At 44.9% G+C, this 72,089-nt stretch overlaps 2 protein-coding genes and 1 pseudogene across 2 annotated transcripts; all 3 read right to left on the bottom strand.

Annotated features, from left to right (window-relative positions):
• Positions 1-14,939: 14,939 nt before the first annotated feature.
• On the bottom strand, positions 14,940-15,957 carry LOC138671853 (olfactory receptor 52K1-like). The gene is given in 2 exon segments (XM_069759983.1): positions 14,940-15,471; positions 15,473-15,957. Coding segments are annotated over 2 exon segments (1,017 nt in total).
• A 17,909-nt stretch (positions 15,958-33,866) lies between these two features.
• Positions 33,867-34,807, bottom strand: LOC138671852 (olfactory receptor 52M1-like; annotated as a pseudogene).
• Positions 34,808-40,170: 5,363 nt separating this feature from the next.
• On the bottom strand, positions 40,171-48,745 carry LOC138671424 (uncharacterized). Its single transcript, XM_069759590.1, has 7 exons — positions 48,634-48,745; positions 48,006-48,060; positions 47,697-47,903; positions 47,456-47,602; positions 47,251-47,367; positions 46,622-47,011; positions 40,171-41,943 (listed from the first exon to the last, which is right to left on the bottom strand). Exons 2-7 carry the CDS (start codon positions 48,058-48,060, stop codon positions 41,912-41,914), a joined length of 948 nt encoding a protein of 315 aa, XP_069615691.1. The 5' UTR covers positions 48,634-48,745; the 3' UTR covers positions 40,171-41,911.
• Positions 48,746-72,089: the final 23,344 nt, after the last annotated feature.

Below are 72,089 nucleotides of genomic sequence, written 5' to 3'. Positions count from 1 at the left end.
TACTCAATGCAGGGTCTCCTGGCGCAAGAGAAAATGCCCAGTCTTGAGGGTCGCCGCGCAAAAAAGAAATAATAATCAAAACCTGTTGAATAGGATTACCAGAAGAATGAGGTTTCAAGGCCAGAAATAGCTTACAATTATTTTTGAAACTTAGAAACTTAGTTCTATCTCCAAAAAACAAATCAGGAATAGGAATTCTTGGTTCTAACATAGATTTCTGATCAATAGTATCTTGAATTTTTTGTACATTTATAACGAGATTATCCATTGAAGAGCACAGACCCTGAATATCCATGTCCACACCTGTGTCCAGAATCACCCAAATGTCTAGGGGAAAAAAAAAAAAAAAAAGTGAACACAGAGCAGAAAAAAAAAAAAAAATGATGTCAGAACTTTTTCTTTCCCTCTATTGAGAATCATTAGTTTGGCTCCTTGTACTGTTATGTTTGCTAATGACAGGTGTTATGAAGGCAATCCAGAAACACAGTGTGCTTAGCGATCAGAGCGCACACAGTGATCTGACAAATACCCAAAAATACAAGAACGAGCTCTGAGATGTGGAAACTCTGTAGACTGCACACCTGATCCTATCCTAAACACAACTAAAAGCGGCTGTGGATTGCGCCTAACAACTACCTAGGCAACTCGGCACAGCCTAAGAAACTAGCTAGCCTGAAGATAGAAAAATAGGCCTGACTTGCCCCAGAGAAATTCCCCAAAGGAAAAGGCAGCCCCCCACATATAATGACTGTGAGTAAGATGAAAAGACAAAACGTAGGGATGAAATAGATTCAGCAAAGTGGGGCCCGATATTCTAGGACAGAGCGAGGACAGTAAAGCGAACTTTGCAGTCTACAAAAAACCCTAAAGCAAAACCACGCAAAGGGGGCAAAAAAAACCCACCGTGCCGAACTAACGGCACGGCGGTACACCCTTTGCGTCTCAGAGCTTCCAGCAAAACAAAAGGCAAGCTGGACAGAAAAAAAGCAACAAAAAAGCAAAAAGCACTTAGCTATACAGAGCAGCAGGTCACAGGAACAATCAGGAGAAGCTCAGATCCAACACTGAAACATTGACAAGGAGCAAGGATAGCAGCATCAGGCGGAGTTAAGTAGTGAAGCAGTTAACAAGCTCACCAGAACACCTGAGGGAGGAAGCTCAGAAGCTGCAGTACCACTTGTGACCACAGGAGTGAATTCAGCCACAGAATTCACAACACCCTCCCCACTCATCTCAGCTGAAGACTTTGCGTCATTTTTCAAGCAGAAGATTGATAACATTAGAGACAGTTTTGATCGACAACCCCCAGAGCCCTTCCTCCCGACTTCCCAGCCCTCCACCTCCAAAACAACTTCTCCACCATTACAGAAGATCGACTCTCCACTCTACTCTCAAGATCACATCTCACCACTTGTGCACTTGACCCAATCCCATCCCGCTTAATCCCAAACCTCACCACAGTCTTAATTCCAACCATAATCCATCTCTTCAACCTATCAATAACAACTGGTGTTTTCCCCTCAAGCTTTAAACATGCTTCAATCACACCTATCCTCAAAAAGCCCTCTCTTGACCCATCCTTTGTATCTAGCTATCACCCTATATCACTTCTCCCCTATGCCTCAAATCTACTGGAACAACACGTCCATCTTGAACTGTCCTCCCATCTGTCTTCCTGCTCCCTCTTTGACCGCTTACAATCAGGCTTCTGGTCACACCATTCCACTGAAACTGCCCTAACTAAGGTCACCAATGACCTATTAACCGCCAAGAGCAAGCGACACTACTCTATCTTCCTCCTCCTGCACCTGTCCTCTGCCTTTGACACAGTGGACCATTCCCTATTATTACAGACCCTCTCATCCCTTGGCATCACAGACTTGGCCCTATCCTGGATCTCATCATACCTAACAGACCGGACATTCAGCGTCTTCCACTCGCACACCACCTCCTCACCTCACCCCCTATCTGTCGGACGAGTCTCGCAAGGTTCAGTCCTAGGGCCTCTGCTCTTCTTCATCTATGCCTTTGGCCTTGAACAGCTCATAGAGTCCCATGGTTTTCAGTATCATCTCTATGCCAACGACACACAAATCTACATCTCTGGACCAAATATCACCTCCCTACTAACCAAAATCCCACAATGTCTGTCTCCTATTTCATCCTTCTTGTCCCCTAGATTTCTAAAACTTAGTAACATAGTAACATAGTTAGTAAGGCCGAAAAAAGACATTTGTCCATCCAGTTCAGCCTATATTCCATCATAATAAATCCCCAGATCTACGTCCTTCTACAGAACCTAATAATTGTATGATACAATATTGTTCTGCTCCAGGAAGACATCCAGGCCTCTCTTGAACCCCTCGACTGAGTTCGCCATCACCACCTCCTCAGGCAAGCAATTCATAGTAACATAGTTAGTAAGGCCGAAAAAAGACAAAATAACTTAATATGGACAAAAACTTAATATGGACAAAACAGAATTCATCATTTTTCCCCCATCTCACTTGACTCCCTCAACAGACCTATCCATTAAAGTAAATGTCTACCCACTCTCCCCAGACCCACAAGCTCGCTGCCTCAGGGTAATCTCTCCTTCGATCCACATATCCAAGTGATTTGCCCCCCATGTCCGTGGGGTACTCGGTACCGGATCCGGTACTTAAAAAAGAAGTCACGGTGGCTGAAACCCGGTCCATGGCCCTGGGCGCCAAAGTAAAAGGGATAGGTCTTTAAAAGGGGTTTTGAATAAAGTTTGTGTTTGTGAACCACCTGTGGTATTCAGTCAGTGAGGACCGACGCTGCTTAAAGGGGTCTGCTGGGGTGATGTTATGGCAGCTAGATGGTATAACCTCTCACAGGTGAAGTAGGTCCCCAGGGCTTCCGGTGTATAGATTAGGATGGTGAGTGGTGCAGTAAAGAACGGAGGACACAGGTGTGCAGTCTCTTTACCCGGTTTACTAGAGACACTTCAGGTATCCAAAGTCCAGGGCACCAGATCACAGGTACAGGCAGGGTCCGGCCAGCTTGGAAGCGAATTCAGAGTCCCCTTTACCAGGTGGAGATGAAAACCTTCCTACTAGCATGGTGGTGTTATAGTCCCTTACTGCCTATGGCTTCTGGCAGGGTCCTCACAGTTTTCTCTGTCCTTCATAGAAATGGGACACAAACTCGACAGGTGGCTCGAGTCTTTTTATAGGGTCTCTATCACGACCCGGGCTCTATGCGCCACTATGTCTCCTGGGTGTTATGGCAGACAGGTTATGTGTAGTCTGCTATCCTGCCGGTTTCTGCTGTGCCACTTAGAGTCCGACACAACCTCGGTCTTCCAGCTACCGGTATCTGCGCTTTACCAGGGAGGTAGCCCAATCGCAGCTGTCCTCCCCTGTTGTTACTTGCCTGTGCTTCTCTCTTCTGCATGCTCACAAAACGATGTCCTTTCCTGCTGTATATCACTATCCAGGAGCTGCAGCACTTTGTCGTGGCTGCACGGCCCCTCTGCTTCCTTCCCCTCTGTCTCTCTAACAGGAACTAACTCACTTTCCCTCCAAACCAGAATTTATATATAGGGAAACCATCCATAAACTGAATCAGGGCTCCCCCTTCTGGCCTGGAGTGTGAACATGTTGTATGCTTTGGAGTTACCTGATAAAAGAGATCTTCCTTCACTTCCAAGCGTGACATCACTCTACCCATGAGGAAAGCAATGCCACTGTAACAACCAGGACCCTGGGTGTCACACAAGCCCTTTCCACTTCCTGCTTAGGCTGCTTTCACACATCAGGTTTTTGGTTTCAGGCACAATCCGGCAAATTTGCTAAAAAACGGATCCGGTGTAAATTGTGAAAAAACTGATGGAAACTGATGCACCGGATCCGTTTTTTAGCTGGATCCGGCTCTATGTACTGCACATGGTTTTTGAGTTCCTGGTGGGAGGAGAGAGAGAATCAAAAACAAAGCTTCTGGGCATGCTCAGTGTGTAAAAAACGGATTCGGTCGCCGGAAATGTTCTTTCACACATCAGTTCTATGCGCTTATTGCCGGAAACGTCCTTTCAGGCTTTTTCGCCAGACACAAAAAAACGTTGCAGGAGACGTTTTTTGTGTCCGGCAAAAAAGCCTGAAGGGACGGATCTGGCACAAAACGGATGAAACGCATGTCCTTCAGGCACAATCCGGCAGTAATACAACTCTATGGGGAAAAAACGGATCAGGCGTAAGAAAAAAACTGATCCAGATTGTGCCTGAAACTGCCAGATTGTGCCTGAATTCAAAAACCTGATGTGTGAAAGCAGCCTTACTCCAACTCAAAAATATTTCCCAGATCCGCACATTCCTCAACCAAGAATCTGCAAAAACCCTAGTAACATAGTAACATAGTAACATAGTTAGTAAGGCCGAAAAAATACATTTGTCCATCCAGTTCAGCCTATATTCCATCATAATAAATCCCCAGATCTACATCCTTCTACAGAACCTAATTGTATGATACAGTATTGTTCTGCTCCAGGAAGACATCCAGGCCTCTCTTGAACCCCTCGACTGAGTTCGCCATCACCACCTCCTCAGGCAAGCAATTCCAGATTCTCACTGCCCTAACAGTAAAGAATCCTCTTCTATGTTGGTGGAAAAACCTTCTCTCCTCCAGACGCAAAGAATGCCCCCTTGTGCCCGTCACCTTCCTTGGTATAAACAGATCCTCAGCGAGATATTTGTATTGTCCCCTTATATACTTATACATGGTTATTAGATCGCCCCTCAGTCGTCTTTTTTCTAGACTAAATAATCCTAATTTCGCTAATCTATCTGGGTATTGTAGTTCTCCCATCCCCTTTATTAATTTTGTTGCCCTCCTTTATACTCTCTCTAGTTCCATTATATCCTTCCTGAGCACCGGTGCCCAAAACTGGACACAGTACTCCATGTGCGGTCTAACTAGGGATTTGTACAGAGGCAGTATAATGCTCTCATCATGTGTATCCAGACCTCTTTTAATGCACCCCATGATCCTGTTTGCCTTGGCAGCTGCTGCCTGGCACTGGCTGCTCCAGGTAAGTTTATCATTAACTAGGATCCCCAAGTCCTTCTCCCTGTCAGATTTACCCAGTGGTTTCCCGTTCAGTGTGTAATGGTGATATTGATTCCCTCTTCCCATGTGTATAACCTTACATTTATCATTGTTAAACCTCATCTGCCACCTTTCAGCCCAAGTTTCCAACTTATCCAGATCCATCTGTAGCAGAATACTATCTTCTCTTGTATTAACTGCTTTACATAGTTTTGTATCATCTGCAAATATCGATATTTTACTGTGTAAACCTTCTACCAGATCATTAATGAATATGTTGAAGAGAACAGGTCCCAATACTGACCCCTGCGGTACCCCACTGGTCACAGCGACCCAGTTAGAGACTATACCATTTATAACCACCCTCTGCTTTCTATCACTAAGCCAGTTACTAACCCATTTACACACATTTTCCCCCAGACCAAGCATTCTCATTTTGTGTACCAACCTCTTGTGCGGCACGGTATCAAACGCTTTGGAAAAATCGAGATATACCACGTCCAATGACTCACCGTGGTCCAGCCTATAGCTTACCTCTTCATAAAAACTGATTAGATTGGTTTGACAGGAGCGATTTCTCATAAACCCATGCTGATATGGAGTTAAACAGTTATTCTCATTGAGATAATCCAGAATAACATCCCTCAGAAACCCTTCAAATATTTTACCAACAATAGAGGTTAGACTTACTGGCCTATAATTTCCAGGTTCACTTTTAGAGCCCTTTTTGAATATTGGCACCACATTTGCTATGCGCCAGTCCTGCGGAACAGACCCCGTCGCCATAGAGTCACTAAAAATAAGAAATAATGGTTTATCTATTACATTACTTAGTTCTCTTAGTACTCGTGGGTGTATGCCATCCGGACCCGGAGATTTATCTATTTTAATCTTATTTAGCCGGTTTCGCACCTCTTCTTGGGTTAGATTGGTGACCCTTAATATAGGGTTTTCATTGTTTCTTGGGATTTCACCTAGCATTTCATTTTCCACCGTGAATACCGTGGAGAAGAAGGTGTTTAATATGTTAGCCTTTTCCTCGTCATCTACAACCATTCTTTCCTCACTATTTTTTAAGGGGCCTACATTTTCAGTTTTTATTCTTTTACTATTGATATAGTTGAAGAACAGTTTGGGATTAGTTTTACTCTCCTTAGCAATGTGCTTCTCTGTTTCCTTTTTGGCAGCTTTAATTAGTTTTTTAGATAAAGTATTTTTCTCCCTATAGTTTTTTAGAGCTTCAATGGTGCCATCCTGCTTTAGTAGTGCAAATGCTTTCTTTTTACTGTTAATTGCCTGTCTTACTTCTTTGTTTAGCCACATTGGGTTTTTCCTATTTCTAGTCCTTTTATTCCCACAAGGTATAAACCGCTTACACTGCCTATTTAGGATGTTCTTAAACATTTCCCATTTATTATCTGTATTCTCATTTCTGAGGATATTGTCCCAGTCTACCAGATTAAGGGCATCTCTAAGCTGTTCAAACTTTGCCTTCCTAAAGTTCAATGTTTTTGTGACTCCCAGACAAGTCCCCCTAGTGAAAGACAGGTGAAACTGTACAATATTGTGGTCGCTATTTCCTAAATGCCCAACCACCTGCAGATTTGTTATTCTGTCAGGTCTATTAGATAGTATTAGGTCTAAAAGTGCTGCTCCTCTGGTTGGATTCTGCACCAATTGTGAAAGATAATTTTTCTTGGTTATTAGCAGAAACCTGTTGCCTTTATGGGTTTCACAGGTTTCTGTTTCCCAGTTAATATCCGGGTAGTTAAAGTCCCCCATAACCAGGACCTCATTATGGGTTGCAGCTTCATCTATCTGCTTTAGAAGTAGACTTTCCATGCTTTCTGTTATATTTGGGGGTTTGTAACAGACCCCAATGAGAATTTTGTTACCATTTTTCCCTCCATGAATTTCGACCCATATGGACTCGACATCCTCATTCCCTTCGCTAATATCCTCCCTTAAAGTGGACTTTAGACAAGACTTTACATAGAGACAAACCCCTCCTCCTCTCCGATTTTTACGATCCTTTCTAAACAGACTGTAACCCTGTAAGTTAACTGCCCAGTCATAGCTTTCATCTAACCATGTCTCGGTTATTCCCACTATGTCAAAGTTACCTGTAGATATTTCTGCTTCTAGTTCTTCCATCTTGTTTGTCAGGCTTCTGGCGTTTGCGAGCATGCAGTTTAGAGGATTTTGTTTTGTTCCAATCTCCTCACTGTGGATTGTTTTAGAAATGTTCTTACCTCCCTTCTGAGTATGTTTTCCTGGGTCGTCTTTGTTCGAGTCTAATGTTTTTCTTCCCGTCCCCTCTTCTTCTAGTTTAACGCCCTCCTGATGAGTGTAGCGAGTCTTCTGGCGAATGTGTGTTTCCCAGGTTTGTTGAGGTGTAGTCCGTCTCTGGCGAGGAGTCCATCATACCAGTAATTCACACCGTGGTCCAGGAATCCAAATCCTTGTTGTCTGCACCATCGTCTTAGCCAGTTGTTTGCATCAAGGATCCTGTTCCATCTCCTGGTGCCATGCCCGTCTACTGGAAGGATAGAAGAAAAAACTACCTGTGCATCCAGTTCCTTTACTTTCTTCCCCAACTCTTCAAAGTCCTTGCAGATTGTCGGTAGGTCCTTCCTTGCCGTGTCATTGGTGCCAACATGTATCAGAAGAAATGGGTGGACGTCCTTGGAGCTGAAGAGCTTTGGTATCCTATCGGTCACATCCTTGATCATCGCACCTGGAAGGCAGCATACTTCTCTTGCAGTTATGTCCGGTCTGCAGATGGCTGCTTCGGTGCCTCTCAGTAGTGAGTCTCCCACCACCACCACTCTTCGTTGCTTCTTGGCTGTACTTTTTGCTGTCACTTGTTGCTGTGTGCCCTTTTCTTTTTTGCTTGCTGGTATTGCTTCATTTTTAGGTGTGCCATCTTCATCCTCTACAAAGATTTGATATCGGTTCTTCAGTTGTGTGGTTGGTGATTTCTCCATGGTCTTCTTGCTTCTTTTGGTCACATGCTTCCACTCATCTGCTTTTGGAGGTTCTCTGACACTTTTTGCACCTTCTGTGACCAGTAGAGATGCTTCTGTTCTGTCTAGAAATTCTTCATTCTCTTTGATGAGTTTCAAAGTTGCTATTCTTTCTTCCAGACCCCGCACCTTTTCTTCTAAAAGGGCAACTAGTCTACACTTCTGACAGGTGAAATTGGATTCTTCTTCTGGTCGATCTGTGAACATGTAGCACATGCTGCAGCTCACCATGTAGGTTGTCACATCTGCCATGTTGCTCCTAGATCCTGCTGACTTGCTGTGTGTTTTCCTTCTTGTGTAATCTACTCAGCCAAGCTCTCTTGCAATAATGTCCTACAGGCAAAAATTCGCGCGCCGTAAGGCACGCGGTTTGGTGATGCTTTCGAAGCAGCTGGTCCCGGCTGTACCCAACGATCTTCTAGCTTAGGGAGACTTCGCTTCTCCCAGAAGGCACCTGGAATATGCAAATTAGCCTCCTGAAGCTTGAATCCCTGGTTTGGTGATGCTTTCGAAGCAGCTGGTCCCGGCTGTACCCAACGATCTTCTAGCTTAGGGAGACTTCGCTTCTCCCAGAAGGCACCTGGAATATGCAAATTAGCCTCCTGAAGCTTGAATCCCTGGTTTGGTGATGCTTTCGAAGCAGCTGGTCCCGGCTGTACCCAACGATCTTCTAGCTTAGGGAGACTTCGCTTCTCCCAGAAGGCACCTGGAATATGCAAATTAGCCTCCTGAAGCTTGAATCCCTGGTTTGGTGATGCTTTCGAAGCAGCTGGTCCCGGCTGTACCCAACGATCTTCTAGCTTAGGGAGACTTCGCTTCTCCCAGAAGGCACCGGGAATATGCAAATTAGCCTCCTGAAGCTTGAATCCCTGGTTTGGTGATGCTTTCGAAGCAGCTGGTCCCGGCTGTACCCAACGATCTTCTAGCTTAGGGAGACTTCGCTTCTTCCAGAAGGCACCTGGAATATGCAAATTAGCCTCCTGAAGCTTGAATCCCTGGTTTGGTGATGCTTTCGAAGCAGCTGGTCCCGGCTGTACCCAACGATCTTCTAGCTTAGGGAGACTTCGCTTCTCCCAGAAGGCACCTGGAATATGCAAATTAGCCTCCTGAAGCTTGAATCCCTGGTTTGGTGATGCTTTCGAAGCAGCTGGTCCCGGCTGTACCCAACGATCTTCTAGCTTAGGGAGACTTCGCTTCTCCCAGAAGGCACCTGGAATATGCAAATTAGCCTCCTGAAGCTTGAATCCCTGGTTTGGTGATGCTTTCGAAGCAGCTGGTCCCGGCTGTACCCAACGATCTTCTAGCTTAGGGAGACTTCGCTTCTCCCAGAAGGCACCTGGAATATGCAAATTAGCCTCCTGAAGCTTGAATCCCTGGTTTGGTGATGCTTTCGAAGCAGCTGGTCCCGGCTGTACCCAACGATCTTCTAGCTTAGGGAGACTTCGCTTCTCCCAGAAGGCACCGGGAATATGCAAATTAGCCTCCTGAAGCTTGAATCCCTGGTTTGGTGATGCTTTCGAAGCAGCTGGTCCCGGCTGTACCCAACGATCTTCTAGCTTAGGGAGACTTCGCTTCTCCCAGAAGGCACCTGGAATATGCAAATTAGCCTCCTGGCTTGAATCCCTAGTCCATGCCCTCATCATCTCCCGCCTTGACTACTGCAACCTTCTGCTCTGTGGCCTCTCCTCTAACACTCTGCGCCCCTCCAATCTATTTTAAACTCTGCTGCCTGACTAATCCACCTGTCCCCCCACTATTCCCAAACCTCTCCCCTCTGTCAATCCCTTCAATGGCTCCCCATTACCCAATGACTCCAGTTCAAAACCCTAACCATGACATACAAAGCCATCCACAACCTGTCTCCTCCATATATCTGTGACCTCATCTCTCGGTACTTTCCTGCACACAACCTCCGATCCTCACAAGATCTCCTTCTCTACTCCCCTCTTATCTCCTCTTCCCACAATCGCATACAAGATTTCTCCTGCATCACCCCATGCTCTGGAACTCTCTACCCCAACACATCAGATTGGGGAGTTCCACCACTCCTCTTGGGCTATCTGCACAAAAGCTGTTCTACCCTGTATGCACACATGGATTTTTCCTCTCTGAACCCTGTTCACACAGGTTATATACAGATGATCAGGTTTTTAAATACATCAGATAGGGATTGCATACATTAGTTAGGACTGCTCTGATAAGGGTATACCGTGAAGATTGGTAGAGCAGCTTAGTATACATTTTTTGCAAAAAACGTATCAACCAAATACCCTGTTTTTTACATCTTTTACTAGCACTTGCGGATTACTGCAACATTTTTTCAAACTGAGTGTTTTTGGTTTTACTATTCTCTTTTGTGTCTTCAGGTTTCTTGGTGGTGTGTGAACATGATCATACAGACTTGTTCACTGTGCAAGTAGCCCATGTGTTCCTGTTTCCATAATTGTTCTCTTGTGTCTACAAGACTGGGGAGTTCCACCACTCCTCTTGGGCTATCTGCACAAAAGCTGTTCTACCCTGTATGCACACATGGATTTTTCCTCTCTGAACCCTGTTCACACAGGTTATATACAGATGATCAGGTTTTTAAATACATCAGATAGGGATTGCATACATTAGTTAGGACTGCTCTGATAAGGGTATACCGTGAAGATTGGTAGAGCAGCTTAGTACACATTTTTTGCAAAAAACGTATCAACCAAATACCCTGTTTTTTACATCTTTTACTAGCACTTGCGGATTACTGCAACATTTTTTCAAACTGAGTGTTTTTGGTTTTACTATTCTCTTTTGTGTCTTCACATCAGATTCTCGCCTGCCATGGCAACCTTCGAAAGGAACCTGAACACCTACCTCTTCCGACAAGCCTACAACCTGCAGTAACCACCGATCCACCAAACCGCTGCACTACCAGCTTTGCCCTCACCTACTGTATCCTCACCCATCCCTTGTAGATTGTGAGCCCTCACGGGCAGGGTCCTCTCTCCTCCTGTATCCTCACCCATCCCTTGTAGATTGTGAGCCCTCACGGGCAGGGTCCTCTCTCCTTATATACCAGTCGTGACTATACCCCTTCTCACATGTAAAGTGCCATGGAATAAATGGCGCTATAATAATAAATAATAATAATAATTGTATCTATATATTTTTGTAAACGGCATCACGCTCTCTCCTGCATCTGAAATCCGCTGCCTCGGAGTAACTCAACTCTGCCCTGTCCTTCAAACCGCACATCCAAACTCTTGCCACCTCCTGTCGTCTCCAACTCAAAAATATTGCCAGAATCCCTCCCTTCCTCAGCCCTCAATCTACTAAAACTCTTGTGCATGCCCTCATCATATCCCACCTCAACTACTACAACACCCTCCTCTGTGGCCTCCCCGCTAACTGTCTTGCACCATTCCAGTCCGTCTTCATCCTTGCTGCCCAGCTAATCCACTTCTCTCCTCGCTACTCCCTTGTTTCTCCCCTCTGCAAATCCCTCCACTGGCTCCCAATTCCCCAACGAATCCATTTCAAACTGCTAACACTGATCTACAAAGCCATCCACAACCTGTCCCCTCCCTATATCTCTGAACTAATCTCCTGATATCTTCCTCCATGCAATCTTCGATCCTCCTAAGACCTCCTACTCTCCACCACACTTATTCATTCCTCACACAACCACCTCCAAGATTTCTCCCTCTGGAATTCCATGCCTCAACAAGTCCAATTATCCACCGCCCTCGGATCCTTCAGATGGAACCTGAGACCCATCTCTTCAAGAAAGCCTACACCCTGCAATAACCATTCTGCTGCCTCTCCACCACCCGAGCTGCCGCCTCACCACCACCAGAGCTGCCGCATCACCACCACCCGAGCTGCCGCCTCACCCTTTCTCCCCCTGTGCCTTCTGAAAAATGAACGGCACAAAGAAAGCTTGTTAGTTTCAGGTCCCAAAAGCGAGCACCCACCATAGGCCACTGTATTTGGGAGTTGTGTAGAGATCTATTATTGGACTACTACAGGAAAGAAAAAGGAAATTTTTACCAAACACATAGCATGAGAGGTAGATAGTTGATTTAAAATTTCTGCGTTCTGGAAATTTGTGATTTATATTTATAAAAATATATGGCTTTCCTGCGTGGGACACACAAACCTGGGATTCAGGATTCTTCTTTTCAATCAGAATTAGGACATAGGATAATAAACTGTTCTTCTGGTTTGCAATTCAAGTGTGTGGAGATGTTAAAAAAATGCTGTTATTAAAGTGCTGTTACTGCAGTATTTCCCAGATCAATAAATTCACAGGCACACAGACTCTGCAGCTCTAGTACATTCCTATTCACAGTCACACTGACTCTGCAGCTTCAGTACATCCCTATTCACAGTCACACTGACTCTGCAGCTCCAGTATATCCCTATTCACAGTCACACTGACTCTGCAGCTCCAGTACATCCCTATTCAGTCACACTGACTCTGCAGCTCCAGTACTTTCCTACTCACAGTCACACTGACTCTGCAGCTCCAGTACATTCCTATTCACAGTCACACTGACTCTGCAGCTCCAGTACATTCCTACTCCCAGTCTCACTGACTCTGCAGCTCCAGTACATTCCTATTCACAGTCACACTGACTCTGCAGCTCCAGTACATTCCTATTCACAGTTACACTGACTCTGCAGCTCCAGTACATTCCTATTCACAGTCACACTGACTCTGCAGCTCCAGTACATCCCTATTCACAGTCACGCTGACTCTGCAGCTCCAGTACATTCCTATTCACAGTCACACTGACTCTGCAGCTCCAGTACATTCCTATTCACAGTCACACTGACTCTGCAGCTCCAGTACATTCTTATTCACAGTCACACTGACTCTGCAGCTCCAGTACATCCCTATTCACAGTCACACTGACTCTGCAGCTCCAGTACATTCCTATTCACAGTCACACTGACTCTGCAGCTCCAGTACATTCCTATTCACAGTCACACTGACTCTGCAGCTCCAGCACATTCCTATTCACAGTTACACTGACTCTGCAGCTCCAGTACATTCCTATTCACAGTCACACTGACTCTGCAGCTCCAGTACATCCCTATTCACAGTCACACTGACTCTGCAGCTCCAGTACATTTCTATTCACAGTCACACTGACTCTGCAGCTCCAGTACATTCCTATTCACAGTCACACTGACTCTGCAGCTCCAGTACATTCCTATTCACAGTCACACTGACTCTGCAGCTCCAGCACATTCCTATTCACAGTTACACTGACTCTGCAGCTCCAGTACATTCCTATTCACAGTCACACTGACTCTGCAGCTCCAGTACATCCCTATTCACAGTCACACTGACTCTGCAGCTCCAGTACATTTCTATTCACAGTCACACTGACTCTGCAGCTCCAGTACATTCCTATTCACAGTCACACTGACTCTGTAGCTCCAGTACATTCCTATTCACAGTCACACTGACTCTGCAGCTCCAGCACATCCTACTCACAGTGAAACCTCCCTATATCACAAGAATCTTTGGATTATGATTCAAGGACTGACAACCAATACCATTTTTAATGTTCTTCGCTACTGCATGGATTATGTATAATCCATTTTTTTCTGTCCCTATGTGAATGAGAGTACTTTAACACCTATCCCTATGGTGTAAATGCATATAATGGCATTCCTTGGCTGGCGCTCATGTTTTATAATGGCTGAAATATAGTCCTCTTGATTTCCTGCATTGGACCATGTGATGTGATAGTTGCAGATCATTATAGGGAAACCCGCCTGAGCGTACCTGACATCTTTACCTTGCTCTATGACACTTCAGCAGTCTGCAAAATGTTTGGCCCAGGGATAATTATTTTTTTAGCCAATCTGCACAAAATTGATTTTCAATGACCGATCTCGGCATGTCAATCCGCTTCTATCTAAGACGATGTACTGACTTGTAGGATAGATGTGTACTTTCAGGACAGGAATGTACTAATTTTTGAAGCAGGGGTATATTCAGGGTCTGGACTTTCAGGGTTTTGGTGAATTGACTTGAGTCATTTACTTGAACCATCACATGATTTTTTGTTGTGACTTTTCAAGGAGATCTCCGCCGAAATTTTGGCTTAATTGCCCGTTATCCTCACAGCCATTGTCCCACCACAGCACAGATTTACATCTCTGTAGGCTTGACTGACAGGAGCCACGGAGGATCCTACTTCAAACACTTCAGCACTAGCATGTCCCTCTTCTTCTCTAGCACCTTAATGGTCTGACTTGCAGGTTCTCCTTTATCAGTCCCCTTCTTTGGGAGATCCTTCTTCTTCCATGTACAGTGGATCTCTTCGCTCGACTGTTACAGGGGACCCCTGCCTGCCATGTGGCTTCAGCCACACACTGGCTAACTTCCTGTCAACTGGGATTGATTTATTATAACTGAGACATCCATAGATCACTCACTGCTGATGACGAGGTAAACCAGTTTATTGAGGCTTCTCCTACTCTTCGCATTCCCACCACCCCCTCATTCAGAGACATGTTTGATTGAATCTCCACCTCTAGACAATAGCAGACAATATAATATCAGACACAGCGTTTTTTGTCTATTAGCGATTAGTCACCGAGACTGTAACCTTTACTCATGAAAATGTGATTACCTGGGCACCAAGGAAAGTGAAATAGGAGGAGAATCTGGCTACGTCCTCACTGATATCACATTCATAAGGAAGAAAGTAGCTAGGACCTTCTCTTTTTCATCTTTCAAGAGCAATACATATTTCAAATTGGGAAAAAAAAACATTGCTGAATTCATAGGCCCTGAAAAGATCAGAATGGATTTTAGTAAGTTCCTTGTAATTGATACTGTTGACATCACTTTACGAGATTACGTCTGCCATTCCGGTAGGAGTGCTGCACACGTTGAGTGTTCATATCGGAGCAGACATTGGTAGAACATATGAAGTGAATGCTGAAGACGGATTTCACTCTGTTCCTTATCTGCTTGGTCCTTACTCCATACACAATGGGGTTAATGAGAGGTGGTAGCATCAGGTACACGTTGGCCAATAATATGTGAATGTGAATGGGGACTTGCTTTCCAAACCTGTGGACAACAGAAGACAGAACTACTGGTATGTAGAATGAAAGGATGGCACAAATATGGGAGGCACATGTACCCAAAGCCTTCATCCTGGCTTCCCTAGAGGCCAGCCGAAATACGGCCCTAAGAATCAGGACGTAAGAGCAGATGATGAAGATCAGATCTAATCCTACAATGAAAAGAGCCACCACGAGGCCATAGATGTTGTTAAAAGTGGTATCGGCACAGGCTAGTTTCACCACGGCCATGTGCTCACAGTAAGAGTGGTGGATGACATTGGATGAGCAGAATGGAAGCCTTTTTAGGTAGCGGTACCATCAATGCCACCGCTCTACTGATGGCCAATATACCTATTTGTATTATCAGCCATTTTGTTAGTATTGAGGTGTATCTTAGAGGATTGCAGATAGCAACATATCTATCAAAAGCCATGGCCAGGAGTAGAGCCGACTCCATAATGGCAAAGGAATGGAGGAAGAACAGCTGGGTTAGGCAAGCCTCAGAGTAAATCTCCTGAGATTTCAACCATAGGATCCCCAACATCTTGGGTGTGGTGGAATTAGACAAAACCAAGTCAATGGATGACAACATGCAGAGAAAAAAGTACATTGGCTCATGGAGGCTCTGATCTATCCTGATGATGAAAAGCAGAGTGAGGTTTCCAATGACTGATGTAACATAAACCACGGTGAAGCTGAGCGCAAGGTAGAGGTAGAGATGTTCTAGGCCAGGGATCCCCAGGAGGACAAAATGTACAGGAAGTAAGCTCGAGGAATTCTGCAGAGACATGGCCGTCTTATCTCATTCATGGAAAGTCTCTAGGAAGAAACATCAGACATCAGCAAAGACTTGGAACAGATAAAAGCTCATGGCCTACAAATGTCCTCTCTTTGGTCGTGTTACACATGGTCTGTTTAATGGCTTGGGAGACATTTCCTACCTTCTGATGGGACATACATAGAAATCGTGAGACTATAGCTCACAGCTTTTGAGCCTTTACAGAGTAATTTTCCTACTACTGAAGCCCTAGATTCCTCTTACATTGCACCCATAAAGTACGATGCCAACAACAGTGCCCCACAAACACTGTATGATACGCCCTGTTGTGAATTCTGTGGCAGAGTTCACTCCTGTGGTCACAAGTGGTACTTCGGCTGATTCTCTCTGGGAGCTTCCGTTTGTGGAGGAAAGTGGTACTGCAGCTTCTGAGTTTCCTCCCTCAGGTGATCTGGTGAGGTCGTTAGCTGCTTCTCTACTTAACTCCACCTGATGCTTTGATCCATGCTTCCTGTCAATGTTCCAGTGTTGGACTTGTGTTTCTCTGGATCATTCCTGTGGCCTGCTGCTCTGGATAGCTAAGTGCTTCTCTGCTATTTGTTGCTATTTTTTCTGTCCAGCTTGTCTATTTGTTTTGCTGGAAGCTCTGGGACGCAAAGGGTGTACCTCCGTGCCGTTAGTTCGGTACGGAGGGTCTTTTTGCCCCCTTTGCATGGTTTTCTTTAGGGTTTTGTGTAGACCGCAAAGTTATCTTTCCTATCCTCGTTCTGTCTAGAATATCGGGCCTCACTTTGCTGAATCTATTTCATCCCTACGTTTGTCTTTTCATCTTACTCACAGTCATTATATGTGGGGGGCTGCCTTTTCCTTTGGGGTATTTCTCTGAGGCAAGGTAGGCTTATTTTTCTATCTTCAGGCTAGTTAGTTTCTCAGGCTGTGCCGAGTTGCATAGGGAGCGTTAGGCGCAATCCACAGCTGCCTCTAGTTGTGTTTGGAGAGGATCAGGAATTGCGGTCTACAGAGATTCCACGTCTCAGAGCTCGTTCTATTATTTTGGGTTATTGTCAGATCACTGTATGTGCTCTGACCGCTATGTACATTGTGGTACTGAATTGCCTTTCATAACAGTACAGGAAGCCAAAAGTACTAATGATTCTCAATAGAGGGAAAAAAGAAGTTCTGAGACCATTTTTTTTCCTTTGCACTGTGATTTGTCTTTTTTTCCCTTAGAAATTTGGGTGGTTCAGGACACAGGTGTTACAATGGACATTAAAGGTCTGTCTTCATGTGTAGATCAGCTCACGGCAAGAGTTCAAGATATTCAAAATTTTGTGGTTCAGAATTCTTTGTTAGAACCGAGATTTCCTATTCCAGATTTGTTTTTTGGAGATAGAACTAAATTTCTGAGTTTCAAGAATAATTGTAAACTGTTTCTGGCTTTGAAACCTCGTTCCTCAGGTGACCCAGCGCAACAGGTTAGGATCGTCATTTCTTTTTTGCGCGGCGACCCTCAGGACTGGGCATTTTCTCTTGCGTCAGGAGATCCTGCATTGAGTGATATCGATGCGTTTTTCCTGGCGCTTGGATTGCTGTACGATGAGCCTAATTCAGTAGATCAGGCAGAAAAAAGAGTTATATTGCCAGAAATTTAGAAAATGGTCCGTGCTCACTCAATGGAATGAATCTGCGCTTGCAGCCATTTTCAGAAAGGGTCTCTCTGAAGCCATTAAGGATGTCATGGTGGGATTTCCTATGCCTGCTGGTTTGAATGAGTCTATGTCTTTGGCCATTCAGATCGGTCGACGCTTGCATGAGCGTAAATCTGTGTACCATTTGGCGGTATTACCTGAGATTAAACCTGAGCCTATGCAGTGCGATAGGACTATGACCAGAGTTGAACGGCATGAACACAGACGTCTGAATGGTCTGTGTTTCTACTGTGGTGATTCCACTCATGCTATCTCTGATTGTCCTAAGCGCACTAAGCGGTTCGCTAGGTCTGCCGTCATTGGTACTGTACAGTCAAAATTTCTTCTGTCCGTTACCTTGATCTGCTCTTTGTCATCGTATTCTGTCATGGCATTTGTGGACTCAGGCGCTGCCCTGAATTTGATGGACTTGGATTATGCTAAACGTTGTGGGTTTTTATTGGAGCCCTTGCAGTGTCCTATTCCATTGAGAGGAATTGATGCTACACCTTTGGCCAAGAATAAGCCTCAATACTGGACCCAGCTGACCATGTGCATGGCTCCTGCACATCAGGAGGTTATTCGCTTTCTGGTGTTGCATAATCTGCATGATGTGGTCGTGTTGGGGTTGCCATGGCTACAAGCCCATAATCCAGTATTGGATTGGAATTCCATGTTGGTGTCCAGCTGGGGTTGTCAGGGGGTACATGGTGATGTTCCATTTCTGTCAATTTCGTCATCCACCCCTTCTGAGGTTCCAGAGTTCTTGTCTGATTACCGGGATGTATTTGATGAGCCCAAGTCCGATGCCCTGCCTCCGCATAGGGATTGGGATTGTGCTATCAATTTGATTCCTGGTAGTAAATTCCCAAAAGGTCAACTGTTTAATTTATCCGTGCCTGAGCACACCGCTATGCGCAGTTATGTGAAGGAATCCCTGGAGAAGGGGCATATTCTCCCGTCATCGTCGCCATTAGGAGCAGGGTTCTTTTTTGTAGCCAAGAAGGATGGTTCGCTGAGACCGTGTATAGATTACCGCCTTCTTAATAAGATCACTGTTAAATTTCAGTACCCCTTGCCATTGTTATCTGATTTGTTTGCTCGGATTAAGGGGGCTAGTTGGTTCACTAAGATAGATCTTCGTGGTGCGTATAATCTGGTGAGAATCAGGCAAGGCGATGAATGGAAAACTGCATTTAATACGCCCGAGGGTCATTTTGAGTATCTAGTGATGCCGTTCGGACTTGCCAATGCTCCATCAGTGTTTCAGTCCTTTATGCATGACATCTTCCGTGAGTACCTGGATAAATTCCTGATTGTGTACTTGGATGACATTTTGATCTTCTCGGATGATTGGGAGTCTCATGTGAAGCAGGTCAGAACGGTTTTTCAGGTCCTGCGTGCTAACTCTTTGTTTGTGAAGGGATCAAAGTGTCTCTTTGGTGTGCAGAAGTGTTGTGAATTCTGTGGCTGAGTTCACTTCTGTGGTCACAAGTGGTATTGCAGTCTCTGGGCTTCCTCCCTCAGGTGTTTTGGTGAGCTCGTTGGCTGCCTTGCTATTTAGCTCCACCTGAGTCTGTCTTCCTTGCTCCTTGTCAATGTTCCAGTGTTGGATCTGAGCTACTGCATCTTTCCTTGGGCCTGCTGCTCTGCTAGATAAGTGCTTCTAGTTTGTTTTCTGTTTTTTCTGTCCAGCTTGTTATTATCTTTTGCTGGAAGCTCTGAGAAGCAAAGGGGTGCACCGCCGTGCTGTTAGTTCGGCACGGTGGGTCTTTTTGCCCCTTTTGCGTGGTTTTCGTTTTAGGGTTTTTTGTAGACTGCATAGTTCTCTTTGCTATCCTCGCTCTGTCTAGAATATCGGGCCTCACTTTGCTGAATCTATTTCATTCCTACGTTTGTCTTTTCATCTTGCTAACAGTCATTATATGTGGGGGCTGCCTATTCCTTTGGGGTATTTCTCTGAGGTAAGTCAGGCTTGTATTTCTATCTTCAGGCTAGTCAGCTCCTCAGGCAGTGCCGAGTTGCATAGGTAGTTGATAGGCGCAATCCACTGCTGCTTTCAGTTGTGTGAGGATAGATCAGGTACTGCAGTCTACAGAGATTCCACGTCTCAGAGCTCGTCCTATTGTTTTGGGTTATTGCCAGATCTCTGTATGTGCGCTGATTACTGCACGCTGTGTTGCCTGATTGCCAGCCATAACAGTACAAGGAGCCATTCAATGATTTCCAATAGAGGGAAAAAAGAAATCCTGACATCATTTTTTTTTCTTAGCTCTGTCTTCAGTCTTTTTTTTCCCCTAGACATTAGAGTGCTTCAGGACACAGCTGTGGACATGGATATTCAGGCTCTGTGCTCCTCAATGGATAATCTCGTTGTAAATGTACAAAAGATTCAAGATACTATTGATCAGAAATCGATGCTAGAACCAAGAATTCCGATTCCTGATTTGTTTTTTGGTGACAGAACTAAGTTCCTGAGCTTCAGAAATAATTGTAAGCTATTTTTGGCCTTGAAACCTCATTCTTCTGGTAATCCTATTCAACAGGTTTTGATTATTATTTCTTTTTTGCGCGGCGACCCACAGGACTGGGCGTTTTCTCTTGCACCAGGAGATTCTGCATTGAGTAATGTTGATGCATTTTTCCAGGCGCTGGGATTGCTTTACGATGAGCCTAATTCAGTGGATCAAGCTGAGAAAAATCTGCTGGCTTTATGCCAGGGTCAGGATGATGTAGAAGTATATTGTCAGAAATTTAGAAAATGGTCAGTACTCACTCTGTGGAATGAATCTGCACTAGCGGCTTTGTTCAGAAAGGGTCTCTCTGAAGCTCTTAAGGATGTAATGGTGGGATTTCCTATGCCTGCTGGTTTGAATGAGTCTATGTCCTTGGCCATTCAGATCGGTCGTCGCTTGCGCGAGCGTAAATCTGTGCACCATCTGGCGGTATTGTCTGAGAGTAAGCCTGAGCCTATGCAGTGCGACAGGACTATGACTAAAGTAGAACGGCACGAACACAGACGTCTGAACAGACTGTGTTTCTATTGTGGTGATTCTACTCATGCTATTTCTAATTGTCCTAAACGCACTAGGCGGTTCGATAGCTCTGCCGTTATTGGTACTGTACAGTCCAAATTCCTTTTGTCCATTACCTTAATGTGCTCTTTGTCATCATATTCTGTCATGGCGTTTGTGGATTCAGGCGCTGCCCTGAATCTGATGGATTTGGATTATGCTAAACGTTGTGGATTTTTCTTGGAGCCTTTGCGGTGTCCTATTCCGTTGAGAGGAATTGATGCTACACCTCTGGCCAAGAATAAGCCTCAGTACTGGGCCCAGCTGACCATGTGCATGGCTCCTGCACATCAGGAAGTTATTCGCTTTTTGGTACTGCATAATTTGCATGATGTGGTCGTGTTGGGGTTGCCATGGCTACAAACCCATAATCCAGTATTGGATTGGAACTCTATGTCGGTAACCAGCTGGGGTTGTCAGGGAGTACATGGTGATGTTCCATTTTTGTCTATTTCGTCATCCATTCCTTCTGACATCCCAGAGTTCTTGTCGGACTTTCAGGATGTATTTGAAGAGTCCAAGTCTGATGCCCTTCCTCCGCATAGGAATTGTGATTGTGCTATCGATTTGATTCCTGGTAGTAAATTCCCTAAGGGTCGTTTATTTAATTTGTCCGTACCTGAACACACCGCTATGCGCAGTTATGTGAAGGAGTCCCTGGAGAAGGGACATATTCGCCCATCGTCGTCACCATTGGGAGCAGGGTTCTTTTTTGTAGCCAAGAAGGATGGTTCGCTAAGACCGTGTATTGATTACCGCCTTCTTAATAAGATCACTGTTAAGTTTCAGTATCCCTTGCCATTGATTTCTGACTTGTTTGCTCGGATTAAGGGGGCTAGTTGGTTTACTAAGATTGATCTTCGTGGTGCGTATAATCTGGTGAGAATCAGGCAGGGAGATGAATGGAAAACGGCATTTAATACGCCCGAGGGTCATTTTGAGTATCTGGTGATGCCGTTCGGACTTGCCAATGCTCCATCTGTTTTTCAGTCTTTTATGCATGACATTTTTCGTGAGTATCTGGATAAATTCTTGATTGTTTACTTGGATGACATTTTGATCTTCTCAGATGATTGGGAGTCTCATGTGAAGCAAGTCAGAATGGTTTTCCAGGTACTGCGTGCTAATTCCTTGTTCGTGAAGGGATCAAAGTGTCTCTTCGGTGTGCAGAAAGTTTCATTTTTGGGGTTCATCTTTTCCCCTTCTACTATCGAGATGGATCCGGTTAAGGTTCAGGCCATCCAGGATTGGACTCAGCCGACATCTCTAAAAAGTTTGCAGAAATTCCTGGGCTTTGCTAATTTTTATCGTCGCTTCATCTGTAATTTTTCTAGCATTGCCAGACCATTGACCGATTTGACCAAGAAGGGTGCTGATTTGGTTAATTGGTCTTCTGCTGCCGTGGAAGCTTTTCAGGAGTTGAAGCGTCGTTTTTGCTGTGCCCCTGTGTTGTGTCAACCTGATGTTTTTCTTCCGTTCCAGGTCGAGGTTGATGCTTCTGAGATTGGTGCAGGGGCGGTTTTGTCACAGAGAGGTTCTGGTTGCTCAGTGTTCAAACCATGTGCTTTCTTTTCCAGGAAATTTTCTGCTGCTGAGCGTAATTATGATGTGGGCAACCGAGAGTTGCTGGCCATGAAGTGGGCATTCGAGGAGTGGCGTCATTGGCTTGAGGGTGCTAAGCATCGCGTGGTGGTTTTGACTGATCATAAGAACCTTACTTATCTTGAGTCTGCCAAGCGCTTGAATCCTAGACAGGCCCGTTGGTCGTTATTTTTTGCTCGTTTTGATTTTGTGATTTCATACCTTCCGGGCTCTAAAAATGTGAAGGCGGATGCTCTGTCTAGGAGTTTTGTGCCCAACTCTCCGGGGTTATCTGAACCGGCGAGTATCCTCAAGGAAGGAGTCATTGTGTCTGCCATCTCCCCTGATTTGCGGAGAGTGTTGCAGAAATTTCAGGCTAATAAACCTGATCGTTGTCCGGCCGAGAAACTGTTCGTCCCTGATAGGTGGACTAGTAAAGTTATCTCTGAACTTCATTGTTCGGTGCTGGCCGGTCATCCAGGAATCTTTGGTACCAGGGAGTTGGTTGCTAGATCCTTCTGGTGGCCATCTCTGTCACGGGATGTGCGTGCTTTTGTGCAGTCCTGTGGAATTTGTGCTAGGGCTAAGCCCTGCTGTTCACGTGCCAGTGGGTTGCTTTTGCCCTTGCCGGTCCCGAAGAGGCCTTGGACACATATTTCGATGGATTTCATTTCTGACCTTCCCGTTTCTCAAAAGATGTCTGTCATTTGGGTGGTCTGTGATCGCTTTTCTAAAATGGTCCATCTGGTGCCCTTGGTTAAATTGCCTTCCTCCTCTGATTTGGTGCCTTTGTTCTTCCAGCATGTGGTTCGTTTACATGGCATTCCTGAGAATATTGTTTCTGACAGAGGTTCCCAGTTTGTCTCGAGGTTCTGGCGAGCCTTTTGTGGTAGGATGGGCATTGACCTATCTTTTTCCTCGGCCTTCCATCCTCAGACTAATGGCCAGACCGAACGAACCAATCAGACCTTGGAAACATATCTGAGATGTTTTGTTTCCGCTGACCAGGATGATTGGGTGTCATTTTTGCCGTTGGCTGAGTTCGCCCTTAATAATCGGGCCAGCTCGGCTACCTTGGTCTCTCCATTTTTCTGCAATTCTGGGTTCCATCCTCGTTTCTCTTCAGGACAGGTTGAGTCTTCGGACTGTCCTGGTGTGGATTATGTGGTGGACAGGTTGCAGCAGATCTGGACTCAGGTAGTGGACAATTTGACCTTGTCCCAGGAGAAGGCTCAGCTTTTCGCTAATCGCAGACGCCGTGTGGGACCCCGACTTCGTGTTGGGGATCTGGTTTGGTTATCTTCTCGTCATATACCTATGAAGGTTTCCTCTCCTAAATTTAAACCTCGTTTTATTGGTCCGTATAGGATTTCTGAGATTCTCAATCCGGTGTCTTTTCGTCTGACCCTCCCAGACTCCTTTTCCATACATAATGTATTCCATAGGTCGTTGTTGAGGAGATACGTGGCACCTATGGTTCCATCTGTGGAGCCTCCTGCCCCTGTTTTGGTGGAGGGGGAATTGGAGTATATTGTGGAGAAGATTTTGGATTCTCGTGTCTCTAGACGGAAACTCCAGTATCTGGTCAAATGGAAGGGTTATGCTCAGGAAGATAATTCCTGGGTTTTTGCCTCTGATGTCCATGCCCCAGATCTTGTTCGTGCCTTTCATGTGGCTCATCCTGGTCGGCCTGGGGGTTCTGGTGAGGGTTCGGTGACCCCTCCTCAAGGGGGGGGTACTGTTGTGAATTCTGTGGCTGAGTTCACTTCTGTGGTCACAAGTGGTATTGCAGTCTCTGGGCTTCCTCCCTCAGGTGTTTTGGTGAGCTCGTTGGCTGCCTTGCTATTTAGCTCCACCTGAGTCTGTCTTCCTTGCTCCTTGTCAATGTTCCAGTGTTGGATCTGAGCTACTGCATCTTTCCTTGGGCCTGCTGCTCTGCTAGATAAGTGCTTCTAGTTTGTTTTCTGTTTTTTCTGTCCAGCTTGTTATTATCTTTTGCTGGAAGCTCTGAGAAGCAAAGGGGTGCACCGCCGTGCTGTTAGTTCGGCACGGTGGGTCTTTTTGCCCCTTTTGCGTGGTTTTCGTTTTAGGGTTTTTTGTAGACTGCATAGTTCTCTTTGCTATCCTCGCTCTGTCTAGAATATCGGGCCTCACTTTGCTGAATCTATTTCATTCCTACGTTTGTCTTTTCATCTTGCTAACAGTCATTATATGTGGGGGCTGCCTATTCCTTTGGGGTATTTCTCTGAGGTAAGTCAGGCTTGTATTTCTATCTTCAGGCTAGTCAGCTCCTCAGGCAGTGCCGAGTTGCATAGGTAGTTGATAGGCGCAATCCACTGCTGCTTTCAGTTGTGTGAGGATAGATCAGGTACTGCAGTCTACAGAGATTCCACGTCTCAGAGCTCGTCCTATTGTTTTGGGTTATTGCCAGATCTCTGTATGTGCGCTGATTACTGCACGCTGTGTTGCCTGATTGCCAGCCATAACACAGAAGGTTTCATTTTTGGGGTTCATCTTTTCCCCTTCTACTATCGAGATGGATCCGGTTAAGGTCCAAGCCATCCATGATTGGACTCAGCCGACATCTCTGAAAAGTCTGCAAAAGTTCCTGGGCTTTGCTAACTTTTATCGTCGCTTCATCTGCAATTTTTCTAGTGTTGCCAAACCATTGACCGATTTGACCAAGAAGGGTGCTGATTTGGTCAATTGGTCTTATGCTGCTGTGGAAGCTTTTCAAGAGTTGAAGCGTCGTTTTTCTTCTGCCCCTGTGTTGTGTCAACCAGATGTTTCTCTTCCGTTCCAGGTCGAGGTTGATGCTTCTGAGATTGGAGCAGGGGCTGTTTTGTCACAGAGAGGTTCTGGTTGCTCAGTGATGAAACCATGCGCTTTCTTTTCCAGGAAGTTTTCGCCTGCTGAGCGAAATTATGATGTGGGCAACCGAGAGTTGCTGGCCATGAAGTGGGCATTCGAGGAGTGGCGTCATTGGCTTGAAGGAGCTAAGCATCGCGTGGTGGTATTGACTGATCATAAGAACTTGACTTATCTCGAGTCTGCCAAGCGCTTGAATCCTAGACAAGCTCGTTGGTCGTTGTTTTTTGCCCGTTTTGACTTTGTGATTTCGTACCTTCCGGGCTCTAAAAATGTGAAGGCGGATGCTCTGTCTAGGAGTTTTGTGCCCGACTCTCCGGGTTTATCTGAGCCGGCGGGTATCCTCAAGGAAGGAGTAATTGTGTCTGCCATCTCCCCTGATTTGCGGCGGGTGCTGCAAAAATTTCAGGCTAATAAACCTGATCGTTGCCCAGCGGAGAAACTGTTTGTCCCTGATAGGTGGACAAATAGAGTTATCTCTGAACTTCATTGTTCGGTGTTGGCTGGTCATCCTGGAATCTTTGGTACCAGAGAGTTAGTGGCTAGATCCTTTTGGTGGCCCTCTCTGTCGCGGGATGTGCGTACTTTTGTGCAGTCCTGTGGGATTTGTGCTAGGGCTAAGCCCTGCTGTTCTCGTGCCAGTGGGTTGCTTTTGCCCTTGCCGGTCCCGAAGAGGCCTTGGACACATATCTCTATGGATTTTATTTCTGACCTTCCCGTTTCTCAAAAGATGTCAGTCATTTGGGTGGTCTGTGATCGCTTTTCTAAGATGGTCCATCTGGTACCCTTTTCTAAATTGCCTTCCTCCTCTGATTTGGTGCCTTTGTTCTTCCAGCATGTGGTTCGTTTGCATGGCATTCCAGAGAATATTGTTTCTGACAGAGGTTCCCAGTTTGTTTCGAGGTTTTGGCGAGCCTTTTGTGGTAGGATGGGCATTGACTTGTCTTTTTCTTCGGCTTTCCATCCTCAGACTAATGGCCAGACCGAACGAACCAATCAGACCTTGGAAACATATCTGAGATGCTTTGTTTCTGCTGATCAGGATGACTGGGTGTCCTTTTTGCCTTTGGCTGAGTTCGCCCTTAATAATCGGGCCAGCTCGGCTACCTTGGTTTCGCCGTTTTTCTGCAATTCTGGGTTCCATCCTCGTTTCTCTTCAGGACAGGTTGAGTCTTCGGACTGTCCTGGTGTGGATACTGTGGTGGACAGGTTGCAGCAGATTTGGACTCAGGTAGTGGACAATTTGACCTTGTCCCAGGAGAAGGCTCAACGTTTCGCTAATCGCAGACGCCGTGTGGGTCCCCGACTTCGTGTTGGGGATCTGGTTTGGTTATCTTCTCGTCATATTCCTATGAAGGTTTCCTCTCCTAAGTTTAAACCTCGTTTTATTGGTCCGTATAGGATTTCTGAGGTTCTTAATCCTGTGTCTTTTCGTCTGACCCTTCCAGATTCTTTTTCCATACATAACGTATTCCATAGGTCATTGTTGCGGAGATACGTGGCACCTATGGTTCCATCTGTTGAGCCTCCTGCCCCGGTTTTGGTGGAGGGGGAATTGGAGTATATTGTGGAGAAGATTTTGGATTCTCGTGTTTCAAGAAGGAAACTCCAGTATCTGGTTAAATGGAAGGGTTATGCTCAGGAAGATAATTCCTGGGTTTTTGCCTCTGATGTCCATGCTCCCGATCTTGTTCGTGCCTTTCATGTGGCTCATCCTGGTCGGCCTGGGGGCTCTGGTGACGGTTCGGTGACCCCTCCTCAAGGGGGGGGTACTGTTGTGAATTCTGTGGCAGAGTTCACTCCTGTGGTCACAAGTGGTACTTCGGCTGATTCTCTGTGGGAGCTTCCGTTTGTGGAGGAAAGTGGTACTGCAGCTTCTGAGTTTCCTCCCTCAGGTGATCTGGTGAGGTCGTTAGCTGCTTCTCTACTTTACTCCACCTGATGCTTTGATCCATGCTTCCTGTCAATGTTCCAGTGTTGGACTTGTGTTTCTCTGGATCATTCCTGTGGCCTGCTGCTCTGGATAGCTAAGTGCTTCTCTGCTATTTGTTGCTATTTTTTCTGTCCAGCTTGTCTATTTGTTTTGCTGGAAGCTCTGGGACGCAAAGGGTGTACCTCCGTGCCGTTAGTTCGGTACGGAGGGTCTTTTTGCCCCCTTTGCGTGGTTTTCTTTAGGGTTTTGTGTAGACCGCAAAGTTATCTTTCCTATCCTCGTTCTGTCTAGAATATCGGGCCTCACTTTGCTGAATCTATTTCATCCCTACGTTTGTCTTTTCATCTTACTCACAGTCATTATATGTGGGGGGCTGCCTTTTCCTTTGGGGTATTTCTCTGAGGCAAGGTAGGCTTATTTTTCTATTTTCAGGCTAGTTAGTTTCTCAGGCTGTGCCGAGTTGCATAGGGAGCGTTAGGCGCAATCCACAGCTGCCTCTAGTTGTGTTTGGAGAGGATCAGGAATTGCGGTCTGCAGAGTTCCCACGTCTCAGAGCTCGTTCTATTATTTTTGGGTTATTGTCAGATCACTGTATGTGCTCTGATCGCTATGTACATTGTGTTACTGAATTGCCTTTCATAACAACGCCCACAGTGAATTCCTCCACCACAAACAGTATGATGAGCTTACTGTACTCCCTCAGCAAAGTATGGTGAGCCCAATAAAGTATGTTCCTCATGTAATATAAGGGGCCTACATACAGTATAATGGCGCCACACCTCACCACACTGTATAATGGCCCCCTCTAGCCCTCCAAACAGTCCAGTCGCCCGCACACAACCCTCCGCACAGTATTATGGACCCCACACAAACCTTCACACTGCATAATAGCCTGCATACAGCATAATGACCCACACATAACCCTCCATAAAGTATACAGGCTCCCACATAGCTCTCCAAACATAGCTTACTGAACTGCTCTTAAGGGGGTTACAAGCTTTATTTGCTTAATGATTATTATTATTTTGCTCCATTTTGTGAGTGATTTTTGTCTTTTGCACCACGATTGTATTTTGTCATCACATTTGCTGCTATCTGTTAATTTTCAGGATTTTTCCCGGGGAGCCTCATTAGCTCTGGTTACCATCCTGACTAGACTAGTGTGCTTTATCATCACACATAGTGGAGGAAGGTCTCTGTGTATGGGGGGCACTTACACGGCCCTCCACACTGTTGCCCATTTGTTAACCTTGTGGTTTTTTAATTGCTTTTATCGTGTTTGTGGCTTGTCTTACTTTAATTGTCTTAATAAAATTACTATTGTTATTTGTTATATAGTTTGCGGTGATCCTTACCTTTACACGCTACTTTCTTCTCTTTGGTCACGCCTGCCGTCATTGGTAGTACGCCGCTGCTTCTGGTGTATTTTAGTACCGAACAGCATAACTAGGGGGCACTAATGGATTGTAATCGGTGCACGCTTTGTCTTGAGATGGTCTCCACCTTTTTATGGAGTACTTTACAGAATTTACAAGGAGCAGTGTCTTGGCGCTGACTCCTTCCCCAGCAGAGACGAGCAGGGTTGATGCACCGTACACACTTGCCGAGAAGCACGGACTCATAGCTTCCAACCGTCCCTCATTCTGCGGGACTGTCCCGATTTTCAGGCTTTGCCCCGCAGTCCCGCACGGGACTCTGCATCTCCCGTAGACAGCAGGAGAAGCAGCCGACACGCCCCCTTGCATGAGGCCACGCCCCTTCCACCGGAGTCCGTTATCTTCCAGTGTGCGTGGTACAGCTCAGAGGGAGAGAGAGGGGACATTTTTTAGGTACGTGTCACGGAGGGGGGGGGGGGTGTGTGTAGGTGCTGAAATCTTTGCCTGCATTGTAAGCAGAGCTGCTGGGAGTGGGACACATCTACAGCCGGGAGCCTCGCCTGTACACTGGCACCTGATCAGATATCAGCAGATATTGCATTACTGTCCAGGCCTCTGTTGTCACTTTGGGGACAACTTTTCTTTTTTACTTAAATTGCGTTTATTTGAAGCCTAAAAATGATTTTTTTGCAGTTAGGTTTTGTTAATAATGTTGCACCATTTCCTTCTTTTAAGTCAGCTGAGAATAAATCAGTGAGCTTGTTTCGATCCTCTAATGGTAGAGGTTGTAACTCTTATCTGTCTTTTTCGGAGCTCCTCTTAGCTGATCTGTGACCTCAGAATACATCAAAGTTGAAAGTTCAGGGAAACAAAGAGTCCGTAAAAAAGCCGAATTTTGCAATATTTTTAATGAAAGCACAAAAATGACTTTTTACCCCAATACATGAATATAAGTTAAAAAAAATGTCGACGATGATAATCTCTGGAAACAAAGGACATTTTTAGCTTGGCAGAAATTCTGCACGTGAAATATACTAGGATTTCCACAAGCCTCCTGTGTACAGACGCTCGAGTTATCTCCCCATCTGTTTCCTATAATTCTGACTCCTCGTTCTCTCGCCGCCATCTTCCCCCAATGTTCTGCTCAGTCTGTAGAAGCCATCATTTTCTGCAGCCTCTGATTCTGTGCTTTGTATTCTGTGATCTTGGGGTGCGATGTTGTCACGTGCCGCTGTCTCTCCATTGCCGGTATGTGGCGTCCTGCTCACCGCCACCATTTTTACTTGGGTCCCTCAGTGATGAGCGTCCTGCTCTTCAGGACAGGTCTTTAGAGTGGACCAAATTGAATCCGCCAGGACGGGGTTGAAAGAAAACCAAGCCCCCCAAATCCTAGCACTCACCTCTCCTGGTTCCACCCTATACCTCTGCCGGTAATCACGTGACTCATGCCCAACACATAAGCCAGAGCGAGAAGAAGGTTGAAGAGGAGCGACAAGAGGACTGGGCAGTGAGGAGACGCGTGCGGGGAGGGCGAAGGACAGGTGAGAACAATAGTTTATCGCTTTTTTTTTAATTCCTTCCTTAATCTTTGCATCCAGTAAATTGATGGCCACAAAACTGAACACAAGGACGCAGGGAAGACCGAGGACTACTAAGGCTAGAAGAGCGGTGGAGCAGAACTTATTCCAGAAGCTGAAGTCACAGCGAAGAAGCAACATGAAAAATGATGAAGACAAAGAAAAGCGTCTCTCTTATCGGGAGGAGAACATGTATAATACCGTATGGAGGAAACATGAAAACCTTCCAGTGTAGTTCTATGAATCTGAGTCTGGAGTGGCAATGCGGCCACGTAGCCTGTGGTACAGCTCGGGGTGTCATCGCCGGGGCAAAAATGTTGCACCTTATAACTATTAGACATAACATTTTAAAATACATTGTTATTATTTTTTTGACATAAACCTAATCATATCCCAATCCTAACCTACACCGTGGGTGTAACCTCCTCCAGACTCCTAATCCTGACTCCAGTCCTAACCTTCACCTTAGTTGTAACCTCATCCAGACTCCTAATCCTGACTTCAGTCCTAACCTTCACCTTAGTTGTAACCTCATCCACTCTCCTAATCCTGACTCCAGTCCCAACCTTCCCCTTAGTTGTAACCTCCTCCAGACTCCTAATCATGACTTCAGTCCTAACCTTCACCTTAGTTATAACCTCTTCCAGGCTCCTAATCCTCACTCTAGTCCTAACCTTCACCTTAGTTGTAACCTCCTCCAACCTCCTAATCCTGACTCCAGTCCTAACCTTCACCTTAGTTGTAACCTCCTCCAGACTCCTAATCCTGACTCCAGTCCTAACCTTCTCCTTAGTTGTAACCTCCTCCAGGCTCCTAATCCTGACTCCAGTCCTAACCTTCACCTTAGTTGTAACCTCCTCCAGACTCCTAATCCTGACTCCAGTCCTAACCTTCTCCTTAGTTGTAACCTCCTCCAGACTCCTAATCCTGACTCCAGTCCTAACCTTCTCCTTAGTTGTAACCTCCTCCAGGCTCCTAATCCTGACTTCAGTCCTAACCTTCACCTTAGTTGTAACCTCATCCACTCTCCTAATCCTGACTCCAGTCCTAACCTTCTCCTTAGTTGTAACCTCCTCCAGACTCCTAATCCTGACTCCAGTCCTAACCTTCTCCTTAGTTGTAACCTCCTCCAGACTCCTAATCCTGACTCCAGTCCTAACCTTCTCCTTAGTTGTAACCTCCTCCAGGCTCCTAATCCTGACTTCAGTCCTAACCTTCACCTTATTTGTAACCTCATCCACTCTCCTAATCCTGACTCCAGTCCCAACCTTCCCCTTAGTTGTAACCTCCTCCAGACTCCTAATCATGACTTCAGTCCTAACCTTCACCTTAGTTATAACCTCTTCCAGGCTCCTAATCCTCACTCTAGTCCTAACCTTCACCTTAGATGTAACCTCCTCCAAACTCCTAATCCCGACTCCAGTCCTAACCTTCACCTTAGTTGTAACCTCCTCCAGGCTCCTAATCCTGTCTCCAGTCCTAACCTTCTCCTTAGTTGTAACCTCCTCCAAACTCCTAATCCCGACTCCAGTCCTAACCTTTACCTTAGTTGTAACCTCCTCCAGGCTCCTAATCCTGACTCCAGTCCTAACCTTCTCCTTAGTTGTAACCTCATCCAGACTCCTAATCCTGACTCCAGTCCTTATCTTCACCTTAGTTGTATCCTCCTCCAGGCTCCTAATCCTGACTCCAGTCCTAACCTTCTCCTTAGTTGTAACCTCCTCCAGACTCCTAATGCTGACTCCAGTCCTAATCTTCACTTTAGTTGTAACCTCCTACAGGCTCCTAATCCTGACTCCAGTTCCAACCTTCACCTTAGTTGTAACCTCCTACAGGCTCCTAATCCCGACTCCAGTCCTATCCTTCACCTTAGTTGTAACCTCCTCCAGACTCCTAATCCCGACTCCAGTCCTAACCTTCTCCTTAGTTGTAACCTCCTCCAGACTCCTAATCCTGACTCCAGTCCTAACCTTCTCCTTAGTTGTAACCTCCTCCAGACTCCTAATCATGACTTCAGTCCTAACCTTCACCTTAGTTATAACCTCTTCCAGGCTCCTAATCCTCACTCTAGTCCTAACCTTCACCTTAGTTTTAACCTCCTCCAACCTCCTAATCCTGACTCCAGTCCTAACCTTCTCCTTAGTTGTAACCTCCTCCAGACTCCTAATCCTGACTCCAGTCCTAACCTTCTCCTTAGTTGTAACCTCCTCCAGGCTCCTAATCCTGACTCCAGTCCTAGCCTTCACCTTAGTTGTAACCTCCTCCAGGCTCCTAATCCTGACTCCAGTCCTAACCTTCACCTTAGATGTAACCTCCTCCAAACTCCTAATCCCGACTCCAGTCCTAACCTTCACCTTAGTTGTAACCTCCTCCAGGCTCCTAATCCTGTCTCCAGTCCTAACCTTCTCCTTAGTTGTAACCTCCTCCAAACTCCTAATCCCGACTCCAGTCCTAACCTTCACCTTAGTTGTAACCTCCTCCAGGCTCCTAATCCTGACTCCAGTCCTAACCTTCTCCTTAGTTGTAACCTCATCCAGACTCCTAATCCTGACTCCAGTCCTTATCTTCACCTTAGTTGTAACCTCCTCCAGGCTCCTAATCCTGACTCCAGTCCTAACCTTCTCCTTAGTTGTAACCTCATCCAGATTCCTAATCCTGACTCCAGTCCTAACCTTCACCTTAGTTGTAACCTCCTCCAGACTCCTAATGCTGACTCCAGTCCTAATCTTCACTTTAGTTGTAACCTCCTCCAGGCTCCTAATCCTGACTCCAGTCCTAACCTTTTCCTTAGTTGTAACCTCATCCAGACTCCTAATCCTGACTCCAGTCCTTATCTTCACCTTAGTTGTAACCTCCTCCAGGCTCCTAATCCTGACTCCAGTCCTAACCTTCTCCTTAGTTGTAACCTCATTCAGATTCCTAATCCTGACTCCAGTCCTAACCTTCACCTTAGATGTAACCTCCTCCAAACTCCTAATCCCGACTCCAGTCCTAACCTTCACCTTAGTTGTAACCTCCTCCAGGCTCCTAATCCTGTCTCCAGTCCTAACCTTCTCCTTAGTTGTAACCTCCTCCAAACTCCTAATCCCGACTCCAGTCCTAACCTTCACCTTAGTTGTAACCTCCTCCAGGCTCCTAATCCTGACTCCAGTCCTAACCTTCTCCTTAGTTGTATCCTCATCCAGACTCCTAATCCTGACTCCAGTCCTTATCTTCACCTTAGTTGTAACCTCCTCCAGGCTCCTAATCCCGACTCCAGTCCTAACCTTCACCTTAGTTGTAACCTCCTCCAGGCTCCTAATCCTGACTCCAGTCCTAACCTTCTCCTTAGTTGTAACCTCATCCAGACTCCTAATCCTGACTCCAGTCCTTATCTTCACCTTACTTGTAACCTCCTCCAGGCTCCTAATCCCGACTCCAGTCCTAACCTTCTCCTTAGTTGAAACCTCCTCCAGGCTCCTAATCCTGTCTCCAGTCCTAACCTTCTCCTTAGTTGTAACCTCCTCCAGGCTCCTAATCCTGACTCCAGTCCTAACCTTCTCCTTAGTTGTAACCTCATCCAGACTCCTAATCCTGACTCCAGTCCTTATCTTCACCTTAGTTGTAACCTCCTCCAGGCTCCTAATCCCGACTCCAGTCCTAACCTTCACCTTAGTTGTAACCTCCTACAGGCTCCTAATCCCGACTCCAGTCCTAACCTTACTTATGTTGCAGAAATTGAAAGACCAGTATCATTGGTCAAAATGGCTTTATTGTCCCTGCTATGATAATGTATATTCGGGTAACTGAAAAAAGTTGCACAATGTTCTTGTAGATACCTGCAGTCAGTTTTGTTTTCCACCACAGTGAAACAGTCTCTTTACTCGATTGCGTAGCTGCCTGGTTTGGACGCCATACACAATGGGGTTTATGAATGGTGGAAGCAACAAATAGATGTTAGCCAACAAGATGATTATGGAAGCAGGGACGGCTTTTCCAAATCTTTGGACAACTGATGAGAGGACAACCGTGATATAGAAAACCAGGGGGCACAAATATGGGAGATGCATGTACTGAGGGCTTTGAACCTGGCTTCATTGGTGGCTAATTTAAATACAGCTCGAAGAATGAGAAAGTAAGAGCAGACAATCAAGACCAAGTCTACAGCTACGATGAGAAGAGCCACTACCAGTCCATAAATACTATTAATCGTGGTGTCAGAACATGCTAACTTCACCACAGCTATGTGGTCACAAAAGGAATGCTTGATTACATTGTGTGCACAGAGTGACAATCTCCGAAAGAGAATTGGCATAGGAAGCACCACAACTATCCCTCTACCCAAAGAGCCAAGACAAATCCATGAAACAAGGCGATCCGTCAGCAAAGAACTGTACCGAAGTGGGTGACATATTGCCAGGTATCGGTCAAAAGCCATGGCTAGAAGTATGGAGGACTCCATGGTGGCGAAAGAATGGATGAAGAACATCTGGATGAGGCAAGCATCAAATAAAATTTCTTGGGAGTTGAACCAAAGGATATTCAAGAGTTTGGGTGTGGTAGAGTTGGTCAATACAAGGTCAATGGAAGACAGCATGCAGAGAAAGATATACATGGGCTCATGGAGGCTGCGATCGATCCTGATGATTAAGAGAAGAGTCACATTCCCTATCACAGAGACCAAATACACAGTGAAGAAGACAAATGCGATATACACATAGGAGGATTCCAAGCCGGGAATTCCGAGTAGAAAATAATTGGGAGGAGAACTTGTAAGATTTGACATTTCGGAACTTCAGTGACACCTAAAAAATGCAACGAAAGTATTAATAGAAAAAAGCCAACTGCACAATCAACAGATAAGCCCTCAGAACTGAAGCAGAACCACCAAGGGCTCACCATAAGGGCTTACACATAGCACTAGATTGTGGAGAGTCCTGGTGGTTAACCTTGCCTGCCTAGTGGAGGAAGTATTTCCATAGCAGAATAGTTCTGGTGCGGTTATTCGGCTCCACACAACAATATTTCTATTAAGTTACTCCATTAAATGAGCGCATCACCATATTTTGGATGAAAAGCGGTGGTCTGCTGCGTATTTCAATATATTAACACATTTCGTATTAAAAGGAAAAATTACACTCACAAGTCTGTTAAAAAATTAAGCCCTTCATTCCAAAATCCAAGACATAGACAAGGTATGCAGGGGGTGCATGGAGTCAGGAGTTGTGGAGAGTCCTGGTGGTCTACTTGCCTCCCTAGTGGAGGAAGTATTTCCATAGCAGACTTCTAAGGGTCTCAAGATAACACAATATCCTGGGTCAGGATTGAAGAAAGTCATAGGACTCTATAATCGCCTCATGATAAAAACATATGGAAGTCAACAGAAACATTAAAAGACCAAGGGCTTGTTCAGTAGGAAGCCCTTAGTTAACCCATGCATAATCTTAAGTTGTCAGTTGAATGATCATTGGGCAAAGTGTTCAGCCGACAGTTGTCCATCCTGACTTCTCCATAGACAGGAGCTCGGCTGGATGCTCCTGCGTTCTATATGAAAAAATTGTTACCAAACTCCTCAGGCAAATCTAGGGGAACTGCAAGGGCATTTCTCCTGTCACAGTCAAAAGGGTGGGCACAATTGGGCATTAGCCCCCTTCTTGGTTAAGGGTGAGATAGGTGCGATGAGGAACGAGAATTGCGGAATAAATTGTCTGTGCAATGTTGTAGTTTGTTTTTAACACGTTTGCTACTTCTCAGGTCACAGTGCTCAAATCCCAGTAAACCTGCACTGTGCCACGCTGCCTGCCTGCCTGTCTATCATCCATTCCTGCCAGCCTATCAGCCATGCCTGTCTGTATCTCTATCAGCTGTGCCCGCCTGCCAATTTGTATATCAACCGTGCCTACTGGCACCCGCCATCCTGGATGCTGATACTATTGAAAGATATAATAAGAGGGAGCGTTGTCTGATGCTCCTTCCACCATCATACTTCTTCAGCATCTGACATCTCAGAGCAGTGGGCGCAATGACATCAATACATGGCACCCAATGCGCTGAAGTGTGTGGTACTTCAGAACACTCGCTGTAGACACCGAAGCAGCAGGGGAACGAGAAGGAGAGGTGAGAATTATATACTTGTTTTTTTTTAAAAAATCAGTGAGGAAATTGTGGTGGCTATAATACTGTATGGAGGACTATGGGGAATGCATTATACTATATGGAGGACATGCATTAAACTATATGGAGGACTATGGGGAGTGCATTATACTATATGGAGGACTATGGGGAGTGCATTATACTATATGGAGGACTATGGGGAGTGCATTATACTATATGGAGGACTATGGGGAGTGCATTATATTATATGGAGGACTATGGGGAGTGCCCTCATCATCTCCCACCTCGACAATTGCAACATGCTCTCTCCATGGCCTACCTGCTAGCACTCTTGCTCCTCTCCAATCTGTCCTTAACACTGTTGCCCTACTAATCCATCTCTCTCTTTGCCACTCCTCCACTTCTCCCTTTTGCAAATCCCTTCAGTGGCTCCCAATTCCCTAGCATATCCAATTCAAGCCACTAACACTGATCTACAAAGCGGTCCATAACCTGTCTCCTCTGTACATCTGTGAACTAATCTCCCGATATTTACACTCACGTAATCTCAGGTCCACCCAAGACCTTGTTCTCTTCTCCACACTTATTTGTTCCTCACCCAATCGCCTCCAAGACTTCTACCAAATATCCCCCAACCTCTGGAATTCTTGGCCCCAACACGTCCGATTTTCCACCACTTTGGGATCCTTTAGATGAAACCTGCAAACCCATCTCTTCAAAAAAGCTACAGCCTGCAATGACCGCACCTCTACACCACTGGAACTGCTGCAACACCCGAACCTTTTGTCTCCTTTCCCATCATCCTGTAGAGTGTAAGCCCACAAGGGCAGGTCCTCTTCCCTTTGTTCTAGTCTATCATTGTCAGTTTGTTCACTGTAAGCAATATCTCTATTTTGTACATAACGCCTATAACGACTATGGGGAGTGCATTATACTATATGGAGGACTATGGGAAGTGCATTATACTATATGGATGACTATGGGGAGTGCATTATACTATATGGAGGACTATGGGGAGTGCATTATACTATATGGATGACTATGGGGAGTGCATTATACTATATGGAGGACTATGGGGAGTGCATTATACTATATGGATGACTATGGGGAGTGCATTATACTATATGGAGGACTATGAGGAGTGCATTATACTATATGGATGACTATGGGGAGTGCATTATACTATATGGAGGACTATGGGGAGTGCATTATACTATATGGATGACTATGGGGAGTGCATTATACTATATGGAGGACTATGGGGAGTGCATTATACTATATGAAGGACTATGGGGAGTGCATTATACTATATGGATGACTATGGGGAGTGCATTATACTATATAGAGGACTATGGGAAGTGCATTATACTATATGGATGACTATGGGAAGTGCATTATACTATATGGAGGACTATGGGAAGTTTATTCTGAGTATTCATGCCATGACTATATGTATATAGTCATATAGTCATCATATATATGAATATATATATGACTATGCTATGCCATGGACTATAGCCCCCACCCTGGATCTGCCCCATCCACCTCCCCTATACCATGGACTATAGCCCCCACCCTGGATCTGCCCCATCCACCTCCCCTTTGCCATGGACTATAGCCCCCACAGTGGATCTGCCCCATCCACCTCCCCTATGCCATGGACTATAACCCCCACAATGGACCTGCCCCATCCAACTACCCTATGCCATGGACTATAACCCCCACAATGGATCTGCCCCCATCCACCTTCCCTACAGCTCCTACCCAACATCCCTACAGTCCCTATCCCTATTGCCTTTATACACTTGCTTTGGCAAAACTGATGTGTATTTGGTCCTGCCAATAAAGCTTCTTTGAATCTTGAATCTTGAATCTTGTATTCCAGTTCCCTCCCACACTCCAAAGACTGATAGGGAATCAAGATTGTGAACTCCAGTGGGGACAATGTCAATAATGTCTGTAAAGTGCTGTGGAATTAATGATGCTATAAATATTCCCTTACCCTTCTTAAATACATACTGAGAGTTGTAGGCTGATGCAATAAAATGTACAGTATATAGGGCTGAACTCACATTACAATTGATCGCTGTACTAAGCTTTGTGCTGTATGGTGGTTCTAGTGATGTACTGTTGGTTGTTCTGGTGATGTATGCATGTACTGTTGGTTGTTCTGGTGATGTATGCATGCACTGTTGGTTGTTCTGGTGATGTATGCATGTACTGTTGGTTGTTCTGGTGATGTATGCATGTACTGTTGGTGTTCTATTTCTGTACTGATGGGGGTTCGGTTGATGTATTTCTGTGCAGATGGTGTTTCTGGTGATGTATTTCTGTTCTGATGATGGCTCTGGTGATGTCTTCATGTACTAAAGGTAGTTCTGATTATGTATTCCTGTACTGATTGTAATTTTTGTGATATATTTTTGAAGTGTTGATGGTGTTGGTGATGTATTTCTGTACTTATGTTGGTTGTGATGTCACATGTTTACCATGACAGAGAGGAGCCAGAACGTCAGTGTCTGATTTCTCCTATTCCTGTACTGATTAGAAGTACTTCACCATCTTATTAAATGATGTAAATTTCTTTTGGCAGTGCAGGTGTTATTCTGCTCTGTTGAGAGCTCCTGGAGAGTTTAAGTTCTCAACTGTGCACTGTTAGCCCCTCCCATCCCCGATATAATCTGGGCCCTGGCTAGCACTCACTGTCAGACCTAGCTTATGCTGCATAGCTGGAGGTTGTTGATGGTGGTTATTGGAGAAGGTGTTTGGCGGATTTATCTGTGACTATTGCTAGGTATTGAGTGTGTGATAATTCCCCTTCATCTCTTACTTTGATTTAACCCCATACTCCACTCCCCGCTGTATTCCTGTTATATGTGTGAGTATATATGTATGTTTGATATTTTTTGTTACCCCTGTTCATATTACCTTGTTAGTCTGGTTGGTGTATTATGGTACACCACTAATCCCTTCTTCCTGGGGTGAAGGGTACAGACTGAGGGCAGATTCAGGAGCTAAGGCAAGGTATGTGGCCCCGGCAGTAGTAGTGTATAATAGCCATGATCCGTCAAACTCAATCTGACAGGTGCCCCGCCCCTATCAAAGTGTATCAAAATGTGTAACCCCTCCCCTCCCCTTGTCTGACGGCTGGTATCCAGCTGTCCCTCCTTGTTTGATTTCCCCTTTTGATATAGTTTAATATAGTTTAATTTGTTGTAGTTTTGATATTATTCCCGTATTTTGTGGAATAACACATGTTTATAATTATAGCCTAGTCGTGTATTTATTTTACACGTGGTTTATAACACCTTTCTCATTTGTTTTATAATAGATTTTATACATAGCCCCGAGTTTGATTCTGTAAGCTTTTGTTTTATTCACAGTGTATCCATATAGTGAATAGGGCTGATGTTTCTGTATGCAATCCTACATCCTGTTATGTGAAAAGTATTCTCAAACACTAACTAAATGGTGAACATTACCTAAATTAGGTTAACTGTAGGTCAGAGGTTTATAGCACCTAGGTCAAGCAATTGTTGTTGTATTTGCGTACCCCATAAATGTTTATTCTCACAAACAGAAAAGTTATTGTGTCCTGAAGATGGCATCTGAGGTTATTTGTTTTTTGTATTAGCTTTCTCAGAAAACAGCTGTGTTATCTGAGGGTCAGATATTTTTGTACAAACTCATGCTGTTTGGTGATCTTTGTGAAGCAGAACTTTGTTTTATAACACATTTGTACTTGTATTGTACCTGAATTGATATTTGCTTTCTCTTTTTTGTGTCCTGAAGATGGCATCTGCAAAGTTATTTGTTATCTACTGAGGCCATTGCAAGTTGTGTTTATTCACATTGTAGCAGGTTTTATCCTTGTGGCTGCCTTATATACACAGAAGAGATATGCACCAATGTCACAACACAAGTTATAATATGACCCAATGTTACAACACAAGTAAGAAGCGGCGTGTTTTATACGAATAAAAACCAAAGACACGATATTGTAAAAAAAAAAATTTAAAAGATTTATTTCTCACAATAAAACAGCATCTCAAAGACATTTCAACACTATAAAAAATTCTTACAGGATATAAAAAGTAAAAACATTAAATAGTACAATGAACAATTACACTTCTTACAAAATAATTAATATAGCGTTACAAGGCGTGTACAGCATTTATCCAGTACATTCTTTACATCGTGAGCCACATGGTTTGTAGCAGCGGTAGAGACCTTTTTTTAGGTAGCAAAGTTCCACGTGTGGTACCTAATGACGGGGAATGTAAAGATTGAATTGTACGGGGTGACGCCGCTAACTTCAGCGGTGTAGATACAGAGCGTGTCTCACTGTTGGTAATTTTTAATTCATCTAAAAGCTTCCTAGTAGCGGGGTTACCCACAACTGTAGACGGCATATTTAGTTCGGCCATAGCCTGCATAAATGAATCCCAACCCGGTGGTAAATTTCTACTGTTCAGAGCATGACTCTGCGTTGTACTACGTACCAAATCCAGTAAGTTAGACCCTGGTATTACGGATCCTTTGAAAATAAATTCAGCATTATTATTCCATGCTGTGACATTTTTATTCTGCAGCAGCCTGTTTAGTAAAAATTCAGCATTCTTTTTATATCTTTGGTTTATATGTCCGACAATTTCAGCGATCTCATGATTTTTATCAGAGTCGGTATTTGGCAATTGCTGCTGACCAGGATCAGGAGGGCTAACGAGATTTAAAGCCGTTACTTCTTTTGAGCTGTGCCTCGTATGTACCAAGTAGCGTTGTAGCACAGCGCTATACATTTTAATTTTCACATCATCGGGAATGTCACGACGCTGTAAAATGTCGCTAATCTCACCATCAAGGCGCCGAATAACACTGTCGCGTATGTTATCTGTAGTACCGGGTCTTAGTTTGTCTAGCTCCTGTTTGGGTACTAGATACATTTTCGTTGTATGCTCCATTATCTTCCGGCGATCAGGCTTGTTATTATTGGGATTGCAAAAGCTAAAAGAGGACCGATAAACCCGCCGGCCTGTTTTAGTAGGCGCTTCTTTTTCTTTATGGGCTGAGACCTGTCGCTCAGGGTTCTTATAGCTTTACGCCACTTCTTTAATATACCTTTTTGGCGCTCTTTCAGCGGAATCCTGCCTTTTAAGATATTTAAAGCAATCTCGCCTATGGCTGTAATTAAATCATTGCTTGCATCGCGCAAAATAGACTTTCTGACAGCGGGGGTTGCTTTCACTAGGGTTTTTAAGAGAGCCCAGTTACGCCGGAGCCTCTCAGACATCTTTACATCACAACGACCACAGTGTAGAATGTCTGATACCTGGTAAAATTCACTTTTTAGAAGTTTTTTTCTTCTGAACATAGACAGCGGGCAGCGCGGGTGGAAACAACCCAGTCCTTAAACGCAGATCCTCAGGAGTATTAGCTCTCAAATCTACAAGCAAATACCCGTAAGGCTCCCGCGTGGCATCCTCAAAAGCTTCTAGGAAAAAACGTGTTTTTCCGGGATACATCTGACGAGCTAGAGTTAAAATTTGTAATTTATCTCGGGGGTTGTTAAAAAGCACCATGTACTTTGTGTTTAAATTTATCGTACGGCTTTTCTTGCCCTGACAAAATATGTTTTGCACCAGGTAGAAAATGCTGAGATTTCTGTGGTGCACATACTTGGTAAAGGCTTTTTCTATCTCACAATTCTCACTAGCACTCTCCATGAGATCATCAACAATCGCCAAATTCACCTTCTCCGGTGGGAATAATTCGTCATCTACGAATGTATTCGGCAGACCCTCCACAAATCTGGCGTGGGGAAAAGAGAGAGAGATTTCATCATATAGTTTTTGCCAACACGAATAAAACCATACAATATTATCAGGTTTCTGAGAAAAATTAGCTTCAATATTATATAGCAGCTGTTTTACAAAATAGCTCTTTCCAGAATTAGACGGGCCTGCTAGAATGCACGAGAACGGGTGTTGCAGACGCGTATCCATCACAATACTCGACTAATACCCAAAAGGTAATGTTGTGAAATCGTCTAATAGTCGCCGCTTTGTATAAACGCACTTTTGTGTTTTGCGTAATGGCCTTGTTTCAATATCCCAGTACTTTTTATTTCTCACAATGGACGCCTGCTGTACGACAATACGTTTCTGAGTTTCTGCGGCAGAATTGCGCGGGTAGTCCAGAACTAGATCTTTCAGACTGTTGAAATTAATAGATTGAGAGTTACCAACATTTAGTGTTATCCCCTTAACTTTTAAGACAGTTTTACCGGTGTTGAGTTTGTAGCCGTAAGTTTTGGGGCCCGCGGATACAAATTCTGTGATGTGTGTACCATCGGGTATTTCACTGGTCAGCTCCCCCAGGTAATCGCCTAAAGGCGGTTGCCACTCACCATCTCTCTGTACAAAAATAACTGAGTCTGTGTCGTGATAAAGGCACCTCTCCTGCAGCCGGTCCAGCAGCGAATAGAGCTCTAACCGAGCATACGCTGTTGTAAAACACGCTATAAAAATGTTTGTGTTTTTGTTGAGTGTGTGGTGGCCTTTTGCATATTTCCAGTTAATGGTTGCGGTGTCATCATCAAGGAAATGTAACATCGAAATGTCATAGTAAGGCAGGAACAAATACTTAAAAAGCTCATCTGGATCCCTAACAATGCTGGTACATGATAGATTAGATCTCTGAGCAAACTTTCCCCATAAAGAATTTAAGAAAAGCTTGGAGATCTGGCGCTTAGCAGGATTGACAGCTATATTTTCAGGCCGTAATTGGACACCTTCTTTTTCAAGAAAAGAGTCAATGTACTGCCGTTTCTTGGCGTCATCAGTGCACCAGCTAGGATAACCAGAGGCTTCCTGCTTATCCCTAAGATGTAATTTAATGTAAGGCGCAAACAGATCATCAGTGGTTTTAGGAAAATGCCATATTTCATAGATGTGAGCGATCCGATACCCTTTTTCTATCGCCATCTCGAGCTCTATAGTGCACCAGGTGCCTGTCAGCGCCCGTTCTTCATCACTGTGGGCACAAATATCTGCCTGGGAATCTGCAGCGCATGTGTAGCAAAGGGGAAACATTAATTTTTTGTTGAGTTTTACCGGTAGAACTGGAAAAAATAAATCTCTCGGCGGGTAGACCTTGACTCTAGCAATGCCAAAGTATTTTTTAATGAATCCAAAATTGTCGTAGATGATGTCTGGGTGGCCTACAGGGTATGTTTTAGTTTTGTTTACAAAGGGGTACAGACTGGTGAAATCGTAGTAGTGTAAAGTCTCCCCTTCTTCCAGATGGTGATAGAGCTTAATGGCGTTAGTTCGCCCGCCATAAAGCGCATCACGGGGGTCTAAAGGAGCGGGGAATTCCATCTGACGAAGAAATGTTTGAAGGTTAGAATCATTTTCAACCATTTCATTCCACTCATGTTCCCACATCAGTCTTACTGTGTACCCGCAACACTGTAAGTAACGCTTTTTAGCTAAAAAGGTGTAATATAACTGGCCGTAGGACGTGCTTGTGACCTTATTTGTGTCATTTTCATTATAGCACACGGGACAACCGTGGTAAAAACACCCCTGAAATTCAAAGGCTATGTGCTGGCCGCTAACATAGGCATAGCCATCTAGAAAATACTTCCCGACCTGTTTTTCACCGCCTCTCAAAGCGTGCTGTATGTCGATGTTCTCAGAGTGGGCTACATACATGAGCCACTGTATAGCGGGTGTCGAGTAGCGCTTTTTTGCCTTGTGATAATTATCACCAGGTAAAATGGCGATTGTCTTTTTTGGTAGAAATTTAAACCGGTACATTGTCATACACACCGAGGCCAGGGTGATGAGCTGAAAAGGATCAACACATCTGCGCACTACAATCTTTTGCTTTTGACGCTTACAGTATTTTTTAACATTTTTCTGCGTCATCTGCATAATACGCTCTCTATAGATCTCGCAGGCGTGTCTCAAAATTTCAACATCTTGTTTGCAATAAGATTTTAGCTCGGCCTTGAAGTCAAAAGTTGTATTTACCTGTGTCTCATACCACTCCAGGAACTCTACCTTCTCACCAGGTGACATGTACTCCACCCCATAATATTTTACATCAGGTATGGGGCCTACATAGTTTTGGTTTTCTCTGGTATTGAAAAAGTGTGGAAAATGCCCTTTGCCTCCTGAAAAGCCCATGGCCTGTGGTAATTTACTGAGTTTCATGGGGATAAAATTTAGAGAGTCTATGAACCTTATAGACAAATCGGGTAGCGACACACACAAGAGGCGGCCACCTTGGGTTATCAACTGTACTTGTAGTTTTTCAGAAATCAGTTCCTTAACAATAAAGTATGCATCATATCTTCCACCATTGTGGGCAATAAATGTATGATCTGAAAATTTACCGCTTGTAAAGAACTGTACAAAGTCATGTGTACAGGTATCGCCCTCAAACTCCCAGGAGGGGTGGCCATACAGCGTTGTAGCATAAATGTAATTCGGGATGTGCGTGCCTGTCTCCTGCATACATTCAAAATCATAAAAGATATAGCAATCTGACTCATCCTGTGCTACATACTTCCGCATGTAACAAAGATGGGCATCGAATTTATTTATATGTCTGCGACATACAGGACAGCGCAAACCATTACATTTATGCTCTGTTTCACTATTTCTGGGGACAAAAAGGTTGCATTTATCACAAAATGTTTTAAGTCTGCAGAATGCTGGGTCGCCTAATCCAAATTGTTTGTGATAATCTAGGCACACGCTCGAGCGGCAATAAACTCTGCAAACAGGACATCTGGGCTGTTGGTCGGCACCGCTTTCTATGCAATTCTCTCTCTGACAGGCTTTACAAAAATACTGACAGGAGTGGTTGTTTTTGTGGTGAAACACTGAATTGCAGAGCTCACAAAAGTACTTAGCGCCGATAAAACCCTTCATATTTTTGATACCGTAGTAGTGATTATCATGGAACAATATGAATACGGTTTTGCCAATAGCTGTATTACCGCTCTCAAAGTAACGCCAATCGCCCTGACTATAGTACAGTACTTTAATGGTGACCCCCAAATATTTTTCAAATGCAGGGATGTCGCTAAAACTCACTAATTGATCATCAGGGATGCCCAGTGCTGCGTGTATGTTTTTAGAGCGGTTCAGTAAAACACCATCACTGACATCCGTGTCGTCCATCAGGGCGCACACACTGGCAGCCAAACACAGATTTGACTTGTAATTGTTAAAATCATACAGCCATTGTCTCTTTTGTTTAATGATCTGACTGCTCGCTATAGATTTCAAGCGCCTTTTTACACCACCGCGTCGGTTTTTAATGATGGTGACGACTAGCTTTAGCGAATTGGATGATATGCATTCACTGTTACTTTGAAGTGCGCGGGCAACAGCATTTAAAAAAGATTCGGAATTAAAATCTTCACGGGTTTGTTTTGTAGTGAAAATAGGGTCTAAAGTATCACCGGCATCAAACCTTAACTGTACAAAGTCGCCAGGTTCAATGTCCCTGATGATTCTATCCAGTAATGCCTGAATGCCTTCATGAACAATATTCAAGCCCTCTTCAAATGACCGTACACGCTCCAAATTTACAAATCTAAAATGATCTGTATGTATATGACCGTTGAAATTGCGGAGGGCCCTTTCATGATGATGGATGTGTTGCAAAAATACTGTATGATCGGGGCGCCGCACATTACCAGCAGCGTCAGCGTCTGCGGATTGTGAATTTTGTGTAGATGCCTGTGCGGCATCTGCAGAGCTGCCTGGACTATGTGAGTGCTGTTCTGACTCTTGTGACGACATCTGTGGTGACTGTAGAGGCATTGCAGGACACATGGCACCACGGCGCCTCCTAGAGCATAGCGCCCGTCTAGCGCTGACCAACAATTTTAGAGCCCTTTTTATAACTCTAGCCCTATTATACCTGGGTAGTGTTAGTTTAGGCGGTTTATGCATGCCGTAGCCGACCATATCTAGTCATAATGGGGTCGCTGTAGTTGTTATCTCGCCATCCAGCAGCAGGCTCCGAAGTGCGTATAGTTCGGACTTATTAGCCTGTGTTGGGTTTTGTGTTAATAATAATTTTTCAAAAGTATCGCAAAAAAACATTATTTTGGGGACCCAGCGTTTGTAGCGTAAGTAGCGGCCGATGTGTTCCTGAAATACAAGCATTTCAACGGGGTCCCAGCTGCGGGATTCATGCTGCAGATCTATAGCTGGCGCATGAATCCGTGGCTTTTTACACATTTTAAGCTCTTTACACCCCTTAACATCAGCCGGCCGCGACCTCTTTGACCGTTTCTTAACATTAACAGAGTTAGATACACAGACATGAGATATGTCACCCAAATTAGAGGATCCTGAGGGTCCGGCCCCAGAGGCATTAGCAGGACCCGTTACACATGGCGCTGACGGTTGCATAGTGTGGGACATACGTATAATGAGCGGTTCTATGGATGGTTGCTTACCATCAGCGAGCTGATCAATCTCGCGATCATACTCTTCACGACTCATCGTGGCTGTTGCACCCACGGCGCAGGATGCGGTTGGTGACTCTGTAACATGTTTTGTTTTCCGCTTATGTTTTCGGGGTGCCTCGAGCACTTCTGGATATAGTGGCGCGGGGTCATTCACACGGATTGTCGATGGCTGACCGGTACTTGAATGGGGTATTTCACGATGGTCCGACGGTACAGGGTTTCCTGCGTCCTGCACCACGCAGATCGGTGATAGCGGATATGCTCTAACAGAACCATTAGCCGTCTGTATCGCCGGCCACGCTTGTGCTGCGCCATTCTCGGTGATCTGTAGCGGCTGTAGAGGTGCTGGAGGTGTTTTTCTCATGACTTTGCGCTTAGCTGTAGGAAAGATTATACATGTGTCAGATATGTGCGAGACCGTCGCAGGCCGCTGCGCATAGCTGCAGGAAAGATTATACGTGTGCCAGATATGTGTGAGACCGACGCAGGCCGCTGCGCTTAGCTGCAGGATAGATTATACATGTGTCAGATATGTGGGGGCCATGGATCTCAATGATGAAGCACGTGCATCATTGACTGTACAGAGACTGTGCATGTATACTAAAATATACACTTACGGGATAGCGATGTGTGGTGAATGATTGCCGTGGCGTCTTCTGCAGCTTCTGCGATGCTCTCCATTAGCTCCGGTATATTCTCTTTTGTGAAAATTCTTCTAGGCTTCAGTTTACAAGCTATAAATAAAGATACAGGCCTTAGTAGAGGCGTGGTGGATTTTCGCAGAGCGGTTGTGCAAAAAAAAACTTTTCATACGATTCTCACCTCTCCCTTTTTTGCCCCCCGGTCCGAGCTGTTTTTTAGGTGCTCTAGAATCAGGGCTGTTTCTCGGCGTGGGGGTCTGGTACATCAGTTCCTCAACAGGCGGCTGATTGTGTTCCGTGGTGGTTGGTTCTGGAAACATGTCGACATCTGTAAAGAATTAATATATATATTTACACGTCTAAATACTTAAAAGCTATATACACACACACACACATACATACACAGCAGTCACACAACGCACCTATGATGCCTTGAGTCAAATCCCACACAGCAGCGACACCTGCATTAGTGTTACTATACTCAGCTCCAGGTGTATCACACTCCAGAGTAGGCACGCTGAAGCCGTTTAAAAAATCATCGCTATAGTTGCTGATAAATTCATCTACAGCATCGGGGGTGTTCCTGGTAAATTCATCTAGATTATCGGGGATGGTCCTGATTAATTCATCTTAAACAAGAAAGAATAAACAATATAAAGATAATATATAAAAACAGCCCTTAGTTAGAATGGGACACTAACAGATACATGTATATAAATCTTGAAACATACCTATTACCGAATCCGCAACTTGACTGGAAAAAGCCGAAAAATGTTGGGATTCCATCTAAAATAAATTATCTGTGTAAATTTTATGCGCAATCTATATTATCCACACACCACTACTCGTCAAACTCAATTATATACCCCAACAAATAAACTGCTCCCCGTGTATAAATATTCTTATACTAAGCAAATCATGGGTAATACGGCTAAGTCTTTCTATATTAATTATGCGCCACAAATATGATTTATGCGGTAAAACTATATTACACAGCCCCACAAAATATACCGCTACTGTATAAATATGACTATAAATATGTCTATGTTAAACAACACACATGTAGTAAGTAAACGCTGCAGGCGCTAGTTAGGGCGTATTGACAGTTATTAACTACTGTATTACATAAATTATGTTATAATAGTTGTCCGCGGATAAGTCTTTCTATATTAATTATGTACCACAGAATATGTTTTATGCAGTAAAACTATATTATACAACGATACTAAATATGCAGCTATCCTCCAGTATAAAACTAACTTATTAGACAAATAACACCCTTAATTATGGTTTTAGAGATGCATAGTTAAATATAATTAAGCATTTGCGAATAATAACACAACTGTCTTATATACTTACATTTAGAATAGCTTGCTTTTTTTAGTCTGGTCGGACTTCTGGTGGTTGTCTGATGTACTTAGTGGGCCAGCCACCTGTATTTATCCTGAGTGTCAGAAACCAGCTCACCTGTTAACACCCAGAAACACGCCCAGTTACGCCCCCACCACACGCCTGCTGTTAACACCCAGAACACAACCATACATGCAATTAATGCATGCATTAACTCACGCATGATATATCCGGATTAAAACAGGAATTTTTATACAGCTGAATTTCTGAAAGAAGCAGGCTGTTGATTAACGAACCACAATCATTTTAATCAATCATGACGTCTAAATCGTATGATGCCATATTAGAAAAACAATATTTTACATGCCGCGCACCCGGCTCATTCTCGGGTATTGACAAATTATTTAGATCTGCAAGAGCACGCGGTATAAAGAAATCTGATGTTATTGCCTGGTTAAATAAGCAAGACACCTATACGCTACACAAGCCTGCTAGAAAACGCTTTTTGACAAATAAAATTTACGTCTCGGCCATTGATGCGCAGTGGCAGGCGGATCTCGTAAGTTTAATTGACTATTCAAGGGAAAATGATAATGTCAAATACATCCTGACGGTGATTGATGTTCTATCGAGATACGCATGGTGCGTAGCCTTGACAAACAAGACAGGCGCTAGTGTCGCCAGATCGTTCGAATTAATATTTCAAAATGATAAGCGCATACCGAAGAAACTGCAGACGGATCGCGGCAAAGAATTTATAAATTCATCACTCAAACAGCTATGTAATACGTACAATATTCATCACTTTTTTACAAACAATGATGTAAAAGCCGCTATGGTCGAGCGTTTTAATCGCACATTAAAAACCCGTATGTGGCGCTATCTTACGCATCATAATACCTTTAGGTATATTGATATTTTACCGGATTTGCTGCATAGCTACAACCATACGTACCACTCAACGATCCGCTGTAGTCCCGCGTCTGTGTCAGAGAGAAACGTGATGCAAATCTGGCGCAATATTTACAGTTCTACTATTACTAATAAACCGATTAAACCGTCTTTAACGGTCGGCTCTCATGTGAGAATATCGCGCTATAAATCGACCTTCTGTAAGGGCTATGAGAAGACGTACAGCGATGAGATTTTTTTAATCACCGGCGTCTCCAATAAATTTCATAAACCCCTTTATAAAATCAGTGATTTAGCCGGAGAGCCTGTAGAGGGGTCATTTTATAAGGAAGAGCTGCAAAAAATACCTATGGATGAGGATCGTGTCTACAGAGTAGAAAAGATTTTGAGAAAAAAACGTGTCAGGGGTGTGAGTCATTGCTTTGTCAAATGGCTGGGCTACCCCGAAAAATTCAATAGTTGGATCCCGGCCTCAGAGTTGACAGATATATAACCATGGAAGCGGGCTCATTTTTCGTGACATTACCCAGTAATTCGTCAATTAAAATCTACCCTGAAAACACAATATCGGAGTACAATACCAAGTTAGCGCGGGCCGTTCATCTTTCGGCAGATTATGAGGTTGCGTTAACGGAAATACAGTACCCCCATACGTGGAACACGTTTGATGCTTTTGAAGGGAGCTTCTACGCGGCTAAACACGGCGAACCTTTAGTACAGTATCACATAAAATCAGGATTTTACTCGTCCATTCCTAAGCTAGTTGGCGCGGTCAATGCCCGAATAGAAGCGCTGTATTTATCTACGCCTGCCTACAGAATACGGTATGATGAGCTACGCCGCGAGGTGATCCTGACCGACCCATCCCCTATACAGTTTACTCTGGGTACTAAGTTAAAATTTATTTTCGGCCTGCAGACCGTCGATGACTCCCCCGTTGCTTTAATGCCGTGGAATCGCCGCTTTTACCCCGATTCAAAGGCTGGTTTTTATTCGCTTTTTGTATACACTGATATAATTCAGCATCAACTTGTAGGTGACAGCTACGTTCAACTGCTACGAACCGTAGAAGTTAGCGGCGATGATAATGATATTGTCACGGTGCGCTACTCACGGCCCGATTACATACCGCTGTGCAAGCAACACTTTGACTCCATAAACATTACAGTCATGTCGGACCAGGGAACGCCGGTTAAATTCAGATACGGCAAGTGTATAGTGCGATTACATTTTAGACCTCGCCAGCATTGACACGATAAAATGCTGTCCCAAAGGGTGTATGGAGATCCTGCTGTTTATGCCCGCTACTATACTGCACAGTCGGGGCACGGTCTAGAGGGATTCCGCGGGAGCGAGTACATGTATGGCTCTGGACTGGCAGGACTATTTAAAGGTTTATTTCGTCGCGCCGTGCCGCTTTTCAGAAAAGGCTTAGAATTAGTAAAACCACACGTTCGGACGGCTGCCCGGAACATCGCTGCAGATGCCGTGACATCCGCATCGACTGCCCTTATGAAAAGGATAAATACGCCAACCCATCAAGACGGCTCTGGGATAATCTATGTCGCTAAAAAAGCCCAAAAAAGAAAGCGCCGCGTTTGCCCTCCTTTACCGCCGATGCTCATGAATAAAACTACATCCAAGAGACGCCCCCGTCAGAAACGAGTAAGACGCTCTGCGGACGACATCTTCTAATCAGTTACCATGGCTTTCCTGCATGACGCTTCTGTAGAGTGCGCAAAATCTGAACTGGATATTTTTGCCGTACCACCGACTCAAACAAGTATCGAGAAATCTCTATTTGTAGAAGTACAGCCTGTTGCTGCTCTGTCAGACAATGGACCGTTGGAGTTTTACATATCTGGTAGTGGTGATTATTATTATGATCTGAACAACACGCTACTGTACATAAGCTGTCGCATCGTGAAGCAGGATAATACGGCCATCGCCGATGGTGCGCGTGTGGCGCTCATAAACTACCCTCTAGCCACTCTTTTTAACCAGGTCGATATTACTCTGGGAGACCGACTTATCTCACAATCGGACAATCTCTACAGCTATAGAGCCTACATAGAGACCCTTTTAAATTACAGTTCACAGACGCTGGCATCGCAATTTACAGCCGGTTTGTTCTATAAAGACACTGCGGGGCATCATAATGACAGGCGCCTGGATGGCGCAAATGCGGGATTTATCAAAAGAGCCAGTGCTGCCTCTCGCTCAAAACCCATCGACCTTTTGGGACCCATATTTGGGGATATATTTAACCAGCCAAAGTTAATATTGAACGGCCTTGACCTTAAGGTTAAACTGTCAAGAAATAAGGATACTTTCTGCCTCATGTCCGCAGAAGCCGAGCCGCTGAAGGTACAAATCTCGCAGGCGGCACTCTATGTGAAAAGAGTGCAGGTATCACCGGCTGTCCGAATCGGCCACAGCCAGGCCCTCCTAGCAGCAACAGCCAAGTACGCTGTTGACCGAACATGCCTGAAAGTGTACAGCATCGCCGCAGGGACACGGATCACGAACCACGAGAACCTCTTCCTAGGACAGATACCAAAAACTGTTATATTGGGGTTTGTAGATAATGAGGGCTTCAGCGGTTCTTATACAAAAAACCCGTTGGACTTTCACCACTACCACGTCAATCACGCGGCATTATATCTGGATGGTCAGCAGATACCCGCGAGGCCTTATAATCCTAATTTTAATGCTGATTTAGCCATCAGAGAATATATGGCGCTTGCCCATATATCGGGCAAGCAAAAGGCTGATTGTGCCATGGCGATAGATCGTGAAGAATTTATGGCTGGCTTCACGCTATTTGCTTTTGATTTATCGCCTGATCAAGAGCCTGGAGGCCATTTCTCGCTCATTAAAACAGGTAATCTGCGTGCTGAAGTCCGCTTTGCGATAGCGACACCCCACACGATAAATATGATTGTCTTTGCAGTCAACCACACCATTCTGGAAATTAATAACAGGCGAGAGATCTTGTACGATTTTAATTAAGCAACGATGGACAGTCTGCAGCTTACAGTTGTAGCGCGGACCGATAATTATACAGACCGCATATTCGCCGGTGTGTTTCCGTGTGATTTGCTGCCGGAAGAAAGAGTGACTCAGAGACCCGCGGCATATATTGTGAATACAGACCCGGCGAATCAAGCTGGTCGCCACTGGATATTAATCGTACTCTGCGACGATAAGACGGGCATATTTTTTGACAGTTACGGCTTCCGTGCGGATAATATTATCTTTCCACGCGCTTTTGTGACATTCCTGAACAAGAATTGTTATTCTTATTGTTATCAGAGCGCACAAATTCAAGATTTGTATAGCAGTGTATGCGGTCATTATTGCATATATGTATTATACCATATAGCGCGAGGCTTTCCATTTAAGAAGATTTTACAAAATTTTACGTCTGACATGCAGAATAATGATCGAGCCGTATCAGATTTTGTGACATCAAGATTTTCAGGCGCCGTTATTTGTTCATCGTGTCGTTATCAGATACAGCAAAGATGCATTTGTCAGCATCATGCTGTTAGCTAACTTAAAATTTGAGCTGTTGTTTTATCGTGAGAAATAAATCTTTTAAATTTTTTTTTTACAATATCGTGTCTTTGGTTTTTATTCGTATAAAACACGCCGCTTCTTACTTGTGTTGTAACATTGGGTCATATTATAACTTGTGTTGTGACATTGGTGCATATCTCTTCTGTGTATATAAGGCAGCCACAAGGATAAAACCTGCTACAATGTGAATAAACACAACTTGCAATGGCCTCAGTAGATAACAAATAACTTTGCAGATGCCATCTTCAGGACACAAAAAAGAGAAAGCAAATATCAATTCAGGTACAATACAAGTACAAATGTGTTATAAAACAAAGTTCTGCTTCACAAAGATCACCAAACAGCATGAGTTTGTACAAAAATATCTGACCCTCAGATAACACAGCTGTTTTCTGAGAAAGCTAATACAAAAAACAAATAACCTCAGATGCCATCTTCAGGACACAATAACTTTTCTGTTTGTGAGAATAAACATTTATGGGGTACGCAAATACAACAACAATTGCTTGACCTAGGTGCTATAAATTGACCTAGGTGTTATGAACCTCTGAACCGCAGTTAACCTAATTTAGATAATGTTCACCATTTAGTTAGTGTTCACCATTTACAAAAACAAATAGACAGCTTTAAGTTCTCCACTATATGAATACACTGCAAATACCCACAGCAGATTCTCTGTTTGGGAAAATAAACATTTAGTTAATGTTCACCATAGTGTTCAGTAGAGACACATATAAACAGCTTTAAGTTCTCCACTATATGAATACACTGTGAATAAAACAAAAGCTTACAGAATCAAACTCGGGGATACGTATAAAATCTATTATAAAACAAATGAGAAAGGTGTTATAAACCACGTGTAAAATAAATACACGACTAGGCTATAATTATAAACATGTGTTATTCCACAAAATACGGGAATAATATCAAAACTACAACAAATTAAACTATATTAAACTATATCAAAAGGGGAAATCAAACAAGGAGGGACAGCTGGATACCAGCCGTCAGACAAGGGGAGGGGAGGGGTTACACATTTTGATACACTTTGATAGGGGCGGGGCACCTGTCAGATTGAGTTTGACGGATCATGGCTATTATACACTACTCCCGGCGTCTTCACCATCAGAATCCGGGGAACAGAATGAGCTAGGGACAGGGAAGGAGCTCCTGGTCCTGGGACACCCAGCAACAGTCGTGGCACTGTAATTCTATAATGATGATGGTTCTGATGTTGTGTTTTTATACTGTTGGTGATGTATTTCTGTAATGTCACTTACTGCTCCTAAGGGTCCAAGAAGAACGAGAAGAAAGTATGAAGAAGTGATAAACTCCCAAACCTTAAGGAGATTCACAATATTTAGTGGCTGTGCCTATTTTTAATGTATTTATTTCGCTTACAGTATATAGCACCATCATATTCCACAGAGCTTTACGGACATTACAGATATAACCTGCGCTGGAACTACCTCAGGCTCTTAAGATATACATTTTTCACAGGCCTTTGCTCAAGAGATATGTGGAACTCCTTGAGATCTCTCCCCTACCGCCTCCCCCAATTATGGTTGATGGAAACCTAGAGTTTCAAATTTCGAGGATTGTAGATTCTCGCATCCGTCGTCGTTCTTTACAATACTTGCTGCTTTTGAGGGGTTATGGTTCAGAGGAAATGATGTGAGTTTCTGCATCAGAGGTGAAAGCCCCCAGATTGGTTCGTTGCTTCCACACACCTCTTATCCTGAGAAACCTGGTCCTGACTGTCCAGAGGCCACTCGTAGAAGAGGGGTACTGTCACGGATATGTCAGAGGCTGCAGACCGTTGCACTGCATCTGTCTGCAGAAGGTATTGGCTGTTCGCTTTGCCCCGGTGCTATTAGCCACACCTGGACCTCGGTGTTTATAACTCACTACTTCCTTTTGGGAGAGGTGGGTGATATTTCCTATTTGCACTTCTCTGTTGAAGCTTGGAGCTGTAGCAGCCTGCTAGCGATGTCTTGGAGCTTGGAGCGCGTCGCTGTTTCTCTCAGAGTCTACTCAAGCTAAGTGTCCCCCTGGTTTAATTTATCCTTACTGTCTTTAGTGTTAGTGAGATTGACTAGCGTTCAACCCGTCCTTCCCTATGTAGGGCATTTTGCCAGGGTCACACAGGGAATAGGTATCCTGTTTGCTGATAGGTGCGGAACCTATATAGGGACGGTAGGAGACACAGGGTGATGTTAGATCAGTCTAGGGGTCTCCACTTCCCCCTTCCCTACTGTATGGTTCCCCTTCCCTAATCCCTTTGTGTTGCACTTAGTTTGTCCTACACTGCGTGTGACTGTTACATGGGGCTGCCGGTGACATCTACTACATTATCTGTACTCAGAGACATCACTGTGTTATCTGTGGTGTTACATAGGACTGCAAGTGACATCTACTACATTATCTGTGATCAGAGAGATATCACTGTGTTATCTGTGGTGTTACATGGGACTGCATGTGACATCTTCTACATTATCTGTACTCAGAGAGTTATCACTGTGTTATCTGTGGTGTTACATAGGACTGCAGGAGACATCTACTACACCATCTGTACTCAGGGTTATCACTGTGTTATCTGTGGTGTTACATAGGACTGCAGGTGACATCTACTGCATTATCTGTACTCAGAGAGTTATCACTGTGTTATCTGTGGTGTTACATAGGACTGCAGGTGACATCTCCTACATTATCTGTACTCAGAGAGTTATCACTGTGTTATCTGTGGTGTTACATAGGACTGCATGTGACATCTACTACATTATCTGTACTCAGAGAGTTATCACTGTGTTATCTGTGGTGTTACATAGGACTGCAGGTGACATCTCCTACATTATCTGTACTCAGAGAGTTATCACTGTGTTATCTGTGGTGTTACATAGGACTGCAGGTGACATCTCCTACATTATCTGTACTCAGAGAGTTATCACTGTGTTATCTGTGGTGTTACATAGGACTGCATGTGACATCTACTACATTATCTGTACTCAGAGAGTTATCACTGTGTTATCTGTGGTGTTACATAGGACTGCATGTGACATCTCCTACATTATCTGTACTCAGAGAGTTATCACTGTGCTATCTGTGGTGTTACATAGGACTGCAGGTGACATCTACTACATTATCTGTACTCAGAGAGTTATCACTGTGGTATCTGTGGTGTTACATAGGACTGCATGTGACATCTCCTACATTATCTGTACTCAGAGAGTTATCACTGTATTATCTGTAGTGTTACATAGGACTGCAGGTGACATCTCCTACATTATCTGTACTCAGAGAGTTATCACTGTGTTATCTGTGGTGTTACATAGGACTGCAGGTGACATCTACTACATCATCTGTACTCAGAGAGTTATCACTGTGTTATCTGTGGTGTTATATAGGACTGCAGGTGACATCTACTGCATTATCTGTACTCAGAGAGTTATCACTGTGTTATCTGTGGTGTTACATGGGACTGCCGGTGACATATACTGCATTATCTGTACTCAGAGAGTGATCACTGTGTTATCTGTGGTGTTACATAGGACTGCAGGTGACATCTACTACATTATCTGTACTCAGAGAGTTATCACTGTGTTATCTGCGGTGTTACATGGGACTGCCGGTGACATCTACTACATTATCTGTACTCAGAGAGATATCACTGTGTTATCTGTGGTGTTACATAGGACTGCAGGTGACATCTACATGGTAGTTGTATGATGCGTTGCGCTCGGCTTTTCGGGTCTGGTGATATACAGTAAATTGTGGTTCCATTCTCGTTGTTGTGTGTGGTGCTCAGTTATAATGTAGCACTACCACTCTCATCGTGTAGCAGCGTCGCTCCTGGTTGTGGATGTCAGGCTGCCATCACACTATCTGTATGTGGTCAGTATTTCTCATCAGTATTTGTAGCCAGGAGGGTGATTATTCAGAAGTGGTGCAGATGTTGTTCCACTCCGGGTTTTGGCCACAAATACTGATGTGAATACTGACCACTTACTAACCACTTACTGAGCACATACTGACCACTTACTAACCACTTACTGAGCACTTACTGACCGTGTGACCGGAGCCTCAGCGTTGAGGATTTTTGTCTCGGACGCTCTGCGATCTGGGTGAGAAGTGAGTGTGATCCCTTTCATCATCCCTCGTCATCATCACCTCTGCCATGTAATCTGCATATTACTCACCGCTCGCCCTGACGAGGAGGATGATGATGGTCGCTGCTGTGGGCCATGAGGGCAGGTTGGGAAGGTGTAGATATAAGGCAGCTGTGACCCCTCGGGGGCATCGCCCTACAGGTCACATGATGCCCGTGTGTCCACGGCGCGGGGCCAGTGTTGGTGGTCTCCTCCCCGAGGCCCCTGAACATAACGAGCAGTCGTTAGTGTAATTACCACTGGCAATAGGAGAACAATGACGAATGATTCTGCTCACGGGGGAAATAAGTATTTGATACTCTGCCGATTTTACAAGTTTTCCCACCTACAATGAATGGAGACATCTGTAATTGTTATCATCGGTGCACTTCACCTGTGAGAGACTGAATCTAAGAATAAAATCCAGAAAGTCACATTATAGGATTGTTACATAATTAAATTGCATTTTATTGCATGAAATAAGTATTTTATCCCCGACCAATCAGCAGGAATTCTGCTCCCACAGACCTGTTAGTTCTCCTGTAAGAAGCCTCCTATTCTGCACTCATTACCTGTATTAATTGCTCCTGTTTGACCTCGATACCTGTATAAAAGACACCTGTCCACACACTCAATCACACTCTAACCTCTCCACCATGGCCAAGACCAAAGAGCTGTCTAAGGACACCAGGGACAAAACTGTAGACCTGCACAAGGCTGGGATGTCTACAGGACAATAGGAAAGCAGTTTAGGCAGAAGGCAGCAACTGTTGGCACAATTATTAGAAAATGGGAGAAACACGAGATGACTGTCAATCTTCCTCGGTCTGGGGCTCCATGCAAGTTCTCACCTCATGGGATAAGGATGATTCTAAGAAAGGTCTGGAATCAGCCCACAACTACACGGGAGGACCTGGTCAATGACCTGAAGAAAGCTGGGACCACAGTCTCAAACATTATCATTAGTAACACACTACGCCGCCATGGATTAAAGTCCTGCAGGGCACGGAAGGTCCTCCTGCTCAAACCAGAACATGTCCAGGCCCATCTGAAATTCACCAATGACCATCTGGATGATCTAGAGGAGACATGGGTGAAGGTCATGTGGTCAGATGAAACCAAAATAGAACTTTTTGGTATGAACTCCCCTTGCTGTGTTTGGAGGAAGAAGAAGGATGAGTACAACCCCAACAACACCATTCCAACCATGAAGTGTGGTGGGGGAAACATCTTACCTTAGGGAGGATGGATGAGATCATGTATTGCGATATTTTTGGCCAACAACCTCCTTCCCTCAAAAAGAGCTGTAGTGCAGCAGTGTTCACACAGTGTGACAGATAGGCAGGGACCATGGAAAGTTCAACATAAAATGTATTTATTACAGAAAACAGTCAGTAAAAGGCGGATTTGCAGCGCCCCAGGGTCCTGGTCGTTGCAGTAATGTCATTCTTCCACCAGGGAGAGTGATGTTACGTCTGATGGCAATAAAGGAGATCACCTTACCAGGTATCACAAACCACACATCACACTTCACACTCCAGTCCACCAGGGGGAGCTATGCTCCTATCTATTAGGGCACTCCTCACAGTTGGGTAAAACTGGTGGTCTGGATAGGAAGTTAGGCAGAAGCTGACTGGGCATTGACCGAGTCAGAAGCTGACTGGGCTTCACCCAGGCAGCACCTGTCAGGCAGACAGGGGGAAGGAGGAACATCAAACAGCTGCAGACAGAGAGGTCACTGAAAGGGGTGGGATCCTGTCAGGGGCCTAGCCAGAAGGCCACAGAGCTGCGCCTGCCCCACGTGCGGCAGAATCCTAAGAAAGGACACGAAGGGAATTGCGTTGCTGAGAGTGAGACACGAAGTCATAGCGAAAGGAGAGAAAACCAGAAGGAGTTCTGCCCTGTAAGAGGCTGCCTCCTTCTGGGGCGCAGAAGCCAGTAGCCAGAACACCAAGGGAGCAATCGTCTCCAAGCCTTGCTTCAGAGACTGGCAGGACAGCTAGTTCCATATTAGTTGCCCAACCCATACCCAGGAGGCACGGTGGCAACTTGTGGGGGCTGGGGCGTCGTAGGGTCCCTGTAAAAAGCCTCAGGCCATCAGTCATACAGGTTTGTCCTATCCATACCATCTGGGGGACAGACAGAAAGAGACATAACATCTAGAACACCAACATCAGTTGTGAGGACCTCACCGAGAAGCTCAGCAGGGAGGGACTTGTTGTGAATTCTGTTATCAGGCTCCCTCCTGTGGTCATGAATGGTACTTCGGCTGGTTCTGTCCATGGACTTTCTCTGGTGCCTGTGGGTGTTTCTGAGTTTCCTTCCACAGGTGACGAGGCTAATTCGTTAGTGGGCTGCTCTATTTAACTCCACTTAGATCTTTGCCCCATGCCAGCTGTCAATGTTGTACTATGGCTCTAGTTCGCTCCTGGATCATTCTGAGTTCCTGTTGCTCCAGCAGAAGCTAAGTTCCTCTGTGCTATTTTGCTTGTTTGCTATTTTTTCTGTCCAGCTTGCTTTTCTCAATATTGCCTTGCTTGCTGGAAGCTCTGGGACGCAGAGGGGCGCCTCCCGCACCGTGAGTGGGTGCGGAAGGTATTTTTCCCTGCACTCTCTGCGTGGTCTTTTGTAGGTTTTTCTGCTGACCGCAAAGTAACCTTTTCTATCCTCGGTCTGTTCAGTAAGTCGGGCCTCACTTTGCTAAATCTATTTCATCTCTGTGTTTGTATTTTCATCTTTACTCACAGTCATTATATGTGGGGGGCTGCCTTTTCCTTTGGGGAATTTCTCTGAGGCAAGGTAGGCTTTATTTTTCTATCTTCAGGGCTAGCTAGTTTCTTAGGCTGTGCCGAGTTGCATAGGGAGCGTTAGGCGCAATCCACGGCTATTTCTAGTGTGTTTTGATAGGTTTAGGGATTGCGGTCAGCAGAGTTCCCACGTCCCAGAGCTCGTCCTTATTATCAGTAACTATCAGGTCCATTATTTGTCCAAACCACCGGATCATAACAGTACAGCTGGCCAAAAGTATTGATGCATCTCAATAGAGGAATAAGTGAAGCTCTGAGACCATTTTTTTTTCTTTGCAGTGTGTTTTGTCTCTCTTTTCCCCTTTACCTCTGGGTGGTTCAGAACACAGGTGTAGACATGGACATTCAAGGTCTGTCCTCTTGGATGGATAATCTCACTACAAGGGTACAAAACATTCAAGATTCTGTGGTTCAGAATCCGACGTCAGAGCCTAGGATTCCAATTCCTGATTTATTTTTTGGTGATAGATCTAAGTTCTTGAATTTCAAAAATAATTGTAAATTGTTTCTAGCTTTGAAACCTCGCTCCTCAGGTGACCCTGTTCAACAGGTAAGGATCATTATTTCCTTATTACGTGGCGACCCTCAAGACTGGGCATTTTCCCTTGCGCCAGGAGATCCGGCATTGCGTGATGTTGATGCGTTTTTCCTGGCGCTCGGATTGCTTTATGACGAACCTAATTCAGTGGATCAGGCAGAGAAAATCTTGCTGGCTCTATGTCAGGGTCAGGATGAAGCAGAGATATATTGTCAGAAGTTTAGAAAGTGGTCTGTGTTCACTCAGTGGAATGAATGTGCCCTGGCAGCAATCTTCAGAAAGGGTCTCTCTGAAGCCCTTAAGGATGTCATGGTGGGATTTCCCATGCCTGCTGGTCTGAATGAGTCTATGTCCTTGGCCATTCAGATCGATCGGCGCTTGCGTGAGCGTAAAACTGTGCACCATTTGGCGGTACTATCTGAGCATGGGCCTGAGCCTATGCAGTGTGATAGGACTTTGACCAGAGCTGAACGGCAGGAACACAGACGTCAGAATGGGCTGTGTTTTTACTGTGGTGACTCCACTCATGCTATCTCCGATTGTCCTAAGCGGTTCGCTAGGTCTGCCACCATTGGTACGGTACAGTCTAAATTTCTTTTGTCCGTTACTCTGATTTGCTCTTTGTCGTCCTATTCTGTTATGGCATTTGTGGATTCAGGCGCTGCCCTGAATTTGATGGACTTGGAGTATGCTAGGCGCTGTGGATTTTTCTTGGAGCCCTTGCAGCATCCTATTCCATTGAGAGGAATTGATGCTACGCCTTTGGCCAAGAATAAGCCTCAGTACTGGACCCAATTGACCATGTGCATGGCTCCTGCACATCAGGAGGATATCCGTTTCTTGGTGTTACATAATCTGCATGATGTGGTAGTTTTAGGGTTACCATGGCTACAGGTCTATAATCCAGTATTGGACTGGAAATCTATGTCTGTGTCCAGCTGGGGTTGCCAGGGGGTACATGGTGATGTTCCATTTTTGTCAATTTCGTCTTCTACTCCTTCTGAAGTTCCAGAGTTTTTGTCGGATTATCGGGATGTATTTGATGAGCCCAAAGCCAGTGCCCTACCTCCTCATAGGGATTGCGATTGTGCTATTAATTTGATTCCTGGTAGTAAGTTTCCTAAGGGCCGATTGTTCAATTTATCTGTGCCAGAACACGCCGCTATGCGGAGTTATATAAAGGAATCCTTGGAGAAAGGCCATATTCGTCCGTCGTCATCACCGTTGGGAGCAGGGTTCTTTTTTGTGGCCAAGAAGGATGGTTCTTTGAGACCTTGTATTGATTACCGCCTTCTTAATAAAATTACAGTCAAATTTCAGTACCCCTTGCCGCTGTTATCTGATTTGTTTGCTCGTATTAAAGGGGCTAGTTGGTTTACCAAGATAGACCTTCGAGGGGCGTATAATCTTGTGCGTATTAAACGGGGCAATGAATGGAAAACAGCATTTAATATGCCCGAGGGCCATTTTGAGTACCTGGTTATGCCATTCGGGCTTTCCAATGCTCCATCAGTATTTCAGTCCTTTATGTATGACATCTTCCGAAAGTACCTGGATAAATTCCTGATTGTGTATTTGGATGATATTTTGGTCTTTTTGGATGATTGGGAGTCTCATGTGAAGCAGGTCAGAATGGTGTTCCAGGTCCTTCGTGCTAATTCCTTGTTTGTGAAGGGGTCAAAGTGTCTCTTTGGAGTTCAGAAGGTTTCATTTTTGGGGTTCATTTTTTCCCCTTCTACTGTCGAGATGGACCCTGTTAAATTCCAGGCCATTCATGATTGGACTCAGCCAACATCTGTGAAGAGCCTGCAAAAGTTCCTGGGCTTTGCTAATTTTTATCGTCGCTTCATCGCTAATTTTTCTAGTGTTGCTAAACCGTTGACTGATTTGACCAAGAAGGGTGCTGACGTGGTCAATTGGTTTTCTACGGCCGTGGATGCTTTTCAGGAATTGAAGCATCGTTTTTCTTCTGCCCCTGTGTTATGCCAGCCAGATGTTTCGCTCCCGTTTCAGGTTGAGGTTGATGCCTCTGAGATTGGGGCAGGGGCTGTTTTGTCGCAAAAAAGTTCTGATGGCTCGGGAATGAAGCCATGTGCTTTCTTTTCTAGAAAGTTTTCGCCTGCTGAGCGCAATTATGATGTTGGTAATCGTGAATTGTTGGCCATGAAGTGGGCATTCGAGGAGTGGCGTCATTGGCTTGAAGGAGCCAAGCATCGCGTGGTGGTCTTGACAGATCACAAAAATTTGACTTATCTTGAGTCTGCCAAACGGTTGAATCCGAGACAGGCTCGATGGGCGTTGTTTTTCTCCCATTTTGATTTTGTGGTTTCGTACCTTCCGGGCTCTAAGAATGTGAAGGCTGATGCCCTGTCAAGGAGTTTTGTGCCTGACTCTCCGGGTGTTTCTGAGCCGGCAGGTATTCTCAAAAAGGGGATAATTTTGTCTGCCATCTCCCCTGATTTGCGGCGGGTGCTGCAAAAATTTCAGGCTGATAGACCTGACCATTGCCCAGCAGAGAAACTGTTTGTCCCTGATAAATGGACTAATAGAGTTATCTCTGAGCTTCATTGTTTGGTGTTGGCTGGGCATCATGGAATCTTTGGTACCAGAGATTTGGTGGCTAGATCCTTTTGGTGGCCATCTCTGTCACGGGATGTGCGTTCTTTTGTGCAGTCCTGTGGGACTTGTGCTCGGGCTAAGCCCTGCTGTTCTCGTGCTAGTGGGTTGCTTTTGCCCTTGCCGGTCCCGAAGAGGCCCTGGACGCATATTTCTATGGATTTTATTTCGGATCTCCCCGTCTCTCAAAAGATGTCAGTCATTTGGGTGGTTTGTGATCGCATTTCTAAGATGGTCCATTTGGTACCCTTGTCTAGATTGCCTTCCTCCTCTGATTTGGTGCCATTGTTCTTCCAGCATGTGGTTCGTTTGCATGGCATCCCGGGGAACATCGTTTCGGACAGAGGTTCCCAGTTTGTTTGTTTTGGCGATCCTTTTGTGCTAGGATGGGCATTGATTTGTCTTTTTCCTCGGCTTTCCATCCTCAGACAAATGGCCAAACCGAACGAACTAATCAGACGTTGGAAACATATCTGAGATGCTTTGTTTCTGCTGATCAGGATGATTGGGTGTCCTTTTTGCCGTTGGCTGAGTTTGCCCTTAATAATCGGGCCAGCTCGGCTACTTTGGTTTCGCCGTTTTTCTGCAATTCTGGTTTCCATCCTCGTTTCTCTTCAGGGCAGGTTGAGTCTTCGGACTGTCCTGGTGTAGATACTGTGGTGGATAGGTTGCAGCAGATTTGGACTCATGTGGTGGACAATTTGACATTGTCCCAGGAGAAGGCTCAACGTTTCGCTAACCGCCGGCGCTGTGTGGGTCCCCGACTTCGTGTTGGGGATTTAGTTTGGTTGTCGTCTCGTTATGTTCCTATGAAGGATTCCTCTCCTAAGTTTAAGCCTCGTTTCATTGGTCCGTATAAAATTTCTGAGGTTATCAATCCTGTGTCATTTCGTTTGGCCCTTCCAGATTCTTTTGCCATCCATAATGTGCTCCATAGGTCGTTATTGCGGAGATACGTGGCGCCTGTGGTTCCATCCGTTGACCCTCCTGCTCCGGTGTTGGTTGAGGGGGAGTTGGAGTATGTGGTGAAGATTTTGGATTCTCGTATTTCGAGATGGAAACTCCAGTACTTGGTCAAGTGGAAGGGTTATGGTCAGGAAGATAATTCCTGGGTTTTTGCCTCTGATGTTCATGCGGCCGATCTGGTTCGTGCCTTTCATTTGGCTAATCCTGGTCGGCCTGGGAGCTCTCGTGAGGGTTCGGTGACCCCTCCTCAAGGGGGGGGGGTACTGTTGTGAATTCTGTTATCAGGCTCCCTCCTGTGGTCATGAATGGTACTTCGGCTGGTTCTGTCCATGGACTTTCTCTGGTGCCTGTGGGTGTTTCTGAGTTTCCTTCCACAGGTGACGAGGCTAATTCGTTAGTGGGCTGCTCTATTTAACTCCACTTAGATCTTTGCCCCATGCCAGCTGTCAATGTTGTACTATGGCTCTAGTTCACTCCTGGATCGTTCTGAGTTCCTGTTGCTCCAGCAGAAGCTAAGTTCCTCTGTGCTATTTTGCTTGTTTGCTATTTTTTCTGTCCAGCTTGCTTTTCTCAATATTGCCTTGCTTGCTGGAAGCTCTGGGACGCAGAGGGGCGCCTCCCGCACCGTGAGTCGGTGTGGAAGGTATTTTTCCCTGCACTCTCTGCGTGGTCTTTTGTAGGTTTTTGTGCTGACTGCAAAGTAACCTTTTCTATCCTCGGTCTGTTCAGTAAGTCGGGCCTCACTTTGCTAAATCTATTTCATCTCGTGTTTGTATTTTCATCTTTACTCACAGTCATTATATGTGGGGGGCTGCCTTTTCCTTTGGGGAATTTCTCTGAGGCAAGGTAGGCTTTATTTTTCTATCTTCAGGGCTAGCTAGTTTCTTAGGCTGTGCCGAGTTGCATAGGGAGCGTTAGGCGCAATCCACGGCTATTTCTAGTGTGTTTTGATAGGTTTAGGGATTGCGGTCAGCAGAGTTCCCACGTCCCAGAGCTCGTCCTTATTATCAGTAACTATCAGGTTCATTATTTGTCCAAACCACCGGATCATAACAGGCGCTAGAGGAAGGCTACTGATTTCCACCTGGATCAGGGGACTTTGGATTTGCCTTCAGACCGGCCGGACTATGCCTACCCTGTGATCTGGTGCTCTGGACTGTGGACGCTGAAGCCTTCAGTAAAGGTAAAGAGACTGCAACCTTGTGTCCTCGTTATTCACTGTGCCTCTCACCATCCACCATCTACACACCGGGAAGCCCTGGGGATACACTTCACCTGTGGGAAGGTATACCATCTAGCTGCCATAACATCACCCCAGCGGACCCCTAAGCAGCGTCCGTCACCCTGACCGAATACCACAGGTGGTGTCACAAACATTATCCTATAAACTTTCGTCCTTTTATTGGACGCCCCTCAAAGGGCCACGGACTGGGTCAGGCCACCGTGACATCCCCGACGAGAACTGGAGGACCCAGCTCTGAGTACCCCACTGCCCTGCCCTGTCCTTTTGGAGCGCTGGATAGGTAGCCCTGGTGAGTGTCCACCTGATGAAGACGGTACTTCCGTTGAAGAGCGATGTGGCTTAAACCCCGTTCTGGTGTCAGTTTGCTTTCGGCGCTCCTTTGACCGAGTTTCACCCTTTTCCTTTTTACTCACAAAAACCGGAAAAACAATATTCTCTGGTTCACAGCTTGGTTCTCCAAACAGTCCGTGACCAAACCAGTTGCCGTGGGCTATCGTACCACCGTATCTCTTGGGTTTTTCACCTGCTTGAAGTTCCTGGCTCAGTGTTAGCTTCAGATAGGCCTGGGTGCACAGAGCCTCCTGCTCTGCAGTTTACAAAACCAAAAACTGACACACCCAAGACAAAACTGACAGTTTAAATGGGAATCGTGGACGTAGAGCCACTCCCAAAACCCAGAGTGGAGAGAGGGATTCGCCCCACTACCAAACCTGTAAATCATTCAAAAAATAATAGCCCATGTCAGGTTTTCCTGAAATCTGAATTGGTCAACTATATTGACCGAAACCATACTCACTTTTACTTTGCCTTGTAGTTCACAGGTGTTTTGTTGTAAACACTTTGCGCTCCAGCAGGTTTAATACATCTTTACCCATCCTGAGGGACACATACCGGCCCTAGTATATCATCTCCCTCATTGCCTCATATATCCTCCCCTGACAGGGCATCCGCATTTCCCTATGACTTCCCCACTTGATGTTCCCCCATTAAGCTAAAAGTTTGTAGTGATAGGAACCATTTGATGACCCAAGTATTCCTCTCCTTGGCATTTCTCATCCATACCAAGGGTGAATGGTTTGTCATCAAGCGAAACTGTCGCCCGAGCAAATAATAACATATTGACTACAAGGCCCCTTAATAGCCTGGCACTCCTTCTCCACTATGCTATAATTTTATTCGGCCGTGGTAAGTTTCCTACTCAAGTAGGCGACCGGATGTTCTTCTCCGTTCATCTCGTGTGACAGAACAGCTCCTAGACCTATATCCGAGGCATCCATTTGTACAATGAAGTCTTTCTTGGCGTTGGGGCTAGTGAGGATGGGCTGTCCGCACAATGACAACTTCATAGATTGGAACGCTTCCTCCGCCTGGGGGTTCCACCGAACCATGACTGACTTCTTTTCCTTTAAGAGATCGGTCAAGGGTGCCGATCTCCCAGCAAAATCAGGTATGAAGCTTCGGTAATACCCAATGATGCCGAGGAACGCTCTTACATGTTTAGTAGTAACAGGCCGGTCAGTTTTGAATGGCCTCAATCTTATTTTTTTAGGGTTTGATAACTACACGGCTAATTAAATGCCCTAAGTACCGAACTTCCTCAAGACATATTGCACATTTTTTTGGATTCACTGTCAAGCCCGCGGCTCTGAGCGAATTCACTCCATCTTGTACCTGAGACAAGTGGGCATGCCAGTCAATACTAAAGACGATAATATCACCCAAATACACTGACCTATCACTCTGATGGGGCTCTAACACTATGTCCATCAGCCTCTGGAATGTGGGTGGGGCTCCATGTATGCCATGACTTGTCTCCGGGCCTCAGGCACACAGTACAGTTTCATCTGGACCCTTACCTGAGGCTTGGTGACAATGTCATGTTGGATCACAGATGTATGGCTGGGCATTTCCGAGAATAGATCCATATTCTGTTAATTCTGCATTAATTTCCGAGCCTCTCGACGCTGCTGGGTAGCGAGAGCGTCACTTACTTTTATGTATCTCTCAGCCTCCATCTGGGCTGGTGTCATAGGGTCCCGAGATGATCCGACCGGAGTAGCATCCGTAATCATACACTCCTAGTCTTTCCATGCTTTCACAGATTTATATGATACAACTGTTCGGGTTTTCTCTTCCCTGGTTGGTATACTCTGTAGTTCACCTCCACAACCTTTTCCCAAACTTCACATGGCCCTTGCCTCTTGACCATAAGCCATCCCCTTCATTGAAGGATGTATTATGGCCTTTCTGTTATTTGCTCAGCTCTGCACTGCCTAAGCATTCACTAAATGTATTTTCACTATGGGTATAACCACTGCGATCCGCTCCTGCATATTAGCCACGTGTTCTATTAAACTCCTATGCAGGTAGGCAGCTGCTCCTACGTTTCTTTGCCTATGTCCAGCTTATCCCTAGGAAGCATACACTGACAGTATATACAGGGCTACGGTGTATAATTTCACTGGTGATTATTGTATTACCTGTACTCTGAGAGTATATGCAGCGCCCCAGAGACCTGGTCATTGCAGTATGGCGCTCTGCCGCTAAGGGGAGTAGCAGTACGTCTGATGGCACTAAGGAGTTCACCTGACCAGGTATCACCAGAACACATTACACTTCACACTCCGGCCACTAGGGGGAGAAAAAGGCTTTATTTATTGGGCCACTCCTCACACTGGTAAAACTAGGGGCTGGGGAGGAAGTTAGTCAGAAGCTGACTGGGTTGGATTCAGGCAACATCCCATGGCAGGGGGTGTTGCAGGGAGAAGGCACAGGGGGGCCCCTGTCAGGTGTGGGAACCTGGCAGGTGCCTAGCGAACAGAACAGAACGTAACGGAACCACGCCTGCACACCCTGCGGCGGTATCCTAAGAAAGACACACGAAAGGAAGGATATTATGGAACCGTGTAAACGAGATCAAGCACAAAGGAGAGCCAGTAAGAGTCGTGCCGAGAGAGAGAAAGGCAACATCTTACTGAGGCGCGTAGTCGGTGGCCGGAACACCGTAGGAGTAACTGGCTTCAGGCCTTACTTCAAACTCCGCTGGACAGTCAGTCATAGGTTGGCTGTCTACCTTCTACACCTACGAATACATAGGGGGCAACATTGGGAGAGGGGCGTCTCTAGGGTCCCGGAAGACCTCCAAGCCTTCCCGTCATACGGGTGGCGTCCTAGCCATAACATACCTGGGGGACGTTAGAAACTAGTAACATCTGGAACCAAAGAACGAGAGAGAGCTGTAGAGAACGAACGAACGAGAACAGCAGTTGTGAGGACTATTCCGAATGCTCAGCAGGATAGGACTACAACACACAGGCGCTAGTGGTAGGCAACGATTTCCATCTGTGAAGAAAATTCTGGATGTGCCCATCGGACCGGCCGGTCTCTGAAAGCCCTGTTAAACGTACTCTGGATAGAGGATCCTGAAGCCTTCAGTAAAGAGGTAAAGAGACTGCAACCTTGTGTCCTCATTATTGACTGCACCTCACACCATCGCCACCTACACCACTGGGAAGCCCTGGGGACATACTTCACCTGTGGGAAGGTATACCATCCAGCTGCCATTCCATCACCCCAGTGGACCCCATAGCAGCGTCGGTCACCCTGACCGAACACCACAGGTGGCGTCACGAACCCCTGACAGACTGCAACACTACTTTCATTGGACGCCCCTTAGCAGGGTCGCGGACCGGGTCTAGCCACCGTGACAGCCTCAGAACCGAACCACAGAGGCCCGGTACCGAAACGCGTGGCCCTGTGTCTGGGGGCGCTCCATATATACAATGCTCCAGTGTATGTCACTGGTGATCACTGTATTACCTGCAAACTGACACTATATACAGAGCTCCTGTTTATAATGTCACCAGTGATCACTGTATTACCTCTACACTATATACAGAGCTCCTATGTATAATGTCAGTGGTGATCATCACTGTATTACCTGTACACTGACAGTATATACAGAGATACAGTGTATAATGTCACTAGTGATCACTGTCTTACCTGAACACTGACACTATATACAGAGCTCATGTGTATAATGCCACTGGTAATCTCTGAATTATCTGTACACTGACACTATATACAGAGCTCATGTGTATAATGCCACCGGTGATCACTGTATTACCTGTAAACTGACACTATACATTATATGCTGTATACAGAGCTCATATACAGTATATGTCACTGTTGATCCCTGTATTACATGTACAAATAATACTGAGATCCTGTGCATAATTTCACTGGTGATCACTGTATTACCTGTCCACTGACACTATATACAGAGCTCCTGTGTATAATGACACTGTTGATCCCTGTACTACCTGTACACTATATACTGAGCTCCTATGTATAATGTCACTGGTGATCACTTTATTACCTGTACGCTGACACTATATACAGAGCTCCTGTGTATAATGTCACTAGTGATCACTATATTACCTATACACTATATACACATCTCCTGTGTATAATGTCACTGGGGATTACTGTATTACCGGTACATGGACACTATGTACAGAGCTCATGTGTATAATGCCACTGGTGATCACCATATTATCTGTACACTGACATTATATACTAAGCTCCTGTGCATAGCTTTACTTGCGATTGCTTTATTACCTGTACAATATATACAGAGCTCCTGTGTATGTCACTGGTGATCACTGTATTACCTGTACACTAACACTATATACAGAGCTCCTGTGTATGTCACTGGTGATCACTGTATTACCTGTACACTGACATGATATACAGCGCTCCTGTGTATAATGTCACTGGTGATCACTGTATTACCTGTACACTGACATCATATACAGAGCTCCTGTGTATAATGTCACTGGTGATCACTGTATTACCTATACAATTACATTATATACAGAGGTTCTGTGTATAATTTCACTGGTGATCTCAGTATTACCTGTATGCCCCAAGAGATAAAATCACTTAACTTTAATAGTATTCCTTTAAAATACAAATGGGCTATAAGACATACAAAAACTGAGACTAAGAGCACTTGTGCATTTGAAACGCGTACAGTTTACACAGGCACGCTCCTTCCGGTATTTGCGGTTTTTGTATGTCTTATAGCCTATTTCTATTTTAAATGAATACTATTAAAGTTAAGTGATTTTACCTCTTGGAGCTGGATTCCCTTTTTTCCACATGTGCATCTCTAGGTGTCTGGTAGAGACGCGAATCCGTGCTCAAGATTTCCTGCACTCATAAGAAAATTCATCTAAATGGTGAGTTGAATATACCTTTTTTCTACACTGACACTATATACAGAGCTCCTGTGTATAATATGACTGGTGATCACTGTATTACCTGTACACCGACACTATACATAGAGCTTCTTTGAATGTTACCAGTGATCACTGTATTATCTGTACACTGACACTATATACAGAGCACCAGTGTATGTCACTGGTGATCACTGCATATTACCTGTATACTGACACTATATACAGAGCTCCTGTGAATAATATCATTGCTGATCACTGCATAATGTAATGTGCATAATGTAACAAGTGATCACTGTATTATCTATGCACTATATACAGAGCTCCTGTGTATAATGTTACTGGTGATCCCTGTATTACCTGTACACTGACACTATATACAGAGCTCTTGTGTATAATGTCACTGGTGCTCCCTGTATTACCTGTACACTGACACTATATACAGAGCTCCTGTGTATAATGTCACTGGTGATCCCTGTATTACCTGTACACTGACACTATATACAGAGCTCTTGTGTATAATGTCACTGGTGATCCCTGTATTACCTGTACACTATACATAGAGCTCCTGTGTTTAATGTCACTGGTGATCATTGAATTACCTGTACACTTTACACTGCACACAAAATTCCTGTGTATAATGCCACTGGTGATCACGGTATTACCTGTACACTATACACTATATACACAGCTTACTGTATTATATGTACACTACATACACAGCTTACTGTATTATATGTACACTACAATGAAACTATATACAGAGCTCCTATGTATGTCACCAGTGGTAATATTAATGTTATTAGTATTGGAGTTTTTATTAATGATCATTATTGTAGCATTCAGTCACCATGTGGTGGTAGTATGTGGTCTGATCATGATGTGACCATTTGGCTGCCTGATTCTTCTATTTTTGCGATTGTGTGAGGTGCCAAATATCCTGACAAGAAAATTCCAATATTCTATATAATGGGAATATGCGACCCTTAAAGGACCCATTAGGCTCTTCAAATTTTGCCCCTTCATGAGCTGGACCAAAGTAGATCTTGCCTTGTATTTGAAGCTGTGTGGGCAGTGTTTATTGGTGGAGAGGTGGTGGACAGCTGACCCTTGTCTTGAAAGAAACTTGATAGCCCCCGTAAAGAGTAAGGGAACCTGTAAATTAGAGAAATGATGCTCAGAGTGTGGAAAATAGTAAAGACACCAGTGAGGCTTGCCACAATGGCTCTGCGGTCTATGTTGCTGTGCCCAAATATCTCGCTCAAACCTGGAAAGATGTTTCAGAAGATTTTAGGATCCTGGCATGGGGAGCAGCTTCTCGTCTTCATCCCATCTAATCTCCTAAGGAATGGGTTGGGTCTCTCCTTGTGTATTTGGTTGTGTTCCATCGACTGCTAGAACAGCCTAGATATTTTT

Source organism: Ranitomeya imitator, chromosome 3, assembly GCF_032444005.1.
Source record: "Ranitomeya imitator isolate aRanImi1 chromosome 3, aRanImi1.pri, whole genome shotgun sequence".
Taxonomy (NCBI): Eukaryota; Metazoa; Chordata; class Amphibia; order Anura; family Dendrobatidae; genus Ranitomeya; species Ranitomeya imitator.
This window is presented reverse-complemented; position numbering and strand designations above follow the sequence as displayed.

What these genes read in the sequence shown, in the direction of transcription:
- LOC138671424 (XM_069759590.1), bottom strand. Translation starts at nt 48,060, where the DNA reads ATGGAATCCCAACATTTTTCGGCTTTTTCCAGTCAAGTTGCGGATTCG. An exon ending in TTTGACTCAAGGCATCATAG is followed by an intron (nt 47,603 to 47,696) that starts GTGCGTTGTGTG and finishes AATTCTTTACAG; the next exon opens with ATGTCGACATGTTTCCAGAA. An exon ending in GATTGATCAGCTCGCTGATG is followed by an intron (nt 41,944 to 46,621) that starts GTAAGCAACCAT and finishes TCCCCACGCCAG; the next exon opens with ATTTGTGGAGGGTCTGCCGA.